Raw genomic sequence first — 72,089 nt, 5'->3', positions numbered from 1 at the left:
ATCTAGAAACTCATTGGATAAGTATTCTCCTCCTCGATCAGATCAAAAAATTTTAATACTTTTTTTAGTTTGTTTCTCAACCATACTTTGATACTCTTTAAATTTATCAAAGGCTTTGGATTTATGTTATATAAGATACACATATCCAAATCTAGATAAATCATCAGTAAACATTATAAAATAAAAGTATTTTTTTCTGGCTTCTATTGTCATAGGACTATATACATCAGTATGTACAAGTCCTAATAACTCACTTGTTCTTTCTCCATGTCCACTAAATGGAGTCTTAGTCATTTTTCCCATAAGATAAGATTCACAAGTTCCTAATGATTCATAATCATAAGGATTAAAGAACTCTTCTTTGTATAACTTGTTAATCCTTGTCTCACTTATATGACTAAGTCGACAATACCAAAATAAAGTGTTATTTATATCTTTCTCTTTCACTTTTTATTTTTATCAATATGAAAATATTGTCATTAGATAGAACTAAAAAACCATTATTAACAATACCATGATAAAGAATTTCATTAGAAAAAGAAATTGAGCAACTATTGCTTTTTCCATTAATTTCATAATCTTGTTGCAATAGCAACGATACAGAAATAATATTTCTAATGATCTTAGGCATATAATAACAGTCTAAGATCTTTCCAAAAGGTAACTTCAACATATATGTCCCTACAGCCTTTGCTTGGATGGACTCTCCTCCAGTACCATAAAGCTCGAACTCATCCTTCTTCAGTACTTTAATATTCTACAGCTCCTGCAATGACTTGCAGATATAAGAATCGCAAGCGGTATCCAATACCTAAGAGTTTGATTTGGAAGAGCTTAATGACAGAATTATATGTATCTCATACATATCTTTTGATGCATCGCTTGCACCAGTCTTTACAGTTGTAAGATATAACTTGCCATTCTTTTTTCAATGTCCTGCCTTATCACAGTGAAAGCAGGTACCTTGTTCGGAGACTTTCTTCTCCTTCTTCTTCATCTTGCCACTCTCAGGGTTCAGTGCTTTCTTTGAACCCTTAAAACCTGACTTCTTCTTAGAGATTTTACCCACAAGAAGAAGTGGAGCTTTTTCTTTCTTAATGTCGCTCTCAGCTGTCTTGAGCATATTCAACAGCTCAAGCAAGGAGGTATTCAGTTTGTTCATGTGATAGTTCATGACAAACTGAACGAACGACTCGGAAAGAGATTGCAGAATCAAATCCTGACTTAATTCTTCATCCATCACAAATCTAGTTGATCTAATCTAGTGATCAGGTCAATGATCTTCAGGATATGGTCTTGTACGGATGACCCTTCAGTCATTCTAGCACAGAAACTACTTAAATATCTCATATCTAGCAGTCCTACTCTATTCTCCATACAACTCTTTAAGATTGAAGAGTATGATTGAGTATCCATGCTCTCATGCTGTCTCTATAATTCATTGCTCATAGAGGCCAGTATAATGTACTTGATAGTTAAACAGTTATTCTTTCACATCCTGTATGTGGATACCTCCTTCTCTCTGGCATCATCTCCAACCTCTTGTAGTTTGGAGACATCAAGAATATAAGAGAGCTTCTTCTAAGTGAGTATGATTTTTAAATTCCTCAATCAGTCTATATAATTGGGATCAATCAACTTGTTGGAATCTAAAATTTCTCATAATGATAGTGAAGATGCCATTTATAGAATTTAATCTATAATGAATAAAGAATATTACATAAGCAAACAACTCATGTTGACTCACATAATTAAATAAGGTCTTTAGATTTAATTGTGTCCCTACTATTTTATCGAATATCATAACCCTCTACTATGATGAATGAGATATATTACTTATTTATCTTAGTGGGATTGAGATCCTAATTCGTCATAATGATTTTGTGTTAGCACAATAAATCCTTATGAGTTCATAGATAGGAAACTCTTTTCAATTGCATCTTATACAATTCCCAATATCATATCTTGGCCTTTAAAATATTATTAGCATTGTGTTAACACAACAAGCTATAATATTTTAGTTAAGTAAGATCTTTCATTTCAATACAGTTAAATTCGAATATAACTGTCCTTGTGTTAACACAACAAAATAATACATCCAAAATTACTGTAAGCATCTTCTATACACTAGGATTATGTTATACCAATCCTTATGACAAGCCTTGTGTTTACATAATAAACTAGCCATAGTTCATGATGTAACATTAACCTAGCATGAAGGAAGGTCCTTAGTAGTGTTTTCAACATTAGAGTTTTTCAATATCAAGATCGCTTAATCAAATTAGCCAGATAAGTAAGATGGGAGTCTCTTTGTTATTTTTTTTAGATACCAATAAATTGATCAGGTTAGATAATGGAATCAATTAAAGAATCACCTATAGCACTTTTTTAGACACCACTTGATCAAGAATTGGTTAACCCCTAGTTGCATATCACTACAACTTAATATAATTTTTTAATGAGGGATTTTATTTGATCTTGTGCACATTCTAACTATATAATGCTAATTTATACTAATGTATATCCATATTAAAATATTATATATATGCAAGTATAATATATAAACTTTCATCATCCTAGGACAACCTTGCAGTATAACCCTGTTACGCTAGGACAACCTTATGTCAGGATGATGAAGTAGTGCATCATATATGCATCAATTAATATCATCATATGAAAGTACAATAGATGGCATAAATTATTTTATAGCATGAATGATACTATGCATCACATAAATATTATATGTATATGATTGAACCAAACAAGACTGGCTCTGATACCACTGTAGGATTTCAAGGTGGACGTGCACAGCGAAAGCATAATGGATTTTAAAATTTTAAATTATGAAATCTTAATTATTAAACCTATAAAATAGTATCTCTTTGATGATTAACAATCATATATAACATATATTTAAAATTAAATTCAAGCTATAAAAGAATACCTGCAGTACTTAATCCAAATTCTGACAAAATCTCCACCAGGTGCCCAAGTGTTCACCCTCCAACGATGATCCACATAGGGCTATGATCAGGACACCAACTTCTTGAGATGATTTCTCATCCAAAATTCTCACTCTAAAAATTTTTTTGGGCATCAGGACCTCAAGACCATCTTCCTCTTCTCCTAGCCTTCCTATCTCTACCTTTCTTTTCTCCTTGTCTTCCTTAATTTTCTTTCTAGACTATTGTCCTAAAATCAGACTTGTCCTTATTATTTTTAGACTTATCCTAACAAGAGAAGGAAGAGACTAATTGGACAATAGGGAGAGTATGTAAGAAAGAAGGATAAGAGTAATTTTCTGAATGAATCAAATCTCCGACGCAGCCGCCTTTAAACAGTTGGCGATGGGTTGCCTTCAGGAATGATTCGTGTCCCCCTCCATGCACCATCTCACATCCATCAAAAAATTTCATGCCCCCTGATGAATTCTCACACCATTTGAAAGATTTTGACATATGGCAATCATCAGAAAAAAATCCAAGAGACACTTCGCACAGAAGGATTCTTCGAAATATTTTTCTTGATGATTCTCTGATGCATCGTGCAGCTTCCTATGGTGTAATTTTTCTCCACCACCCATAAATGACTTTTATCCATCCAATGGCTCAAAATTGAGGTACTAACTTGTTGATGATGTGAAAAAAATCTGAAAATAAGATGAGGTGTGACACATAGATTAGAGTCCTTCACAAGTTGGACTTTTGGTCAGGCGCATAGATCAGATTGGCAGGATTTCTAATTTCAACCAATTTTCATGATTAAACCAAAAGGTGTTTTAACTTCAAAAGGATTTTTTTCACTCAAAATTAAGTTAGAAATCATGAATTTTTTTTTTTCATCATGGAACATTGGATAAGCTCGAGGAAGGAGATGGGATGCGAAACCTATTTCTGCGCACAAAGACTGCACCCACACGCAAGAAAAATTTTTGATATGTGGGGACCTAGTTTCTTGGCTCCAAATTTTTGATGAATGTAGCCAAGGGCTGACCCAACTCAAATATAAAATTGGTTTAAATTAATTTATCTTTAATTAGCCCAATCTAGAATCAATTTTAAACATAATTCGACATAAGGAGCTAGTTTTTGCAACATGTGCTAGCATGTCTATTTTGCAAACATGATCTAATCTAATTAGACCCCTGATCAATTCTATTTGTGTGTGACCTATTGAGTTCTACATCTACCTAGCAGTAGACTCGAGTACAAGTCAATTTGATTTGATTAGAATTTAATCTAACCGATCTAGATCCAATTGAGCTAACCCGATTTCAGCAATTAGAACTCTATCTAATTGATGATCGAATTAAACTCTTTAATTCGATCAAATCTACAAGACAAGATTAATGTCTAGTAATATATTATATCAATCTAAAAGATATAAAATTAAAAATTTTACTAAAAATATCCTTCAGTGAAAAGTTACCGTGCAATTCGATCCTGCGATCTTCCTACACCCCGAATATGACTTTGGATATGGAATGATGTCAAATCTAATATCATATTCATATCTCTCTTAATCTTTAATGATGATTTGATTAATAAAATATTAGAAATTATTTTTAATTTTTATTTTGCTTTGATCAAAGGCTTCTTGAATCATCAATTGATCAGAGCAAGTAGGATGCGATCTCCTCTTACCAGGAGTGATCGATTTCATGTTGACCTATTCACAATCTCCATACACATTCTACCATATCCAGAATACCCCGTACATAACTAAATCATGAATAAGTATAAACCAAAATATAGATTCATGTATACAAGGTTCTATGGTAGTCTCAGGTCAAAAGATTACATGCACAACTCCCACTATAGGAACATATCTTTTGACGGGTAAGTAAATTTCATAAGATGTTTCTTAAGTCAGATCAATTCAGTGAACTCATTCTCTAATGAGCACCTACTTTCTTGTATTAGTATCTCATACAAATAGTTTATGAGATCAGCCACCTTCTCCATCGAGCATACATAGGAAGTGCTAGTCTATCTGGAATATTGATCCCCTACTCAATGCTCCTTTGACTAGAAATATTCTTGTTGGATATAAAATATCCCCCAATCGAAGTTCATGTCAGGGGTGACCCTCCAGGGATTCTATCGATGCCCGACCTTCGACGATATCTTTTCGAACCTCTCCGACGGTCGAGCCTCCGCAATGTTCCCGAGTTCTGTCGATGGATAAACCTCCACCAGTGTTGACCGGATTCTCCATGATGAACGGACTCCATCCAGGCATCTACGATGGTCGACCACCTTCCAGACTCCGTCTGGGCTCCTACGGGAGCCGGACTTCTCCCCCAAACTCCAACTGCGGGCAGACTTTGTTCGGGCTCCTACGGGAGTCGGACTTCTTCCCAGAACTCCGGCTAAAGGTAGCCTTCGTCTGGGCTCCCACGGGAGTCGGACCTCTTCCTCGAATGCCAACTGCAGGTAGCCTTCGTCCGAGCTCCTACGGGAGTCGAACTCCTTCCCCGAACTCCGACTGCAGGTAGTCTTCATCCGGACTCCTACGGGAGCCGGACGTCTTCCCCAAACTCCGACTGCAGGTAGTCTTCATCTGAACTCCTACGGGAGCCGAACGTCTTTCCCAAACTTTGACTGCAGGTAGTCTTCATCCGGACTCCTATGGGAGCCAGATGTCTTCCCCAAACTCCGACTGTAGGTAGTCTTCATCCGGACTCCTATGGGAGTCGGACGTCTTCCCCAAACTTCGACTGTAGGTAGTCTTCATCCGGACTCCTACGGGAGCTGGACGTCTTCCCCAAACTTCGGCTGCAGGTAGTCTTCATCCGGACTCCTACGGGAGCCGGACGTCTTCCCCAAACTCCGACTGCAGGTAGTCTTCATCCGGACTCCTACGGGAGTCGGACGTCTTCCCCAAACTCCGACTGCAGGTAGTCTTCATCCGGACTCCTACGGAAGCCAGACATCTTCCCCAAACTCCGATTGCAGGTAGTCTTCATTCAGACTCCTACGGGAGCCGAACGTCTTCTCCGGACTCCGACTGCAGGTAGTCTTCATCCGGACTCCTATGGGAGCTGGATTTCTTCCCTGAACTCCGACCGAAAGTAGTCTTCATCCGGACTCCTACGGGAGCCAGACTTCCGCCCTGAACTCCTGTTACAGGTAGAACTCACCCGAACTCCTACAAAGGCCAGACTCCGAGCTTCCACTGTAAGCCTTCACCCGAGCTTCCATTGTGGATGAATTCCTTTCGGCTTTTTGTTGTAGGCAGGCTTCGATCGAGATTCCTCGATAAATGATCCTCATCCGAACTTCTACGGAGATCGGACTCCAACCAAACTTCTGTAGCGGACAGATTCTGGGCGAACTCCTACGACACACAGAATCCAGTAGCTGGACCCCTCCAGTGGATGAACTTCTCCAGCGCCATCCGACGTCCACTGCCGGTCGGCCCTCTGTCGAATTCTATGCGAAACCAAACTTCATCTGTGGAAAGCCTCTGACCGAGCTCCTATGGCAAGTGGTCCTCGCCTGCAGTATTAACACCCAAGGCACCCAACGGTAGAAGGTTCGCCAGCAACATCCAAGCTCCTCTCAGATGGATGGCTACCTCTCTCCGCCAGGCACCTCAATCGAGCTTCGACCAACAGGCCTCCACTCCCTGGCAGGCCACATTAATGGCCACGACTCTGCTCCACTTCCTGTGACGGATGTCGCGTGGCTCCACCACTCTCTGGCAGGCCACAGTAATGGCCACGACTCTGCTCCACTTCCTGCGATGGATTCCACGTGGCTCCTCCACTCTCTGGCAAGTCGCAACAACGGATGTCGCTCCACTCCCCGCAACAGGCTCCACGTGGCAGGCCACGGTGATGGCCATAATTCCACTCCACTACTCTTCGTAACAAACTCCTCCTGGCCTCAAGCGGCCCACTGCCAGATGGTTACAAACGTCGCTATCAGTCTGTTGCACCCTCCACCTATAAAAAGGAGACCCCAGATACATTATTTTCTAAGCTCTAATTTCTATCTCAAAACTCTGCTAAAATTTTCGTTCGAGCACTCCATTCTTGCTGAGGTAGAGAACTGACTTGAGTATCGGAGGGTCTTGCCGGAGCACCCCCAACTCCGGTTTAGACTTTCTTTGCAGGTCCCGACGGTGACCGCGGCTCCATCGACTCCAGCTTCTTCGACATCGGTGGATTTTTGCATCAACAGGATTGGCGCTCGAGGAAGGAGAGAAGAAAAGGAGAAAAGAAGAAGAAGGAAAAGATGGAATACTCGCAGGATCCAGGGGGCTCAAGCCGATGTTGAACAAAAATTGCTCCTTTAGAAGATTGGGAAGGGAAGGAGTTGGATAACTAAGAAACTTTCGGGCGGCCTGAAGGTCGTCCTCCCCCAGGCTGGGGGCCCGACAGACAGAGTCCCTCAGGGAGCCCCAAGGAGGCAGTCCCAACTTCAAGGTCGGACATTGGACGTAAAGGTACTTCCCCTTCCAATTATGAATTGAAGAGGGAGCACCTTTCAGCAACCCCTTCTTGCCGAACTGGGGGAAGAAGTATCATCAGTCTTTTGTCGAGGGGTGGTGCTTGAAGGTATAAAAATACCTAAACAAAGAAAGAGATGGCTGAACTTCGACTACGTGGCAAAGGGAGAGAAACCCTATCAGAAACCTAAAGGAATTCAGTGCGACTGAAGCTAAAGAAATATCTAAAAAATGAAAAAAAACGACGACGAAGGGTGGAAGTAAAAGTCGGAGTCCAGCACAGAAGGCCTCTTGGTACAGGCAGAAACGGCCAGGTGGCGGGGTGCTAGCCCGTCGGCAGGACCAGGAAGCTCCAGATCGTACTTTGGAGAAACTCCGTACTGAACCTTTATCAGTAAAAGTTCATCCGGAGTCAGAGAATAGGGAATGACGCCCGACGTAAAAACCAGGCGAGGCCCAGCCCTAGATGTGGGTTCGTCTACAGTATGAGGGTTCTGGGGGACTGAGGCGGACGAGCTCCTGGAACCGCTAGAGACGGAGGTGTCAGAAGATATTTCAAACAAGAACCCTAAAAACCCCAAAGGAATCAGGCAAAATAAGAGATGAAAGGTTTGCGGGGGACCAAACCAGAGAAATATGGCAGAAGAAAAATGGAGGAGAAGGGGCACATAGATGGCAAGAAAAGGAACGAAAGTTTCGGGACTAACCTAAGTCGCTCCAAAGGATGCAGAGGTGCGAGGACAGGGATGACTCGAAGAATGCTTAGGGCCAAGGTGGACGCCAAGGAAGGTCAGAGCTCTCAGAGAAAAGACAGACACCGACAGAACTTTCAGGCGGAATGAGACTCCTGGAGGCGGAAAGGCGGGTTTAAATAGACCCTGGGATCCGGTGCTATAATGATCGCGGATCTCCCCAGGCCGACCCACGCTCGCCACGTGTCCCACTCGCCACAGTAGGCAGTTAAAAGTGACTGACAGCTGACAAAGCCATTACTGCACCATACTTGGGACAACGCTCCAACAAGAATTCCGAAAGGACTCTTCAGATCGCCCTAATTTGAAAAGACTCCAGCATGCGCTCATTAAATGCCAGGATTTTCGAGGACGGTCACGCGCAGGATTCGAGAGGGCAACTTCGGCTGTGAAAATTTTTCTGTACTTTCTTCATTCAAAACTCAAACTCGAAAGTAGGAGGACTGGTGTTGGGTATAAAATACCCCCCAGTCGAAGTTTGTGTCAGGGGTGACCCTCCAGGGATTCTATCGACGCCTGACTTTCGACGACATCTTTCCGAACCTCTCCGGTGGTCGAGCATCCACAATGTTCCCGAGTTCTGCCGACGGATAAACCTCCATCAGTGTTGATCGAATTCTCCACGACGAACGAACTCCATCCAGGTGTCTACGGTGGTCGACCACCTTCCAGACTCTGTCTGGGCTCCTACGAGAGCTGGACTTCTCCCCCGAATTCCAACCGTGGGCAGACTTCGTCTGGCTCCTATGGGAGCCGGACTTCTTCTCAGAACTCTGACTGAAGGTAGCCTTCATCCGGGCTCCCACGAGAGTCGGACCTCTTCCCCGAACACCAACTGCAGGTAGCCTTCGTCCGAGCTCCTACGGGAGCCGAACTCCTTCCCTGAACTCCGATCGCAGGTAGTCTTCATCCGGACTCCTGCGGGAGCCGGACGTCTTCCCCAAACTCCGACTGCAGGTAGTCTTCATCTGGACTCCTACGGGAGCCGGACGTCTTCCCCAAACTCTGACTGCAGGTAGTCTTCATCCGGACTCCTACGGGAGCCGGACGTCTTCCCCAAACTTCGGCTGCAGGTAGTCTTCATCCGGACTCCTACGGGAGCCGGACGTCTTCCCCAAACTCCGACTGTAGGTAGTCTTCATCCGGACTCCTACGGGAGCTGGACGTCTTCCCCAAACTCTGACTGCAGGTAGTCTTCATCTGGACTCCTACGGGAGCCGGATGTCTTCCCCGAACTCCGACTGCAGGTAGTCTTCATCCGGACTCCTACGGGAGTCGGACGTCTTCCCCAAACTCTGACTGCAGGTAGTCTTCATCCGGACTCCTACGGGAGCCGGACGTCTTCCCCAAACTCCGACTGTAGGTAGTCTTCATCCGGACTCCTACGGGAGTCGGACGTCTTCCCCAAACTTCGACTGCAGGTAGTCTTCATCCGGACTCCTACGGGAGCCAGACGTCTTTCCCAAACTCCGACTGCAGGTAGTCTTCATCCGGACTCGTACGGGAGCCGGACGTCTTCCCCAAACTCTAGCTGTAGGTAGTCTTCATCCGCACTCCTATGGGAGCCAGACGTCTTCCCCGGACTCCGACTGCAGGTAGTCTTCATCCGGACTCCTACGGGAGCCGGATTTCTTCCCCGAACTCTGGCCGAAAGTAGTCTTCATCCGGACTCCTACGGGAGTCGGACTTCCACCCTGAACTCCTCTTGCAGGTAGAACTCACCCGAACTCCTACAAACGCCAGACTCTGAGCTTTCACTGTAAGCCTTCACCCGAGCTTCCATTGTGGATGAATTCCTTTCGAGTTTCTATTGTAGGCAGGCTTCGGCCGAGATTCCTCGACAAATGATCCTCATCCGGGCTTCTATGGAGATCGGACTCCAACCGAACTTCTGTAGCGGACAGATTCCGGGCGAACTCCTACGACACACGAAATCCAGCAGCTGGACCCCTCCAGTGGATGAACTTCTCCAGCGCCATCCGACGTCCACTGTCGGTCGGCCCTCTGCCAAATTCTGTGCGAAACTGAACTTCATCTGCGAAAAGCCTCTGACCGAGCTCCTACGGCAAGTGGCCCTCGCCTGCAGTATTAACGCCCAAGGCACCCAACGGTAGAAGGTTCGCCAGCAACATCCGAGCTCCTCTCAGATGGATGGCTACCTCTCTCTGTCAGGCACCTCAACCGAGCTTCGGCCAACAGGCCTCTACTCCCTGGCAGGCCACATTAATGGCCATGACTCTGCTCCACTTCCTGCGATGGATGCCGCACGGCTCCACCACTCCCTGGCAGGCCACAGTAATGGCCACGACTCTGCTCCACTTCCTGCGATGGATGCCGTGCGGCTCCACTACTCCCTGGTAGGCCACAGTAATGGCCACGACTCTACTCCACTTCCTGCGATTGATTCCGTGTGGCTCCTCCACTCTCTGACAAGTTACGACAACGGACGCCGCTCCACTCTCCATAATAGGCTCCACGTGGCAGGCCACGGTGATGGCCACGATTCCACTCCACGATTCCAGGCCACGGCGAAGTCCAGCTCCCGTAGGAGTCCGGACGGAGTTTACCTGTAAGTGAAGTCGTGGGCGGAGCTCGATTCCCGTAGGAGTCCGGGCGAAGCCTTCCCACAGTTGAGGTTGGGGACAGAGTCCGGCTCCCATAGGAGTCCGGGCGAAGTCTGCCTGTAGCTCGAGTCGGAGACGAGATCTGGCTCCCGTAGGAGTCCAGTCGAAGTCTACCTGCAATCAATGGTCAGGGATGAAGTCTGGCTCCCGTAGGAGTCCGAACGGAGTTTACCTGTAAGTGAAGTCGTGGGCGGAGCTCGGCTCTCGTAGTAGTCTGGGCGAAGCCTTCCCGCAGTTGAGGTTGGGGACAGAGTCCGGCTCCCGTAGGAGTCCGGGCGAAGTCTGCTTGTAGCTGGAGTCGGAGATGAGATCTGGCTCCTGTAGGAGTCCAGTCGAAGTCTACCTGCAATCAATGGTCAGGGACGAAGTCCGGCTCCCGTAGGAGTCTGGACGGAGTTTACCTATAAGTGAAGTCATGGGCGGAGCTCGGCTCCCGTAGGAGTCCGGGCGAAGCCTTCCCGCAGTTGAGGTTGGGGATAGAGTTTGGCTCCCATAGGAGTCCGGGCGAAGTCTGCCTGTAGCTGGAGTCGGAGATGAGATCTGGCTCCCATAGGAGTCCAGTCGAAGTCTACCTGCAATCAAGGTCAGGGACGAAGTCCGGCTTCCGTAGGAGTCCGGATGGAGTTTACCTGTAAGTGAAGTCATGGGTGGAGCTCGACTCCCGTAGGAGTCCGGGTGAAGCCTTCCCACAGTTGAGGTTGGGGACGGAGTCTGGCTCCCGTAGGAGTCTGGGTGAAGCCTTCCCGCAATTGAGGTTGGAGACGGAGTCCGGCTCCCGTAGGAGTCCGGGCGAAGTCTGCCTGTAGCTGGAGTCAGAGACGAGATCTGGCTCCTGTAAGAGTCCAGTCGAAGTCTACCTGCAATCAAGGTCAGGGATGAAGTCCGACTCCCATAGGAGTCCGGACGGAGTTTACCTGTAAGTGAAGTCGTGGGCGGAGCTCGGCTCCCGTAGGAGTCCGGGCGAAGCCTTCCCACAGTTGAGATTGGGGATGAAGTCTGGCTCTCGTAGGAGTTCGGGTCGAGATCTGGTAGTTGTAGGAATCTACCATTGGAGAAGTTCGACCGTCGGTGGAGTCCGGAGTAGTTCGGATTGGAGTTGAACCTGGTTGGAAGGAGTCTGGAAGGGATTCGGGGAGCAGCTGATAGTCGTAGAAAGTCGGCTATCGGTGGAGCTTAGTGAGCGCTCGGGGTGGTTTAATAGATAACTGGGGGAACTTATGTCGAAGGAACTCGGGTGGTGTAGTGGGAGTTCGTCCGTCGGGGAAATTCGATCAGCGCTGCGGGAATCCGGCTGTTGGAGAAGTCCGGGGAGATACCATCTGCGGTCGAAAGCTGGAGGAGTCTCGGGAGGGTCAATCCTGTTAAGAACTTCTGCTGAGGGTTTTTTATACCCAACACCAGTCCCCCTACTTTCGAGTTCGAATTTTGAATGAAGTACAGAAAGATTATCACAGCCGAAGTTGCTCCCTCGATGCCCGCGTGCGATCGTCCTCAGATATTTTGGCATTTAATACGCGTGCGTCGGAGTCTTTTCAAATCGAGGCGATCTGAAGAGGTCCTTTTGGAACCTGCAGTGAAATGGTGCTCGAGGCATGGCGCAATAAAGGCACTGTCAGTCGTCTGCCACTTTTTAACCGCCCACTGTGGTGAGTGGGACACGCGGTGAAAAGAGACCGGTCAGAGGGGATTCGCAATCGTCATTATGCCGGATCTCAGGGCCTATTTAAACCCGCACCCCTCCTCCAAGAGTCTCGCCCTATCTGACGGTCTTGTTCTGGCATCCTTCTTCTTCCTGAGAACTTCGATTTTTCTCAGTGCCCTTCCCAGCCTTAGGTGTTCCTCGAGCCGTCTACCTTTTCGCACCTTCGTACTTCTTCAAATCGCCTAGGTTAGTCTCGGAACCCCTTCCCCTTTTTGTTCTTCCTCTTGCTCTGTGCCTCAGTCCCCCGGGACCTTGTCCGTGATTTTTTCCAATTTTTAGGGATTTTGCCCCTGTAAGCGGTCTTCGTGTGACTCTAGATGTCTTCCAGGGGTTCTTCTTCCAGTGGCTCTAGGAGTTCGTCTGTCTCGATCTCCCAGAGTCCTCAGGCGGTAGATGAACCGGTAGGTAGAGTTGAACCTCACCCGATTTTTGCACCAGATGCTATTCCTTGTTCTTTGACTCTAGGAGAACTCCAACTGATAAGAGTTCAGTATGGGGTTCCTCTGGAGTACGAATTGGAACTTCCCAGCCCGTCCGATCGGGCAAGTGCCCCTCCCTCCGGCCGCTTCTGCCTGTACCAGGAGGCCTTCCGTGCCGGACTCTGGCTTCCTCTGCCGCCTTTCATCATTGCCCTTTTTCAGTTCCTGGACATTTCTCTGGCTTCGGTTGCACCGAACTCATTTAGGTTTTTGATAGGGTTCCTCTCTTTTTGCCATGTAGTCGAAGTCCAGCCCACCCTTTCCTTATTTAGATACTTCTACACCTTCAAGCGTCATCCCTCGGTGAAGGATTGGTGGTACTTCTCCCCTCAGTTTGGTAGGAAGGGGTTACTGAAGGGCGCTCTTTCTTCTATCCACAACTGGAAGGGAAAGTTTCTTTATGTCCGATGTCCGACCTTGAGGCTAGAGTTGCCCCCTTGGGGCTCTCTGAGGGACTCCATCCGTTGGGCGCCCAGCTTGGAGGGAGATGACCATCAAGCCTCCCAGAAACTCCTCAAATATCCAACTCCTTCTCTCTCCAACCTCCTGAAGGAGCAGTTTCTATTCAACATCGATCTGAGCCCCCTGGATCCCACCAGTATTTCATTTCTCCCCTTCTTTTTTCTTCTTCTTTGTAATGAGTTGTATTTTAACGCGTTGATCTTCCGATGGCAGCACCCCACCGAAGTGCTTCCCTTGCCTCAGGGGATTTCACTGAAGTCCACGATCCAGCGGCTGAAGAAGGAAGTCCTTCATTTAACAAAAAGGTCGAAGAAGACAGAAGGCGAGCTTCGCAGGTTGAGGGAGAGTCATTCCGAAGCCACCGTGGAGGCCACCTACTTTCGAAATCTCCATGTGAAGGGGATCATGGAGTACAATCGGAGGAAGGCGAACTTCGAGAAGGAGCTTGAAGAATACAAGAAGCACGCCAGCGATCAGATTTGGACTTAAGCTGCCAAAATCAGTTCCCTCAGGGTGGAGCTGTCGGCTGCCCGGGAGAGGATTGGCCAGCTGGAGGGAAGTTCATCCCGACTTTTGATTCGGGCCGACAGCGATCAGAAATGGTCGAAGAAGGTCTTTGACCTCCAGCAACAGCTCCAGGATGTCGAGGCGAGCTATGATGCATACCGAGCTGGCTGGCGCAAGCAGGTGGACGAATACAAGGGGAGGTTCAAGATGGCGACCGACGAGGTTGCCCGCCTTTGAAGGCAGCTAGCCGAGGGGGCTCAATCCACTTCCGCTCGGGATTCTGATGAACTCCAATCCCTGAGAAGGATCGTAGAAGAACTATTCATCACTCTTGGGGAGAGGACGACCGAGCTACAGCAATTGAAGATTCAGCTGGCATGCGAGCAGCGGCCGTCAAGGACACGGAGGCAGAATCCGAGGTCCTGAGAAAAAGGCGTCGGGAGGCAGAGAGCGAAAGCCAGCGATATCATCAAAGATATATGGAGATATTATTGAGAGAGAGAGAATTGGAAGCAGAAGTCGGATGTTTAAGGGATTCCCTGGCGAGGGTCGAAGCCAAAAGTTCGAGGTCGGAGGAAGCCGGACCCCCTTAGGGCTCTTTTGGTCTTTCCGTCTTCTCATGCATATGTATTTTTTCTTCTGTTGTCTCGTCTTGTTCTTGTCATCTTGCTCATCTTTCTTTAGGCTGCTGGGCTTTGTAGTGTATATTTTGTGAATGAAATAAAAAGGAGGTTTTGTGTTACCTCGTCCATGTGTTGTATCAAATTATCGTCCGTCGAACTTCTTTTGTCTTTTGACTTGTCTGACGTCGATGTCGTTTGGAGGTGCCCAATCATCGTCACGCTGATTTGCTTCTCTTATCGTCCATGGCCGTAGGTTCGAGCTCGGTGGTTATTTTCTTGACCTGTGTCGAGAGCCTTTTTAGAGGCCGGAGATGTTTGGTAGGAACTTCCCATCTTTGTTGAGATGAGATCTCCTAGGTCTTTGGTGTGGTTCATTTTTCGTCTGTTGCTGGTGTAATTCATCACTTTCCTCCTTAATTTTCCTCCTCTTTTTGAGTGAGGGTCCTCCCCTTGCTTTTTGCGGGGTCACGTAGAGGCGTGGAGGTGCCATTGAGGGGACTTTTTCCTTTATCCGATCATGTTGGGTGATCAGGTTTTTGTCATTGTCAGGACGAGGTCCTCCTTCTGTCCTTGATGGGGCTGTGGGGGCACATAAAGGTCGTTGTGGGGGCCTCTTCCCCCATCCGGTCTAAAAGGACTGGGTCTTCGACTTCGCTCATGTCAGGATGAAGTTTCCTCCTGTTCCTAGCATGGCTGTGGGGGCGCATAAGGATGTTGTAGGGCCTCTCCCCCCATCCGGTCTAAAAGAACCAGGCCTTTGACTTTGCTCATGTTAGGACGAGGTCCTCCTGTCCCTAACATGGCTGTGGGGGTGCATAAGGGCGTTGTAGGGCCTCTCCCCCCATCCGGTCTAAAAGAACCGGGCCTTTGATTTTGCTCATGTTAGGGCGAGGTCCTCCTCCTATCCCTAACATGGCTGTGGGGGTGCATAAGGGCGTTGTAGGGCCTCTCCCCCCATCCGGTCTAAAAGAATCGGACCTTTGACTTTGCTCATGTTAGGATGAGGTCCTCCTTCTGTCCCTAACATGGCTGTGGGGGTGCATAAGGACGTTGTAGGGCCTCTCCCCCCATCCGGTCTAAAAGAACCGGGCCTTTGACTTTGCTCATGTTAGGGTGAGGTCCTCCTCCTGTCCCTAACACGGCTGTGGGGGCACATAAGGGCATTGTAGGGCTTCTCCCCCCATCCAGTCTAAAAGAACCGGGCCTTTGACTTTGCTCATGTTAGGGCGAGGTCCTCCTCCTGTCCCTAACATGGCTGTGGGGGTGCATAAGGGTGTTGTAGGGCCTCTCCCCCCATCCACTCTAAAAGAACCGGGCCTTTGACTTTGCTCATGTTAGGGTGAGGTCCTCCTCCTGTCCCTAACATGGCTGTGGGGGCGCATAAGAGCATTGTAGGGCCTCTCCCCCCATCCGGTCTAGAAGAACCGGGCCTTTGACTTTGCTCATGCGAGGGTGGGGTCCTCCTCCTGTCCCTAACATGGCTCAGGGGGCATTTAAGGGCCGTTATATGGGCCTCTCCCCCGATCCGATCTTGAAATAATCGGACTTTCATCTTGCTCATGTTAGGACGAGGTTCTCCTCCTGCTCCTAACATGACCTTGTTTTAATTATTTGAAGGGGTCATCCCCAGTCGTAACAAGTCCCTGTCAGAAGGGAAAGACATGCAAAGTCGAAAGAAACTTTGATTCGAAGCAAAGTCGTGAGTGGTACATTTACAGATTTCTCGAGTTCCGTGGTCGTGGAAGGTCCGCTCCTCCTTGAGGCCCTCCGGTAATGGAGTCGATGGTCCCAATTGGAGGCCGATCTCTGGGCTGCTCTTCCCTCCTTGGCGGTTCAGGTTGTGGCAGGGCCCTTGGCCGATCTTCTCTACCCCCAGACCGACGTCGAATGAACCTATCGAGTCGACCTCATCGGATGAGCTCCTCGATCTCGTCTCGGAGCTGGATGCATTCCTCTGTGTCGTGGCTGTGGTCGCGATGGTAGAGACAGAACTTGTTGGGGTTGCGCTTCCCGGGGTGCGTGCGCATCCTCTCAGGCCTGGGGAGCTGCTCTCTGACCTCCATCAGTACCTGGGTCTTCAAGGCATTGAGGGGGGCATAGTTGCAGAATCTTCCCGATAGAGAACTCCGCCAAACCCCGCAATCCGAACTTCTCTGCCTATGTACCCGGGGTGGAGTACGGACATGCTTGTGCCCGGGAGGGGATCGAGAACGTGGCCGAGCTTCTCTCGGCCCTTTTTCGACTGCGGGCTTACTCGAGTCTCCCGCCTGTCGTTCCCTCGCAGTCTCCTCATCCTTCATTTTGAAGGCTTCTTCCACTCGGGCGTACCCTTCGGCCCGAGCCAACAGATCAGCAAAATTCCTGGGGTACTTCTTCTCCAGGGAGAACAAAAGGTCATTCTTTTGAAGGCCGCCCTTCAGAGCGGCCATTGCTACCGATTGGTCCAAATTCCGGACCTCCAGCGCTGCGATATTGAAACGGTTGATGTAGGCCTGAATGGACTCCCCCTCTCTCTACTTGATATTGATGAGGGACTCTGAACCCTTCCAGGGGCACCGGCTGCTGACAAAATGGGCCACAAATTGATGGCTCATTTGATCGAAGGAAAAGATGGTACCCAGCTTTAGCATCGAGTACCAGTTTCTCACTGCTCCCTTCAAGGTGGATGGGAAGGCTTGGCATAGAATGGCGTCGGGTGCGCCATGAAGCAGCATCATCATCCGAAAGGCCTCCAGGTGATCAACCAGGTCCGAAGTCCAATCATAGCTTTCGAACTGGGGGAGTTTGAAGTTTGGCGGGATCGGTTCCTGCATGATCATTTGAGAAAAGGGGGGGTCAGTGCAAATATCCTCACCATAAGCGGGGGGAGCGTGGCGGAGTTCTTCGATCCGTCGATTCATCTCCTGGAGTCTCCAATCCAGAAAATCCTCTTGACTTCGGGTCTTGAGGGTCCTCTAGCAGAACGGAGGCAGGGATCTTCCAGGGGTGGAGTCATGGTCAGATTGGGGGCTTTTCACCTTTGGATTCATCTTTTCAGGAAAGATCGGGCGGCTGGCCCAAGTGGCCCATCCCGCCGCCGGATTTTGGAGTTTGGCGACGCTCTTTCCGGCCGCACCGATGCCTGCGGCTGCTACTGCTGCTATTGCATGGCCTGCACAGCCTCAGTGAGGCCTCTGACCTGCTGCACCAGCAGGTCGAATTGCTCCATGCCAACCGTTGCTGCCGGAGGAGGAGGTGGAGGCTGGGAGACTGGAGGTGAGGCTGGAGCCTGAGACCTGGCCGTGGAGGCCGTGGATCGCCATGTGGATGCCTTGCGGGGAGGCATCAGGTGAAGATCAAGTGGGGGAAGGAGGAGCGGATGTCAGAGAAGATGACCAGAGGCGGTTCCGTTGAGTGCTCCTTTAAGAATAAGGGTACTGTGAAGACACGCCCCCTTCCTCTAGCGCCAATCCTGTTGGTGCAAAAATTTGCTTGCACCGGAGAAGCTGGAGTTGAGGGAGTCACGGTCGCCACCGGAACCTGTAAAAGAAGTCTAAACCGGAGGAGGGGTTGCTCTGGCAAGACCCTCTGATGCTCAAGTCAGTTCTCTGCCTCAACAAGAATGGAGTGCTCGAATAGAAATTTTAGCAGAGTTTCTAGGTAGAAAATGAGAGCTTATAGAATAACGTATCTGGGGTCCCCCTTTTATAGGTGGAGGGTGCAACAGACTGATAGCGATGTTTATAACCATCTGGCAGTGGACCACTCGGGGTCAGGAGAAATTTGTTGTGAAGAGTAGTGGAGGGGAATCATGGCCATCGCCGAGACCTGCCACATGGAGTCTGTTGCGGGGAGTGGAGCGGCGTCCGTTGTCGTGACTTGCCAGAGGGTGGAGGAGCCATGCGGTATCCATCGCAGGAAGTGGAGCAGAGTCGTAGCCATTACTATGGTCTGCCAGGGAGTGATGGAGCCACGCGGGATCCGTCGTAGGAAGTGGAGCAGAGTCGTGGCTGTTACTGTGGTCTGCCAGGGAGTGATGGAGCCATGCGAAATCTGTTGCAGGAGGTGGAGCAGGGTCGTGGCTGTTGCTGCGGCCTACCAGTGAGCCTAGGCCTGTCGGTCGAAGTTCGACTGGAGTGTCTGGCGGGGAGAGGTGGTTAGCCACCCATCTGAGAGGAGCTCGGAGTCCGGCTCCCGTAGGAGTCTGGATGAAGTCTTCTTGCAGTAGGAGTTGGGGACGAGACCCGATTCCCGTAGGAGTCTGGGTAGAGTCTTCCTGCAATTTAAGTCAGGTGTGAAGTCCGGCTCCCGTAGGAGTCTAGACGAAGCCTACCTGCAATTGCAGTTGAGGGTGAAGTCCGGCTCCTGTAGGAGTCCGGATGAAGTTTACCTGCAATTGCAGTTGAGGGTGAAGTCCGGCTCCTGTAGGAGTCCGGATGAAGTTTACCTGCAATTAAGATCGCGGGTGGAGTCTGTCTTCCATAGGAGTCCGGATGAAGTTTGCCTGCAGTTGAAGCTGCGGGGATGAGGTTCGGCCCCCGTAGGAGCCCGGGTGGAGTCTATCTGCAATTAAAGTCAGGTACGAAGTCTGGCTCCCGTAGGAGTCCGGACGGAGTCTACCTGCAATTGGGGTCGTGGGCGAAGTCCGGCTCCCGTAGGAGTCCGAACGGAGTTTACCTGTAAGTGAAGTTGTGGGCGGAGCTCGGCTCCTGTAGGAGTCCGAGCGAAGCCTTCCCGCAGTTGAGGTTGGGGACAGAGTCCGGCTCCCGTAGGAGTCTGGGCGAAGTCTGCCTGTAGCTGGAGTCGGAGACGAGATTTGGCTCCCGTAGGAGTCCAGTCGAAGTCTACCTGCAATCAATGGTCAGGGATGAAGTCCGGCTCCCGTAGGAGTCCAGACGGAGTTTACCTGTAAGTGAAGTCATGGACGGAGCTTGGCTCCAGTAGGAGTCCGGGCGAAGCCTTCCCGCAGTTGAGGTTGGGGATGGAGTCCGGCTCCCGTAGGAGTCCGGGCGAAGTCTGCCTGTAGCTGGAGTCGGAGACGAGATCTGGCTCCCGTAGGAGTCCAGTCGAAGTCTACCTGCAATCAATGGTCAGGGATGAAGTCCGACTCCCGTAGGAGTTCGGACGGAGTTTACCTGTAAGTGAAGTCGTGGGCGGAGCTCAGCTCCTGTAGGAGTCCAGGCGAAGCCTTCTTGCAGTTGAGGTTGGGGACGGAGTCTGGCTCCCATAGGAGTCCGGGCGTAGTCTACCTGTAGCTGGAGTCGGAGACAAGATTTGGCTCCCATAGGAGTCCAATCAAAGTCTACCTGCAATCAAGGTCAGGGACGAAGTCCGGCTCCCATAGGAGTCCGGACGGAGTTTATCTATAAGTGAAGTCGTGGGCGGAGCTCGACTCCCGTAGGAGTCCGGGCGAAGCGTTTTCGCAGTTGAGGTTGGGGACGGAGTCCGGCTCCCGTAGGAGTCCGAGCGAAGTCTGCCTGTAGCTGGAGTCAGAGACGAGATCTGGCTCTCGTAGGAGTCCAGTCGAAGTCTACCTGCAATCAAATTCAGGGACGAAGTCTGGCTCTCGTAGGAGTCCGGACGGAGTTTACCTGTAAGTGAAGTCGTGTGTGGAGCTCGGCTCCCGTGGGAGTCCGGGCGAAGCATTCCCGCAGTTGAGGTTGGGGACGGAGTCCGACTCCCATAGGAGTTCGGGCCGAGATCTGGTAGTTGTAGGAATCTACCGTTGGAGAAGTTCAGCCGTCGGCGGAGTTCGGAGTAGTTCGGATTGGAGTTGAACCTGGCTGGAAGGAGTCTGGAAGGGATTCGGGGGGCAGCTGATAGTCGTAGAAAGTCGGCTGTCGGCGGAGCTTAATGAGCGCTCGGGGCGGTTTAACAGATAATTGGGGGAACTCATGTCGAAGGAACTCGGGTGGTGTAGTGGGAGTTCGTCTGTTGGGGAAATTCGGTCAGCACTGCGGGAATCTGGCTGTTGGAGAAGTCTGGGGAGATACCATCTGCGGTTGAAAGCCGGAGGAGTCTCGGGAGGGTCAATCGTGTTAAGAACTTCGACTGAGGGTTTTTTATACCTAACACAATAGTGGTAGATGGTTAAGTCCATATCTTTGATTAGACCAAATGGATCTTGATTGTAGCTCAGTGGTTGAACCCATATCATTAAGTTGGTCAAATCGAAACTAATTAACTAATTGGTGTTTAAGATAAGTTTGGCATTTCGATCGGCGATTTTTAATTAGGAGCAGCTTATCTGGCCATTTCGATGGTGTCTAAGGCAAGCTTAGCAGACCCTCCCACCGATCTCACTTATTTGGCCAATTTGGTGAATTAGATTTTGATTAGATTGTTAAGTGATTCAAGTTAGTCCATGCCATTAAGGTTGATCAGTATGGCTGATTTAGGTGCCATTTCAATCAACATGATCCTAACTCGATTCAATGACTTGATGAAGTCAATGGGAGGATTATGGTCTATTGATTGATCTGTTCTCTTCTCTTTTCTCTAAATTGATTAAATCTTCTAAATTATTAGGTCTCTAAAATGAGTTGGTTATGGTGATAACTAGATTATAGCCTCCCATTAAGTTAGGTGATAATGGGTCCATTAGTATGATAATCATTGGAGGCCTAAAGGCTTGGTGCTCATCTGCTATTGAAATTATCATTCATAATATGATGACTTAGTCGAGTCTCCCTGTCAGGTGGTAAGTTTAGCCGACCAAAATTGGGCCTAATCATTTGATAGTTAGATTTGTAAGTGTTGGTGCAAAAATCCGCTTGCGCCGGAGAAGCTGGAGTTGAGAAAGTCGCGGTCGCCGTCGGGACCTGCAAAAGAAGTCTAAATCGGAGGTGGGGTTGCTCTGGCAAGACCCTCCGATGCTCAAGTCAGTTCTCTGCCTCAACAAGAATGGAGTGCTCGAACGAAAATTTTAGCAGAGTTTCTAGGTGAAAATGAGAGCTTAGAAAATAACGTATCTGGGGTCCCCCTTTTTATAGGCAGAGAGAGCAACAGACTGATAGCGATGTCTGTAACCGTCTGGTCGTGGGCTGCCTAGGGTCAGACGGAGTTTGTTGCGAAGAGTAGTGGAGTAGACCCGTGGCTATCACCGAAGCGCGCCACGTGGAGTCTGCCGCAGGGAGTGGAGCGGCATCCGTTGTCGCGACTTGCCAGAGGATGGAAGAATCGCGCGGTATCCGTCGCAGGAAGTGAAGCAGGATCGTGGCCGTTGCTGCGTCACGCCAGGGAGTGCAGACCTGTCGGCTGAAGTTCGGCTGGAGTGTCTGGCAGAGAGGGGTGGTTAGCTATCCATTTGAGAGGAGCTCGGAGTCCGGCACCCGTAAGAGTCCGGACGAAGTCTTCCTTTAGCCGAAGTCGGGGATGAGGCCCGGCTCCCGTAGGGATCCGGGTGGAGTCTTCCTACAATTAAAGTCAGGAGCGAAGTCCGACTCCCGTAGGAGTCCGGACGAAGCTTACCAGCAGTTGAAGTTGGTGACGGAGCCCGGCTCCCATAGAAATCCGGGCAGAGTCTGCTTGCGGTCGGAGTTGTGGGCGGAGTCCGGCTCCCGTAAGAGTTCGGAGGAGGTCTGTCTGCAGCCGGAGTCGGGGATGAGGCCTGGCTCCCGTAGGGGTCCGGGCGAAGTCTTCATCTTCCTGCAATTAAAGTCAGGGGTGAAGTCCGGCTCCCATAGGAGTCCGGACGAAGCTCACCAGCGGTTGAAGTTGGTGACGAAGCCCGGCTCCCGTAGGAGTCCGGGCGGAGTCTACTTGCGATCGGAGTTGTGGGCGGAGTCCGGCTCCCGTAGGAGTCCGGACGAGGTCTGCCTGCAGCCAATGTCGGGGATGAGGCCCGGCTCCCGTAGGGGTCCGGGCGGAGTCTTCCTGCAATTAAAGTCAGGGGCGAAGTTCGGCTCCCGTAGGAGTCCGGACGAAGCTTACTAGCGGTTGAAGTTGGTGATGGAGCCCGGCTCCCGTAGGAGTCCGGGCGGGGTCTATCGGCAGCTGGAGTCAGGGATGAGGCCCGGCTTCCGTAGGGGTATGGGCGGAATCTTCCTGCAATTAAAGTCAGGGGCGAAGTCCGGCTCCCGTAGGAGTCCGGATGAAGCTTACCAGCGATTGAAGTTGGTGACGGAGCCTGGCACCTGTAGGAGTCCGGGCGGAGTCTGCTTGCGGGCGGAGTTATGGGCGGAGTCCGGCTCCCGTAGGAGTCCGGACGAGGTCTATCTGCAGCCGGAGTTGGGGACGAGGCCCGGCTCCCATAGAAGTCCAGGCGGAGTCTTCCTGCAATTAAAGTCAGGGGCGAAGTCCGGCTCCCGTAGGAGTCCGGACGAAGCTTACCAGCGGTTGAAGTTGGTGATGGAGCCCGGCTCCCGTAGGAGTCCGGGGGGAGTCTGCTTGCGGTCAGAGTTGTGGGCGGAGTCCGACTCCCGTAGGACTCCGGACGTGGTCTGTCTGCAGCCGGAGTCGGGGATGAGGCCCGGCTCCCGTAGGGGTCCAGGCGGAGTCTTCCTGCAATTAAAGTCAGGGGTGAAGTCCGGCTCCCGTAGGAGTCCGAACGAAGCTTACCAGTGGTTGAAGTTGGTGACGGAGCCCGGCTCCCGTAGGAGTCCGGGCGGAGTCTGCTTGCGGTTGGAGTTGTGGGCGGAGTCTGACTCCCGTAGGAGTCCGGACGAGGTCTGTCTGTAGCCGGAGTCGGGGACGAGGCCCGGCTCCCGTAGGGGTCCGGGCGGAGTCTACCTGCAATTAAAGTCAGTGGCAAAGTCCGGCTCCCGTAGGATTCCGGACGAAGCTTACCAGCGGTTGAAGTTGGTGATAGAGCACGGCTCCCGTAGGAGTCCGGGTGGAGTCTGCTTGCAGTCAGAGTTGTGGGAGGAGTCCGGCTCCCGTAGGAGTCTGGATGTGGTCTGTCTGCAGCCAGAGTCGGGGATGAGGCCCGGCTCCCGTAGGGGTCCGGGCGGAGTCTTCCTACAATTAAAGTGAGGGGCGAAGTCCAGCTCCTATAGGAGTCCGGACGAAGCTTACCAGCGGGTGAAGTTGGTGACGGAGCCCGGCTCCCATAGGAGTCCGGGCAGAGTCTGCTTGCAGTTGAAGTTGGTGACGGAGCCCGGCTCCCGTAGGAGTCCGGGCGGAGTCTGCTTGCAGTTGAAGTTGGTGACGGAGCCCGGCTCCCGTAGGAGTCCGGGCGGAGTCTGCTTGCGGTCGGAGTTCTGGGCGGAGTCTGGCTCCCGTAGGAGTCCGGACATGGTCTGTCTGCAGTCGGAGTAGGGGACGATGCCCGGCTCCCGTAGGGGTCCGGGCGGAGTCTTCCTGCAATTAAAGTCAGGGGCGAAGTCCGGCTCTCGTAGGAGTCCGGTCGAAGCTTACCAGCGGTTGAAGTTGGTGACGGAGCCCGACTCCCGTAGGAGTCCGGGCTGAGTCTGCTTGCGGTTGGAGTTGTGGGCGGAGTCTGGCTCCCATAGTAGTCTGGACGAGGTCTATCTGTAGCCGGAGTCGGGGACGAGGCCCGGCTCCTGTAGGGGTCCGGGCGGAGTCTCCTGCAATTAAAGTCAGGGGCGAAGTCCGGCTCCCGTAGGAGTCCGGATGAAGCTTACCAGCGGTTGAAGTTGGTGATGGGGCCCAGCTCCCATTGGAGTCTGGGCGGAGTCTGCTTGCGGTCGGAGTTGTGGGTGGAGTCCGGCTTCCGTAGGAGTCCGGACGTGGTCTGTCTGCAGCCGGAGTCGGGGACGAAGCCCGGCTCCCGTAGGGGTCCGGGCGGAGTCTTCCTGCAATTATAGTCAGGGGTGAAGTCCGGCTCCCGTAGGAGTCCGGACGAAGCTTACTAGCGGTTGACGTTGGTGACGGAGCCCGACTTCCGTAGGAGTCCGGGCGGAGTCTGCTGCAGTTGAAGTTGGCGATGGAGCCCGGCTCCCGTAGGAGTCCGGGCGGAGTCTGCTTGCAGTTGAAGTTGGTGACGGAGCCCGACTCCCGTAGGTGTCCAGGCAGAGTCTGCTTGCAGTTGAAGTTGGTGACGGAGCCCGGCTCCCGTAGGAGTCCGGGCGGAGTCTGCTTGCGGTCGGAGTTGTGGGTGGAGTCTGGCTCCTGTAGGAGTTCGGACGTGGTCTGTCTGCAGCCGGAGTCGGGGATGAGGCCCGGCTCCCGTAGGGGTCCGGGCGGAGTCTTTCTACAATTAAAGTCAGGGGTGAAGTCTGGCTCCCGTAGGAGTCCGGACGAAGCTTACCAGCGGTTGAAGTTGGTGACGGAGCCCGGCTCCCGTAGGAGTCCGGCCAGAGTCTGCTTGCGGTCAGAGTTGTGGGCGGAGTCCGTCTCCCATAGGAGTTCGGACGAGGTCTGTCTGCAGCCGGAGTCAGGGATGAGGCCCGGCTCCTGTAGGGGTACGGGCGGAGTCTTCCTGCAATTAAAGTCAGGGGTGAAGTCCAGCTCCCATAGGAGTCCGGACAAAGCTTACCAGCGGTTGAAGTTGGTGACGGAGCCCGGCTCCCGTAGGAGTCCGGGCGGAGTCTGCTTGCGGTCGGAGTTGTGGGTGGAGTCCGGCTCCCATAGGAGTCCGGACATGGTCTGTCTGCAGCCGAAGACGGGGACGAGGCCCGGCTCCCGTATGGGTCCGGGCGGAGTCTTCCTGCAATTATAGTCAGGGGCGAAGTCCGGCTCCCGTAGGAGTCCGGACGAAACTTACCAGCGGTTGAAGTTGGTGACGGAGCCCGGCTTCTATAGGAGTCCGGGCGGAGTCTGCTAGCAGTTGAAGTTGGCGATGAAGCCCGGCTCCCGTAGGAGTCTGGGCGGAGTCTGCTTGCAGTTGAAGTTGGTGACGGAGCCCAGCTCCCGTAGGTGTCCAGGCGGAGTCTGCTTGCAGTTGAAGTTGGTGACCGAGCCCGGCTCCCGTAGGAGTCCGGGCGGAGTCTGCTTACGGTCGGAGTTGTGGGCGGAGTCCGGCTCCTGTAGCAATCCGGACGTGGTATGTCTGCAGTCGGAGTCGGGGATGAGGCCCGGCTCCCATAGGGGTCCGGGCGGAGTCTTCCTGCAATTAAAGTCAGGGGCGAAGTTCGGCTCCCGTAGGAGTCCGGACGAAGCTTACTAGCGGTTGAAGTTGGTGATGGAGCCCGGCTCCCGTAGGAGTCCGGGCGGGGTCTATCGGCAGCTGGAGTCAGGGATGAGGCCCGGCTTCCGTAGGGGTACGGGCGGAGTCTTCCTGCAATTAAAGTCAGGGGCGAAGTCCGGCTCCCGTAGGAGTCCGGATGAAGCTTACCAGCGATTGAAGTTGGTGACGGAGCCTGGCACCTGTAGGAATCCGGGCGGAGTCTGCTTGCAGGCGGAGTTATGGGCGGAGTCCGGCTCCCGTAGGAGTCCGGACGAGGTCTATCTGCAGCCGAAGTTGGGGACGAGGCCCTGCTCCCATAGAAGTCCAGGCGGAGTCTTCCTGCAATTAAAGTCAGGGGCGAAGTCCGGCTCCCGTAGGAGTCCGGACGAAGCTTACCAGCGGTTGAAGTTGGTGATGGAGCCCGGCTCCCGTAGGAGTCCGGGGGGAGTCTGCTTGCGGTCAGAGTTGTGGGCGGAGTCCGACTCCCGTAGGACTCCGGACGTGGTCTGTCTGCAGCCGGAGTCGGGGACGAGGCCCGGCTCCCGTAGGGGTCCGAGCGGAGTCTTCCTGCAATTAAAGTCAGGGGTGAAGTCCGGCTCCCGTAGGAGTCCGAACGAAGCTTACCAGTGGCTGAAGTTGGTGACGGAGCCCGGCTCCCGTAGGAGTCCGGGCGGAGTCTGCTTGCGGTTGGAGTTGTGGGCGGAGTCTGACTCCCGTAGGAGTCCGGACGAGGTCTGTCTGTAGCCGGAGTCGGGGACGAGGCCCGGCTCCCGTAGGGGTCCGGGCGGAGTCTACCTGCAATTAAAGTCAGGGGCGAAGTCCGGCTCCCGTAGGAGTCCGGACGAAGCTTACCAGCGGTTGAAGTTGGTGATGGAGCACGGCTCCCGTAGGAGTCCGGGTGGAGTCTGCTTGCAGTCAGAGTTGTGGGAGGAGTCCGGCTCCCGTAGGAGTCTGGATGTGGTCTGTCTGCAGCCAGAGTCGGGGACGAGGCCCGGCTCCCGTAGGGGTCCGGGCGGAGTCTTCCTACAATTAAAGTGAGGGGCGAAGTCCAGCTCCTGTAGGAGTCCGGACGAAGCTTACCAGCGGGTGAAGTTGGTGACGGAGCCCGGCTCCCATAGGAGTCCGGGCAGAGTCTGCTTGCAGTTGAAGTTGGTGACGGAGCCCGGCTCCCGTAGGAGTCCGGGCGGAGTCTGCTTGCAGTTGAAGTTGGTGACGGAGCCCGGCTCCCGTAGGAGTCCGGGCGGAGTCTGCTTGCGGTCGGAGTTCTAGGCGGAGTCTGGCTCCCGTAGGAGTCCGGACGTGGTCTGTCTGCAGTCGGAGTAGGGGACGAGGCCCGGCTCCCGTAGGGGTCCGGGCGGAGTCTTCCTGCAATTAAAGTCAGGGGCGAAGTCCGGTTCTCGTAGGAGTCCGGTCGAAGCTTACCAGCGGTTGAAGTTGGTGACGGAGCCCGGCTCCCGTAGGAGTCCGGGCTGAGTCTGCTTGCTGTTGGAGTTGTGGGCGGAGTCTGGCTCCCATAGTAGTCTGGACGAGGTCTGTCTGTAGCCGGAGTCGGGGATGAGGCCCGGCTCCTGTAGGGGTCCGGGCGGAGTCTCCTGCAATTAAAGTCAGGGGCGAAGTCTGACTCCCGCAGGAGTCCGGACGAAGCTTACCAGCGGTTGAAGTTGGTGACGGGGCCCAGCTCCCATTGGGGTCTGGGCGGAGTCTGCTTGCGGTCGAAGTTGTGGGTGGAGTCCGGCTCCCGTAGGAGTCCGGACGTGGTCTGTCTGCAGCCGGAGTCGGGGACGAAGCCCGGCTCCCGTAGGGGTCCGGGCGGAGTCTTCCTGCAATTATAGTCAGGGGTGAAGTCCGGCTCCCGTAGGAGTCCGGACGAAGCTTACTAGCGGTTGACGTTGGTGACGGAGCCCGACTTCCGTAGGAGTCCGGGCGGAGTCTGCTGCAGTTGAAGTTGGCGATGGAGCCCGGCTCCCGTAGGAGTCCGGGCGGAGTCTGCTTGCAGTTGAAGTTGGTGACGGAGCCCGACTCCCGTAGGTGTCCAGGCAGAGTCTGCTTGCAGTTGAAGTTGGTGACGGAGCCCGGCTCCCGTAGGAGTCCGGGCGGAGTCTGCTTGCGGTCGTAGTTGTGGGTGGAGTCCGGCTCCTGTAGGAGTTCGGACGTGGTCTGTCTGCAGCCGGAGTCGGGGATGAGGCCCGGCTCCCGTAGGGGTCCGGGCGGAGTCTTCCTACAATTAAAGTCAGGGGTGAAGTCTGGCTCCCGTAGGAGTCCGGACGAATCTTACCAGCGGTTGAAGTTGGTGACGGAGCCCGGCTCCCGTAGGAGTCCGGCCAGAGTCTGCTTGCGGTCGGAGTTGTGGGCGGAGTCCGTCTCCCGTAGGAGTTCGGACGAGGTCTGTCTACAGCCGGAGTCAGGGACGAGGCCCGGCTCCTGTAGGGGTACGGGCGGAGTCTTCCTGCAATTAAAGTCAGGGGTGAAGTCCAGCTCCCATAGGAGTCCGGACAAAGCTTACCAGCGGTTGAAGTTGGTGATGAAGCCCGGCTCCCGTAGGAGTCCTGGCGGAGTCTGCTTGCGGTCGGAGTTGTGGGTGGAGTCCGGCTCCCATAGGAGTCCGGACATGGTCTGTCTGTAGCCGAAGACGGGGATGAGGCCCGGCTCCCGTAGGGGTCCGGGCGGAGTCTTCCTGCAATTATAGTCAAGGGCGAAGTCCGGCTCCCGTAGGAGTCCGGACGAAACTTACCAGCGGTTGAAGTTGGTGACGGAGCCCGGCTTCTATAGGAGTCCGGGCGGAGTCTACTAGCAGTTGAAGTTGGCGATGAAGCCCGGCTCCCGTAGGAGTCCGGGCGGAGTCTGCTTGCAGTTGAAGTTGGTGACGGAGCCCAGCTCCCGTAGGTGTCCAGGCGGAGTCTGCTTGCAGTTGAAGTTGGTGACGGCGCCCGGCTCCCGTAGGAGTCCGGGCGGAGTCTGCTTACGGTCGGAGTTGTGGGCGGAGTCCGACTCCTGTAGCAATCCGGACGTGGTATGTCTGCAGTCGGAGTCGGGGATGAGGCCCGGCTCCCGTAGGGGTCCGGGCGGAGTCTTCTTGCAATTAAAGTCAGGGGCGAAGTCCGGTTCCCGTAGGAGTCCGGACGAAGCTCACCAGCGGTTGAAGTTGGTGAAGCGAAAATTTAGTGCAAGGGCAAAATGGTAATTTTAAAACTTTTTCAAAATTACTATTTTACAGTGGAATTATTAATTAATCTCATTAATTAATACTAATTAACCCTACACTAGGATCTAAATATGATACAACAGCATGCATTTAAATTTGAAATTCAAATTTGAATCAGTAAACGTTTTACAGTACTGTGTTCAGAACACATCACCTTTTGCGGGTAGTCGATCACCGCAATCTGATCTCCGTCGGAGGGCTCTGATCATCACGTCACAGCCACCCAACTGTCTGGCCTCTGTGGATCATCCACACGAAGCTCCCGTCTGATCAGCTCCTCACGAATGCTAGTTCGTGATTTCACCCTTTTGATGGCAGATGTTGATCGAACTCCTTCGATCGATGTGTGCTGACTTCTCGGATGCTCCAGATCGTCTGCACAGTTACTTGAGAGGCTGATGGATCTCTCTCTGAAATTTGGTGGACTCATGACACTCGTGGCACACCAATCTCACTTCCCGAACCCTAGGTAGAAACCCTAGGGTACACACCAAAAACCCTACGCCCAATTTTCTCTCTTTTCTTTCTTTTTCTCTCGGAAGGTTTTGGACCTTCACCTTACGCAGAAGCCTTCCTCACGCCCCAAAGTTTCTCTCTTAATTTTTTCTACACACGTCCCACCTTTCTCCTCCTTTTAAAACAACGTCAAACGTGTCTTATCCGCGTGAGAGGATAAAGACAAGAGGTTACACATTTGAATTCAAATCAAATTTGAATTCAAACGAAAACCAACTTATCCCTATCCTTTTGGGCATGAGAAGAGAAGGGGCGTGGCTCTTTGTGCGTGGAAAAAGTTTCATGAGAAACCTTTTCTCGTGTAAGTAATGTGGCGCACAAAATGGATAAGGATGAAAGGGCAAGTGATAAGTTATCCATTCAAATTCAAACATGCTTTGAATTTGAATGGCTAACTAATTATTTTATCCATCCATATGGCGCACAAATGAGGATGTGGGGAAGGGTTTTGCGTGAGAAAAATTTCACGAGAAGTTTCTTCTCGTGAATTCAAATGGGTGCAAGGAAGTTGGGTGACGCAGGGAATTTAAAACAAGGTGGTTTGATTCAAATTGAGCCAACCTAGTTTAAAATAGGTTGTGCACAATTAGACCAAATTAAACCCAACATAATTAGGCTTAATTAGGCTTAATAAAATCTTAATCAAATCAGGAATTAACTAAACCTAACCCCTGATCAAATCAGGGACTAAACCACCTTAGCGATTAGGTCAACATTTAACCTAATCGGGTCAATCCAAACTGAATCCAATTCAATTGGACTTGATCCAAAAATAATTACCCAATCAAATTGAGTTAATTAGTGATTAAATCACTAATTAAACCTCTCATAAATATTGAGTCCAAATCTGATGGGCAATCAGGCATCAGAGACCATCGATATGAAACCCTGATCAAAGAGTTCAAATTTCAAATTCAAAATTTGAAATTCAAAATTTTGACCCCGGTACCCAAAATGTGTGGAACTCATGATTAGAGAATCCTAATTCTCAATCATAGAGTCCCAGATAGATAAGACTCATAATCAGCCATCAGATCAGAAAGGAACCTCTAATGTGTGTGACCCCGCAGGTTCGAACCTAAGCCGGTAGCACAGGAACCAATTTCTGTACTAATCGAAGTGACCATCTAGCAATGGTACCCGACGACCGGATAGGTCGAATAATCGCAATCGCAACATTCAGAACCTACGTGAATATGGTTACCGTATAATTCATCCCTTTTGACCCCTGTGTTTAGGATGACTCAGGGTTAAACTGTCAACCCTGATGATATCATCCGAATCGTGCTCAACTCAATTAGTCCTGTGACTCCTCACTAGGACTACCCTAGCCAAGGTTTTACTAAATTGAAACACGACTGTACACAGCTCCTAAACTGGAGTGGTCAATCCCATCTTGACACACGCACCGACAAGTCAAGTACTTGACTACACCCAGCAACCTTCCGTCACTGAATTAGAAATTCAGGTAGTCCAGTGCCTAAGTGCAGTGAGTTGCTTGCAAGTCACCGTGGCGGTCTCAGGTCGGAGGGACATTTATACCCATATCCCATCGGAGCAAATCTTGACAGCAGAAATAGCTCCGAAGTTGGTCACGTTCAGTGCAGATGTACCATTACATCTCACCTGTATGCCATACCAGTGTCTCCACACTCTTTGGTTATGAGGACAACCAACCCATATGGCACACAACGACCTATGCTCGATAAATGTTGTCGTCCTTGGTAACAACGTATCATTTGGTCGCGAACATGTTTAAGGACTAAGCGACAAATCCTCCTTTGTCGAGTCTAAATAGTCCTAAGGACTTCACCACAACACAGGAATTCATTAGAAGATGAAACATTTGTGATGAAAAAATACCAAAATAATTTTTATTTATTTATAATTCATGTACTAATACAAAAGGAGCACAACCGTCAACAGGCTGACGATTGGCTTTGGGACACTATTCCCAACAATCTCCCACTTGGCCTAAAGCCTATCGGTGCAGTATCTAATACCCATCTTCGACTTGTAGTCATTGAACTCCTTCACCGTAATGGCTTTAGTGAATGGGTCGGTCAGGTTCTCCTTCCCGTCGATCTTCTGAAGGTCGACGTCACCTCGATCCACGATCTCCCGGATGAGATGGTAGTGGTGCAGAATATGCTTTGTCCGCTGGTGTGCCTTTGGTTCCTTCGCCTGAGCAATGGCTCCAGAGCTGTCGCAGTAGAGCAGAACTGGACCAACAAGGGAGGGTGCTACTCCGAGCTCGGTGATGAATTTTCTCAGCCACACCGCTTCTTTGGCAGCATCTGATGCAGCAATATACTCCGCCTCGCATACTAAATCAGCCACAGTGTGCTGCTTGGAACTCTTCCAGTAGACAGCCCCACCATTAAGGGTAAAAATAAATCCTGACACACTCTTGCTATCATCTCGATCAGACTGGAAACTAGAGTCTGTAAACCCTATAAGTCTCAAGTCTGATTCACCATATATAAGCCACTGGTCCTTAGTATTTCTCAAATACTTCAGGATGGTTTTAACAACCTTCCAGTGATTCTCTCCTGGATCAGATTGGTATCTACTCACTACCCCTAGTGAGTATGCCACATCTGGTCGTGTACATGTCATGGCGTACATGATAGATCCCACTGCCGAAGCATATAGAATCCTACCCATACGCTCTCTCTCTTGAGGTGTTGTCGGACAATCCCTCTTCGAGAGAGAAATTCCATGGCCTATCGGTAGATAGCCTTTCTTGAAATTTTCCATGCTGAACCTTTTCAGCATAGTATCAATGTACGTGGACTGGGATAAGCCAAGCAACTTTTTGGATCTATCCCTATAGATCCTCATCCCTAGGATGTAGGAAGCTTCTCCCAGATCCTTCATGGAGAACTGTGACGATAGCCAAATCTTTATTCCCTGTAATGCAGGGACATCATTCCCGATTAAGAGAATGTCATCCACATACAATACAAGAAATACTACTGCTGGACCATTAGCCCACTTATAAATGTAGGGTTCTTCTCCATTCTTAACGAAGCCATACGTTTTGATCGTCCTATCAAAATGTATGTTCCAACTCCGAGATGCCTGCTTAAGTCCATAAATGGACCTCTGTAGCTTGCACACCTTAGACTCATCTGTGGATGTGAACCCTTCAGGTTGTATCATATACACCTCTTCGTCCAGCTCTCCGTTTAGGAAAGCTGTCTTCACATCCATCTGCCAGATTTCATAGTCCAGATGGGCAGCTATCGCAAGCATAATCCGAACGGATTTGAGCATTGCCACAGGAGAAAACATCTCGTCATAGTCTATACCATAACATTGACGATATCCCTTGGCAACCAGACGGGCTTTATAGATCTCCACCTTTCCGTCTGCGCCCCTCTTCCTTTTGAAGACCCACTTACACCCTATGGGTTTTACTCCTTCGGGTGGGTTAACCAATGTCCACACATCGTTGACCTTCATGGACTCCATTTCGGATTTCATGGCCTCTAGCCATTTCTCAGAGTCAGGTCTCTGCATTGCATCCATGTAGGTGATCGGATCCTCATCGTTTTCATCAAGTTCGATAGGATCACCATCCCGGACCAAGAAACCATAGTATCTGTCCGGTTGATGTGGTACTCTGCCAGACCGCCTTAAGGGTGCATAATCAATGGGCTCCGGATCTGATCTAATCAAATCCGGTTCAGGTTCAGTAACATGTGTCGGTTTTTCCACCTGTCGAACTTCGTCAAGTTCGACTTTAGAGGCAACAGTTCCTTCACTAAGGAACTCCTTTTCTAAAAAGATTGCCTTAAGGCTGACAAACACCTTTTGCTCATCAGCAAGGTAGAAATAATACCCTTTGGTCTCTTTTGGGTACCCTATAAAATTACACTTGTCAGACCTAGGTCCAAGCTTGTCTGTAATTAAACGTTTAACATAAGCCGGATACCCCCAAACCCTAAGGTGCGAGAGTACTGGCTTACGTCCTATCCATATCTCATATGGCATTTTGGCTACAGACTTACTCGAAACTCTATTTAGAAGGTAACAAGCCGATTCGAGCGCATATCCCCAGAGAGAGATCGGCAGACCAGCAAACCCCATCATGGATCGAACCATGTCTAACAGGGTCCGATTCCTCCTTTCAGACACACCATTATGTTGTGGTGTTCCAGGAGGAGTCCACTGAGAGAGAATCCCATTCTCCCCTAGATACGTCAGAAACTCATTGGAAAGGTATTCACCTCCTCGATCAGATCGAAGAGTTTTAATACACTTCCCAGTTTATTTTTCAACCTCATTTCGGAATAGTTTGAACATTTCAAATGATTCCGACTTATGCTTCATTAAATAGACATACCCATACCTAGATAGGTCGTCTGTGAAGGTTATGAAGTAAAAAAATCCACCTCTTGTACTTGAGCTCATGGGTCCACATACATCAGAATGTACCAGACCTAAGAGTTCACTGGCTCGCTCACCTTTTCCAGTAAAAGGTGACTTGGTCATCTTTCCAAGAAGACAGGACTCACAGGTTGGAAGTGATTCACAATCACTAACTTCAAGAATTCTTTCTTGAGCCAACCTGTTTATCCTGTTCTTATTGATATGACCTAGCCTACAGTGCCAAAGGTAGACTTCTGACACATTATCTATTCTAGAGTGTTTACCAAATTTTTGAACCACATTAATAGGCTGTGATAGTAAGTAAATTCCATTATTTAATTATCCAACAAATATTGTAACACCATTCAAAATGATATTGCAAATATTTCCTTTTATTAAAAAATCATAACCGTACATGGCCAAAAGGCCTACAGAAATAATATTTAAAAAACTTGGACAATAGTGACATTCACTCAGAATTACATTACGAGAATTGATTACAAGACTCATGATTCCTAAAGCTAGAACTAGAACTTTGCTTCCATCTCCAACATTCAGGAACCTCTCGCCTTCATCAAATCTCCTACTGACCTGCAGACCCTGCATCGAATTACAAATATGATAAGGGCTTCCGGTATCCAATACCCAGGCAGTAGTATCACAAATCAAAAAGTTGCAAGGAGTTATCATATAATTACCTTGCTTCTTCTTTGGCCTGTTCGGGTCCAGGGAGGCAATGTATTGAGGACAGTTCCTCTTTCAATGCCCGTGCTTCTTGCAAAAGAAGCACTCCGCCTGGCTCTGGTCATGCTTGCGCTTCTTGGTCTGACCCCGTGCTACTGTCCCAGCATGAGATTGCACCTTCTTATTTTTCTTCTTCTTGTTCTTCTTCCCCTTCCCAAAGGGTTGACGACGAGAAGAAGACCCTCCCACTACATTCACCGACTCCTTATGGAGTTGGTGATCCTTCTCAAAGTTCTGCAGCAACCCCAACAATCCGTGGTAGTTTACTGCAGGCTTTGTCATTCGAAAATGAGTAAGGAATGGGAGGAAGGACTTGGGCAAGGAATTAAGGATCGCATCCTTACCGAGCTGCTCGTGCAGAGGAAAGCCCAATTTGCTTAGGCGCTCAATCATCTCGATCATGTACAGTACATGATCAGTGACTGAGGCCCCATCCCTCATCCGAGCATTGAAAATAGCACAACTAGTTTTGTGCCTTTCAACGTCGTCAGGCGTGCCAAAGGAGTCGTTCAACATTTGAAGCATCTCCTGTGGCTGGGCGTTCTCAAACCTTCGGCTGAACTCGTCATTCATTGCTGCCAGCATAATACATCGAACGGTGGTGCGGTCATTGAGCCACTTCAAGTAAGTGTCTCAGATCGCTTTACTAGCGTTCGGAGCTGGCTCCTCAGGTGCTGGATCCGTTACTACATAAAGGATCCGTTCATGCTCAAGGACGATTTTCAATTTTCGATACCAGCTATCGAAATTGGGTCCCATGAGCTTGTCATTATCTAATAATGACCGGAGCGACAAGGTAGTGGCCATAGCTGCTTAAAGGAAAACGAGACCTCTATTAGTACATAAATTAATACTAAAGACTTGGACTTTAGTCTAAAGTTTTTCTCAATATTTTTACGAACTGGTAGCCTCATCCTCCAATTCGAGAAATTACTTTAATTCCTTAATGGGTACTAGAATCCACACAGACTACACACGAGCCCAACTTTGGTTGGTCAACCCATGTGCATCTATGGGTAGGTTCTTAACCAGTTGTTTCTCTAAACAACTTCTAGTAATTTATTTTGCCCCAGAACCTAATCAGTAGGCTTTGGCCTCCACTGAAAAGATCTGGTTAGGTCCAACCATTAACATGACTTAATTTAGTAAATCGGACTAATAAATGATCAGGCCCGACTTTGGCCGGCCAACCTAACCACCATCAGAAAGACTCAATCAAATTATCATATTATGAATAATAATTCCATTAGCCAATGAGCACCAGGCCTTTGGGCCTCCAATGATCATTGAACTAATGGACTCATTATCATTCACTTAATGGGAGGCTATGACTTAGTTATCATTATAACTTAATCATTTTAGGGACCTAATAATTTTGAGGATTTTATTAAAGAATAGTAGAGAAGAAATCATCCAGCCAATTTCAATCCTCCCACTGACTTCACCAAGTCAGATTAAAAAAAGATTTAATTAAAGCTGGCATTAGGAGCACCTAAATCAGTCTTACTGATTTACCTAATGACATGGGTGAGCTCTAATCACCAAGTGATCTAATCAAAATCTAACTTACCAGGTTGGCCAGGTAAGTGAGATCAGTGGTGGGGATTTGCCATTAACTCGTCAATGATCGAATCAATGCGAGTAGCTCCCGCTTAAGAACCACTGGTCAAAACTACCGAACTTACATTAGACACCAACCGCTTCATCAGTTTTAATTTTGATCAACTTAGTAAATGAGCTCCATCGCGTAGCCATGAATTAAGTCCATCTTGATCTAGTTAAAGACATGGACCCATTCAACTACAACTATTGAAGTTGAGTCTAGAGTATCCTTGACCTAATCTAATTCAACTTTTGATTAGATTTGACCAATTACTCCAATTAGTCCATTTTTTAAACTAACCTTAGGTCTAACCCAATTATGGACCTAATTCATCTAACCCATTGATCCAAAAGTTTATGCAATTGTCTTAGGTCTTAATTCACAATTCTAGACCTACTAGACAACACTTAATTCTTTTAATTAAGTACTTGGGCTGATGGGTCAGGGTTTGGCATTTCGAAAATAATTTTCAAATTTGAAAGATTTTATTTTCTATTCACCAAATGTGTTAACTCATTTCACAAACGGGTCAGCACATTTCATAAACAGCAATTCTATTGCTCATTTCATAACAGAAAATAACTCAAAATAAATCATAAATTTTTTTTTAGATCTAATCTAACACATTCATGATAAATTTCTTAATTAAGTCCTTTCGCTGCTTCATCGACATGGGATATAATTGCATCGGCACCCCTACCGCCATAGGAGACCCCATCGAATGGGAAGAGAGGGCCTTTAAATCCTACTTTTCTCCTATGACCGGACGGCCATGGCAACCAACCCAATTAGATTACTTGCTACTTGGATCAAGTATATCTAAATATACAAATTTCAAAATTTAAATTTTGAATTTCAAATTTTAAATTTCAAATTTCAAATTTTAAATTTCAAATTTGAGATTTCAACCAAATTTCAAATTTCGAATTTTCAATCTTTGAATTTTAAATTTTGAATTTTGAATTTCAAATTTTAAATTTTGAATTTCAAATCTCAAATTTCAAATTTGAGATTTCAACCAAATTTCAAATTTCAAATTTTGAATTTTGAATTTCAAATTTTAAATTTTGAATTTGAAATTTGAAATTTCAAATTTAAGATTTCAACCAAATTTCAAATTTCAAATTTTGAATTTCAAATTTGAAACTTCTAACAAATTTTAAATTTCAAATCTTTTTGAATTTTGAATTTTGAATTTCGAATTTCAAATTTAAACTTATAGATTACACCTTAATCTATGCATGCATATGTATATCATATTCTAGAACCAGCTCTGATACCAATTGAAGCGAAAATTTAGTGCAGGGGCAAAATGGTAATTTTAAAACTTTTTCAAAATTACTATTTTACAGTGGAATTATTAATTAATCTCATTAATTAATACTAATTAACCTTACACTAGGATCTAAATATGATACAACAGCATGCATTTAAATTTGAAATTCAAATTTGAATCAGTAAACGTTTTACAGTACTGTGTTCAGAACACATCACCTTTTGCGGGTAGTAGATCACCGCAATCTGATCACCGTCGGAGGGCTCTGATCGTCATGTCACAGCCACCCAACTGTCTGGCCTCTGCGGATCGTCCACACGAAGCTCCCGTCTGATCAGCTCCTCACGAATGCTAGTTCATGATTTCACCCTTTTGATGGCAGATGTTGATCGAACTCCTTCAATCGATGTGTGCCGACTTCTCGGATGCTCTGGATCATCTGCACAGTTACTTGAGAGGCTGATGGATCTCTCTCTAAAATTTGGTGGACTCACGACACTCGTGGCACACCAATCTCACTTCCCGAACCCTAGGTAGAAACCCTAGGGTACACACCAAAAACCCTGCGCCCAATTTTCTCTCTTTTCTTTCTTTTTCTCTCGGAAGGTTTTGGACCTTCACCTTGCGCAGAAGCCTTCCTCATGCCCCAAAGTTTCTCTCCTAATTTTTTCTACGCACGTCCCACCTTTCTCCTCTTTTTAAAACAATGTCAAACGTGTCTTATCCGCGTGAGAGGATAAAGACAAGAGGTTACACATTTGAATTCAAATCAAATTTGAATTCAAACGAAAACCAACTTATCCCTATCCTTTTGGGCATGAGAAGAGAAGGGGCGTGGCTCTTTGTGCATGGAAAAAGTTTCATGAGAAACCTTTTCTCGTGTAAGTAATGTGGCGCACAAAATGGATAAGGATGAAAGGGCAAGTGATAAGTTATCCATTCAAATTCAAACATGCTTTGAATTTGAATGGCTAACTAATTATTTTATCCATCCATATGGCACACAAATGAGGATGTGGGGAAGGGTTTTGCATGAGAAAAATTTCACGAGAAGTTTGTTCTCGTGAATTCAAATGGGTGCAAGGAAGTTGGGTGACGCAGGGAATTTAAAACAAGGTGGTTTGATTCAAATTGAGCCAACCTAGTTTAAAATAGGTTGAGCACAATTAGACCAAATTAAACCCAACATAATTAGGCTTAATTAGGCTTAATAAAATTCTAATCAAATCAGGAATTAACTAAACCTAACCCCTGATCAAATCAGGGACTAAACCACCTTAGCGATTAGGTCAACATTTAACCTAATCGGGTCAATCCAAACTGAATCCAATTCAACTGGACTTGATCCAAAAATAATTACTCAATCAAATTGAGTTAATTAGTGATTAAATCACTAATTAAACCTCTCATAAATATTGAGTTCAAATCTGATGGGCAATCAGGCATCAGAGACCATCGATATGAAACCCTGATCAAAGAGTTCAAATTTCAAATTCAAAATTTGAAATTCAAAATTTTGACCCCGGTACCCAAAATGTGTGGAACTCATGATTAGAGAATCCTAATTCTCAATCATAGAGTCCCAGATAGATAAGACTCATAATCAGCCATCAGATCAGAAAGGAACCTCTAATGTGTGTGACCCCGCAGGTTCGAACCTAAGCCGGTAGCACAGGAACCAATTTCTGTACTAATCGAAGTGACCATCTAGCAATGATACCTGACGATCGGATAGGTCGAATAATCGCAATCGCAACATTCAGAACCTACGTGAATATGGTTACCATATAATTCATCCCTTTTGACCCCTGTGTTTAGGATGACTCAGGGTTAAACTGTCAACCCTGATGATATCATCCGAATCGTGCTCAACTCAATTAGTCCTGTGACTCCTCACTAGGACTACCCTGGCCAAGGTTTTGCTAAATTGAAACACGACTGTACACAGCTCCTAAATTGGAGTGGTCAATCCCATCTTGACACACGCACCGACAAGTCAAGTACTTGACTATACCCAGCAACCTTCCGTCACTGAATTAGAAATTCAGGTAGTCCAGTGCCTAAGTGCAGTGAGTTGCTTGCAAGTCACCGTGGCGGTCTCAGGTCGGAGGGACATTTATACCCATATCCCATCGGAGCAAATCTTGACAGCAGAAATAGCTCCAGAGTTGGTCACGTTCAGTGCAGATGTACCATTACATCTCACCTGTATGCCATACCAGTGTCTCCACACTCTTTGGTTATGAGGACAACCAACCCATATGGCACATAACGACCTATGCTCGATAAATGTTGTCGTCCTTGGTAACAACGTATCATTTGGTCGCGAACATGTTTAAGGACTAAGCGACAAATCCTCCTTTGTCGAGTCTAAATAGTCCTAAGGACTTCACCACAACACAGGAGTTCATTAGAAGATGAAACATTTGTGATGAAAAAATACCAAAATAATTTTTATTTATTTATAATTCATGTACTAATACAAAAGGAGCACAACCGTCAACAGGCTGACGATTGGCTTTGGGACACTATTCCCAACAGTTGGTGACGGAGCCCGGCTCCCGTAGGAGTTCGGGCATAGTCTGCTTGCGGTCGGAGTTGTGGGCGGAGTCCGACTCCCGTAGGAGTCCGAACGAGGTCTGTCTGCAGTCGGAGTCAGGGACGAGGCCCGGCTCCTGTAGGGATCCGGGCGGAGTCTTCCTGCAATTAAAGTCTGGGGTGAAGTTCGGCTCCCATAGGAGTCCGGACGAAGCTTACCAGCGGTTGAAGTTGGTGACAGAGCCCGGCTCCCGTAGGAGTCCGGGCGGAGTCTGCTTGCGGTCGGAGTTGTGGGTGGAGTCCGGCTCCCGTAGGAGTCCGGACGTGGTCTGTCTGCAGCCGGAGTTGGGGACGAGGCCCGGCTCCCGTAGGGGTCCGGGCGGAGCCTTCCTACAATTACAGTCAGGGGCGAAGTCCGGCTCCCGTAGGAGTCCGGACGAAACTTACCAGCGGTTGAAGTTGGTGACGGAGCCCAGCTTCCATAGGAGTCCGGGCGGAGTCTGCTTGCAGTTGAAGTTGGCGACGGAGCCTGGCTCCCGTAGGAGTCCGGGCGGAGTCTGCTTGCAGTTGAAGTTGGTGACGGAGCCCAGCTCCCGTAGGTGTCCAGGCGGAGTCTGCTTGCAGTTGAAGTTGGTGACGGAGCCCGACTCCCGTAGGAGTCCGGGCGGAGTCTGCTTGCGGTCGGAGTTGTGGGTGGAATCCGGCTCCTGTAGGAGTCCGGACGTGGTCTGTCTGCAGCCGGAGTCGGGGACGAGGCCCGGCTCCCGTAGGGGTCCGGGCGGAGTCTTCCTGTAATTAAAGTCAGGGGCGAAGTCCGGCTCCCGTAGGAGTCCGGACGAAGCTTACCAGAGGTTGAAGTTGGTGACGGAGCCCTGCTCCCGTAGGAGTCCGGGCAGAGTCTGCTTGCGGTCGAGTTGTGGGCGGAGTCTGACTCCCGTCGGAGTCCGGACGAGGTCTGTCTGCAGTCAGAGTCAGGGATGAGGCCCGACTCCTGTAGGGGTCCGGGCAGAGTCTTCCTGTAATTAAAGTCAGGGGTGAAGTCCGGCTCCCATAGGAGTCCGGATGAAGCTTACCAGCGGTTGAAGTTGGTGACGGAGCTCGGCTCCCGTAGGAGTCCGAGCGGAGTCTGCTTGCAGTCGGAGTTGTGGGTGGAGTCCGACTCCCGTAGGAGTCCGGACGTGGTCTGTCTGCAGTCGGAGTCGGGGATGAGGCCTGGATCCTGTAGGGGTCCGGGCGGAGTCTTCCTACAATTAAAGTCAAGGGTGAAGTCCAGCTCCCATAGGAGTCCGGACGAAGCTTACCAGCGGTTGAAGTTGGTGACGGAGCAGGCTCCCGTAGGTGTCCGGGCGGAGTCTGCTTGCGGTTGGAGTTGTGGGCGGAGTCTGGCTCCCATAGGAGTCTGGACGAGGTCTGTCTGCAGCCTGAGTCGGGGATGAGGCCCGGCTCCCGTAGGGGTCCGGGCGGAGTCTTCCTGCAATTAAAGTCCGGGGTGAAGTCCGGCTCCCGTAGGAGTCCGTACGAAGCTTACCAGCGGTTGAAGTTGGTGACGGGGCCCGGCTCCCGTAGGAGTCCGGGCGGAGTCTGCTTACGGTCGGAGTTGTGGGTGGAGTCCGGCTCCCGTAGGAGTCCGGACGTGGTCTGTCTGCAGCCGGAGTCGGGGACGAGGCCCGGCTCCCGTAGGGGTCCGGGCGGAGTCTTCCTGCAATTATAGTCAGGGGCGAAGTCCGGCTCCCGTAGGAGTCCGGACGAAGCTTACCAGCGGTTGAAGTTGGTGACGGAGCCCTGCTTCCGTAGGAGTCCGGGCGGAGTCTGCTTGCAGTTGAAGTTGGCGACGGAGCCCGGCTCCCGTAGGAGTCCAAACGGAGTCTGCTTGCAGTTGAAGTTGGTGACGGAGCCCGGCTCCCGTAGGTGTCCAGGCGGAGTCTGCTTGCAATTGAAGTTGGTGACGGAGCCGGGCTCCCGTAGGAGTCCGGGTGGGGTCTGCTTGCGGTCGGAGTTGTGGGTGGAGTCCGGCTCCTGTAGGAGTCCGGACGCGGTCTGTCTGCAGTCGGAGTCGGGGACGAGGCCCGGCTCCCGTAGGGGTCCGGGCGGAGTCTTCCTGCAATTAAAGTCAGGGGCGAAGTCCGGCTCCCGTAGGAGTCCGGACGAAGCTTACCAGCGGTTGAAGTTGGTGACGGAGCCCGGCTCCCGTAGGAGTCCGGGCAAAGTCTGCTTGCGGTCGGAGTTGTGGGCGGAGTCCGACTCCCGTAGGAGTCCGGACGAGGTCTGTCTGCAGTCGGAGTCAGGGACGAGGCCCGGCTCTTGTAGGGGTCCCGGCGGAGTCTTCCTGCAATTAAAGTCAGGGGTGAAGTCCGGCTCCCATCGGAGTCCGGACGAAGCTTACCAGCGGTTGAAGTTGGTGACGGAGTCCGGCTCCCGTAGGAGTCCGGGCGGAGTCTGCTTGCAGTTGGAGTTATGGGCGGAGTCCGACTCCCGTAGGAGTCCGGACGTGGTCTGTCTGCAACCAGAGTCGGGGATGAGGCCCGGCTCCCGTAGGGGTCCGGGCGGAGTCTTCCTGCAATTAAAGTTAGGGGCGAAGTCCGGCTCCCGTAGGAGTCCGGATGAAGCTTACCAGCAGTTGAAGTTGGTGACGGAGCCCGGCTCCCGTAGGAGTCCGGGCGGAGTCTGCTTGCAGTTGAAGTTGGCGACAGAGCCCGACTCCCGTAGGAGTCCGGGCGGAGTCTGCTTGCAGTTGAAGTTGGTGACGGAGCTCGGCTCCCGTAGGAGTCCGGGCGGAGTCTGCTTGCTGTTGAAGTTGGTGATGGAGCCCGGCTCCTGTAGGAGTCCGGGTAGAGTCTTCCTTGCAGTTGAAGTTGGTGACGGAGCCCGGCTCCCGTAGTAGTCATGGCGGAGTCTGCTCTGCAGTTGAAGTTGGTGACGGAGCCCGGCTCTCGTAGGAGTCCGGGCGGAGTCTGCTTTGCAGTTGAAGCTGGCGACGGAGCCCGGCTCCTGTAGGAGTCCGGGCGGAGTCTTCCTTGCAGTTGAAGTTGGTGACGGAGCCCGGCTCCCATAGGAGTCCGGGCGGAGTCTGCTTGCAGTTGAAGTTGTGGCGGTGTCCGGCTCCCGTAGGAGTCCGGACGAGGTCTGCCTACAGCCGGAGTCGCGGACGACTCGTGAGGGTTAATCCCGTTGAGAACTTCGACTGAGGGTATTTTATACCCAACACCAGTCCCCCTACTTTCGAGTTCGAATTTTGAATGAAGGAAGTACAGAAAGATCATCACAGCCGAAGTTCTCCCCTTGACGTCCGCGCACGACCGTCCTCAGATGTGCTGGCATTTAATGCGCGCATGCTGGAGCCTTTTTTCGATTAGGGTGACCCGAAGAGCCTTTTCGGAACTCCCACCGGGATGTGATCCCAAACATCATGCCATGAAAGTTTGCGAACGGTCAACTCCAGGTCGCGGCGAGTGGGACACGTGGTGGGCATTGGTTGGCCTAGGGGCACCTGCCACCATAATTACGCCAGGCTCCGTTGTCTATTTAAACCCCCCACCCTTTTTCCAGGGGCTTTACTTCGCCTATAGGATGACATCTTTCTTTCGCCTGAGAGCTTAGCCACTCAGCTACTCCATCGGTGCCCCTTCCGACTCCGAGCGTCCTCCACGCTGGTCTTTGCCATCTCTCTGCCGTCTCCAGCCCCCCGATTCCTCTCTAAGGGGTTCCCCCACCAGGGCCTCCGCCCCGGAGGCCAACCTCAAGAGGATGCCACAGACTTGGAAGAGCGCAAGGAGGAGAACAGCAGTCTGCGAGTTCTTCGGTTGTTGAGCTATCGCTGAGGGTTTTCGTCGCTTTAAAGGAGGCCCGAGGGAGAATTCCTTCAATAACAGGGGTTTAATAACGGGGACAATCGGTGGAGGCGTTCTGCCTGAGAATTTCAGAGTAGCAGGATGGGGTGACACCGGTCAAGAGGGTAGAGCTATCATCACAAGCTGTGGTGGGATCCTTGATGTCGTCAGGGCCGAGGGACCAGAAGCGATCGGCACCGATGGTGGGGCAATGAAACTTGTTGCGGGGATGGTGGAAGTAGCGCATGCCGACCTTGCCGGAACACTTAGGACGGTGATTGTCATGGAGCATTCGGTGATGGCGCATATCTCCGGTGCCATTGCTGCCTCCGGGGTAACTCCAGTTCTTCTTGAAATAGGTCATCGTCGCCGCTGCCGTTGCCCTTACTGCCCCCTGAAATCTATCGCATCCTTTTCCCCCTAGGGTTGGAATTTCGGAGGTGGAGCGGAACAAGGCGGGGGCGAGAGCCGATAGGCTTGTCACAGGCACTAGAAAATGCGGCTGGGAAGGACAGAAACGGGAAGAGAAGTTTGCAGCTTGAAGTGGCCTCCGGTGTATCCCTTCCAAGCCGTGTTCTCGAGCCTTGTAATAATGTATTCTTTTCTGACCCTCCGGGTCTTGTAACGTACATCTTGTTAGTCAAAAAATGAGAAGGTGATTTTGTTACCTCATCCGTACTTTACATCGAATCGTTGTCTGCCGAACATTTTCCTTTACCGTTGTTATTGTTGTATTCCCTTCTCCTTTTTTTTTTTTTTTTGCTCTTGGTGGGGCTGCGGGGGTTCGGCTCCCACAGGTGAAGTCGGGGCAAGGTCTGGCTCTCGTGGGAGTCCGAGTGGGGTCTACCTGTAATTGAAGTCAGGCAAAATTTAGCTCCCGTGGGAGTTCGGGTGGAGCTTACCAGCATTCGAAGTCGATGACGAAGCTCGGCTCCCGTAGGAGTCCGGACGAAGTTTGCCTACAGCCGAAGTTGGAGGAGGAGTCCGGCTCCCGTGAGAGCCCGGACGGAGCTTGCCTGCAGTTAAGGTCGGAGATGGAGTCTGGTTCTCGTAGGAGTCCGGACGGAGCCTTCTTATGATCAGAGTCGAGGGCGAAGTCTGGCTCCCGCAGGAGTCCGGATGGAGTTTTATCATGAAGGGGCCACTGGGGAAGGTCCCCCTTTTTCTCATCTGGTCTTGAATGACCAGACCTTAATTGATGTCGGGGCGAGGTTCTTTCCCTATTTCTGTCGTAACAAGGTTCAGCTCTGGTTAGGGCGAGGTTCGCCTCTTGTCCCTAACACGGCTGTAGGGGCACACTAGGGCGTCGCTGGGCTCCTCCCCTCATCTGGTCTAAAGAGAACCGGACCTTCAACTTTGCTCAAGTTAGGGCGAGGTTCGCCTCTTATCCCTAACACGGCTGTAGGGGCACACTAGGGCATCGCTGGGCTCCTCCCCCCATCCGATCTAAAGAGAACCGGACCTTCGACTTTGCTCAAGTTAGGGCAAGGTTCGCCTCTTATCCCTAACAGGACTGTGGGGGCGCATATGGGCGTTGCAGGGCCTCTCCCCTCATCCGGTCTAAAAGAATCGGGCCTTCGACTTTGCTCATGTCAGGACGAGGTTCTCCTCCTGTTCCTGACATGGCTGTGGGGGCACATTAGGGTGTTGTAAGGTCTCTCCCCCCATCCAGTCTAAAAGAACTGGGCCTTTGATTTTGCTCATGTCAGGACGAGGTTCTCCTCCTGTTCCTGACATGGCTGTGGGGGCACATTAGGGTGTTGTAAGGCCTCTCCCCCCATCCGGTCTAAAAGAATCGAGCCTTTGACTTTGCTCACGTCAGGACGAGGTTCTCCTCCTGTTCCTGACATGACTGTGGGGGCACATTAGGGCATTGTAAGGCCTCTCCCCCCATCCGGTCTAAAATAATCGGGCCTTTGACTTTGCTCATGCCAGGATGAGGTTCTCCTCCTATTCCTGACATGGCTGTGGGAGCGCATTGGGGCGTTGTAATGCCTCTCCCCCAATCTGATCTCAAGATAATCGGACTTTCATTTTAGTTATGTTAGGATGAGGTTCTCCTCCCGTTCCTAACATAACCTTATTTTAATTGTTTGAAGGGGTTATCCCCAGTTGTAACAAATCCATGCCAAATGAAAGGAGCATGCAAAGTCGAAAGGAATTTAGATTCAGGGCAAAGTCGTAAGTGATACATTTACAGGTTTTTCGAGTTCCATGGTCGTGGAAGGTCTGCTCCTCCTTGAGGCCCTCCAGCGATGGAGTCGATGGTCCCAATTGGAGGTCGATCTCCGGGCTGCTCCTCCCTCCTTAGCGGTTCAGGTTGCGGCAGGGCCCTTGGCTGATCTTCTCTACCCTCAGACCGGCATCGGATGAATCTATCGAGTCGACCTCGTCGGATGAGCTCCTCGATCTCGTCTAGGAGCTGGATGCATTCCTCCATGTTGTGGCCGTGGTCGCGGTGGTAGAGACAGAACTTGTTGGGGTTGCACTTCCCAGGATGTGTGCGCATCCTCTCTGGCCTAGGGAGCTGCTCCTTGACCTCCATCAGTACCTGGGCCTTCGAAGCATTAAGGGGGGCGTAGTTGCGGAATCTTTCTGGTGGAGAACCCTGCCGAATCCCACGATCCGAACTTCTCTGCCTGCGTACCCGGGGTGGAGTATGGGCACGCTTGTGCCCAGGAGGGGATCGAGAATGCGGCCAAGCTTCTCTCGACCTTTTTTCGGCTGTGGGCTTACTTGAGTCTCCCGCCTGCCGCTCTCTCACGGTCTCCTCATCCTTCATTTTGAAGGCTTATTCCACTCGGGCGTACCCTTCAGCCTGAGCCAACAAATCAGCAAAATTCCTGGGGTACTTCTTCTCCAGAGAGAACAAAAGGTCATTCTTCTGAAAGCCGCCCTTCAGAGTGGCCATTGCGACTGATTGGTCCAAATTTTGGACCTCCAGCGCTGCGACGTTGAAACGATTGATGTAGGCTCGAATGGACTCCCCTTCCCTCTGCTTGATATTGATGAGGGACTCCAAACCCTTTCGGGGGTGTCGGCTGCTGACAAAATGGGCCACGAATAGGTGGCTCATCTGATCGAAGGAAAAGATGGTACCCGGCTTCAACGTCGAGTACCAGTTTCTCGTTGCTCCCTTCAAGGTGGATGGGAAGGCTCGGCATAAAATGGCATCGGGAGTGCCATGAAGTAGCATCATCATCCGGAAGGCTTCTAGATGATCAATCGGGTCCGAAGTCCCATCATAGCTTTCGAATATAAGCGGGGGTGCGTGGCGGAGTTCTTCGATCCGTCGGTTCATCTCTTGGAGTCTCCAGTCTAGGAAATCCTCTCGACTTCGGGTCTCGAGGGTCCTCTGGCAGAATGGGGGTAGGGATCTTCCAGGGGTGGAGTCGTGATCCGATTGAGGGGCTCTCCACCCTCGGGTTCATCTTCCTAGGAAAGATGGGACGGCTGGCCCAAGTGGCCCGCCCCACCGTCAGATTCTGGTGTTCCGATGACACCCTTTCCAGGCGCACCGATGCCTGCAGCTACTGCTGCTGCTGCATGGCCTGCACAGCTTCAGTGAGGCCTCTGACCTACTGCGCTAGCAGATCAAACTGCTCCACGCCGACCACCATCGCCGGAGGAGGAGGGGAAGGTTAGGAAACAGGAGGTGAGGTTGGAGCCTGAGATCTGGCCATGGAGGCCGTGGATCGTCGCGTGGATGCCTTGCGGGGAGGCATCGAGCAAAGACCAAGTGGAGGAAGGAGGAGAAGATGCTGGAAAAGATGCCCGGAGGCGATCCCGTTGAGCGCTCCTTTAAGAACAAGGATACTGTGAAGACACAGCCCTTCCTCTAGCGCCAATCCTGTTGGTGCCAAAATCCACCTGCGCCAGAGAAGCTGGAGTCGAGGGAGTCGCGGTCGCCGTTGGGACCTGCAAAAGAAGTCTAAACCGGAGGTGGGGTTGCTCCGGCAAGACCCTCCGACGCTCAAGTCAATTCTCTGGCTCAACAAGAATGGAGTGCTCGAACGAAAATTTTAGCAGAGTTTCTAGGTGAAAATGAGAGCTTAGAAAATAATGTATCTGGAGTCCCCCCCTTTTATAGGTGGAGGGAGCAACAGACTGATAGCGACGTCTGTAACCGTCCGGTCGTGGGCTGCCCAGGGTCAGGTGGAGTTTGTTGCGAAGAGTAGTGGAGTAGACCCGTGGCTATCACCGAAGCGCGCCACGTGGAGTCTGCCGCAGGGAGTGGAGTGGTGTCCATTGTCGCGACTTGCCAGAGGATGGAAGAATCGTGCGATATCCGTCGCAGGAAGTGGAGCAGGATCATGGGCATCATAGCAGTCTGTCAGGGAGTAATAGAGCCGCACGGAATCCATCGCAGGAAGTGGAGCAGGATCGTGGCCGTTGCTGTGTCACGTCAGAGAGTGCAGACCTGTCGGCTGAAGATCGGCTGGAGTGTCTGGCGGAGAGGGGTGGTTAGCTATCCATTTGAGAGGAGCCCGGAGTCCGGCTCCCGTAAGAGTCTGGATGAAGTCTTTCTTTAGCCGAAGTCGGGGATGAGGCCCAGCTCCCGTAGGGGTCCGGGCAGAGTCCTCCTGCAATTAAAGTCAGGAAAAAAGTCTGGCTCCCGTAGGAGTCCGGACGAAGCTTATCAGCAGTTGAAGTTGGTGACGGAGCCCGGCTCCCGTAGGAATCCGGGCGGAGTCTGCTTACGGTCGGAGTTATGGGCGGAGTCCGGCTCCCATAGGAGTCCGGACGAGGTCTGTCTGTAGCCAGAGTCGGGGATGAGGCCCGGCTCCCATAGGGGTCCGGGCGGAGTCCTCCTGTAATTAAAGTCAGGGGCGAAGTCCGACTCTTGTAGGAGTCCGGACGAAGCTCACCAGCGGTTGAAGTTGGTGACGGAGCCCGACTCCCGTAGGAGTTCGGGCGGAGTCTGCTTGCGGTCGGAGTTGTGGGCAGAGTCCGGCTCCCGTAGGAGTCCGAACGAGGTCTGTCTGCAGCTGGAGTCGGGGATGAGACCCGGCTCCTGTAGGGGTCCGGGCGGAGTCTTCCTGCAATTAAAGTCAGGGGCGAAGTCCGGCTCCCGTAGGAGTCCGGACGAAGCTTACCAGCGGTTGAAGTTGGTGACGGAGCCCGGCTCCTGTAGAAGTCCGGGCGGGGTCTGTCTGCAGTCGAAGTCGGGGACGACGCCCGGCTCCCGTAGGGGTCCGAACGGAGTCTTCCTACAATTAAAGTCAGGGGCTAAGTCCGGCTCTCATAGGAGTCCGAACGAAGCTTACCAGTGGTTGAAGTTGGTGATGGAGCCCAGCTCCCGTAGGAGTCTGGGCGGAGTTTGCCTACGGTGGAGTTGTGGGCGGAGTCTGACTCCCGTAGGAGTCCGAACGAGGTCTATCTGCAGCCAGAGTCGGGGATGAGGGCCGGCTCCCGTAGGGGTCCGGGCGGAGTCTTCCTGCAATTAAAGTCAGGGGCGAAGTCCGGCTCCCGTAGGAGTCCAGACAAAGCTTACCAGCGGTTGAAGTTGGTGACAGAGCCCGACTCTCGTAGGAGTTCAGGCGGAGTCTGCTTGCAGTCAGTGTTGTGGGCGGTGTCCGGCTCCCGTAGGAGTCCGGACGTGGTCTGTCTGCAGTCGGAGTCGGGGACGAGGCCCGACTCCCATAGGGGTCCGGACGGAGTCTTCCTGCAATTAAAGTCAGGGGCGAAGTCCAGCTCCTATAGGAGTCCGGACGAAGCTTACCAGCGGTTGAAGTTGGTGACAGAGCCCGGCTCCCGTAGGAGTCCGGGCGGAGTCTGCTTGCGGTCGGAGTTGTGGGCAGAGTCTGGCTCCCGTAGGAGTCCGGACGAGGTCTGTCTGCAGCTAGAGTCGGGGACGAGGCCCGACTCCCGTAGGGGTCCGGGCAGAGTCTTCCTCCAATTAAAGTCAGGGGCGAAGTCCGGCTCCCGTAGGAGTCCGGACGAAGCTTACAAGCGATTGAAGTTGGTGACGGAGCCCGGCTCCCGTAGGAGTCCGGGCGGAGTCTGCTTGTGGTCAGAGTTGTGGGCGGAGTCTGGCTCCCGTAAGAGTCCGGACATGGTCTGTCTGCAGCCGGAGTCGGGGACGAGGCCCGGCTCCCGTAGGGGTCTGGGCGGAGTCTTCCTGCAATTAAAGTCAGGAGCGAAGTCTGGCTCTCGTAGGAGTCCGGACGAAGCTTACCAGCGGTTGAAGTTGGTGACGGAGCCCAGCTCCCGTAGGAGTCCGGGCGGAGTCTGCTTGCAGTTGAAGTTGGCGATGGAGCCCGGCTCCCGTAGGAGTCCGGGCGGAGTCTGCTTGTAGTTGAAGTTGGTGACAGAGCTTGGCTCCCGTAGGAGTCCGGGCGGAGTCTGCTTGCAGTTGAAGTTGGTGACGGAGCCCAGCTCCCATTGGAGTCCGGGCGGAGTCTGCTTGCAGTCGGAGTTGTGGGCGGAGTCTGGCTCCTGTAGGAGTCCGGATGTGGTCTGTCTGCAGCTGGAGTTGGGGACGAGGCCCGGCTCCCGTAGGGGTCGGGGCGTAGTCTTTCTGCAATTAAAGTCGGGGGCGAAGTCCGGCTCCCGTAGGAGTCCGGATGAAGCTTACCAGTGGTTGAAGTTGGTGACGGAGCCCGGCTCCCGTAGGAGTCCGGGCAGAGTCTGCTTGCGGTCAGAGTTGAGGGTGGTGTCTGGCTCCCGTAGGAGTCCAGACGAGGTCTGTCTGCAGCCGGAGTCAGGGACGAGGCCCGGCTCCCGTAGTGGTCCGGGTGGAGTCTTCCTGCAATTAAAGTCAGGGGCGAAGTCCGGCACCCGTAGGAGTCCGGACGAAGCTTACCAGCGGTTGAAGTTGGTGACAGAGCCCAGCTCCCATAGGAGTCCGGGCGGAGTCTACTTGTGGTCGGAGTTGTGGGCGGAGTCCGGCTCTCGTAGGAGTCCGGACGTGGTCTGTCTGCAGCCGGAGTCAGGGATGAGGCCCGGCTCCCGTAGGGGTCCGGGCGGAGTCTTCCTGCAATTAAAGTCAGGGGTGAAGTCTGGTTCCCGTAGGAGTTCGGACGAAGCTTACCAGTAGTTGAAGTTGGTGACGGAGCCCGGCTCCCGTAGGAGTCCGGGCGGAGTCTGCTTGCAGTTGAAGTTGGCGACGGGGCCCGGCTCCCGTAGGAGTCCTGGCGGAGTCTGCTTGCAGTTGAAGTTGGTGACGGAGCCTGGCTCCCGTAGGAGTCCTGGCGGAGTCCGCTTGAAGTTGAAGTTGGTGACGGTGCCCGGCTCCCGTAGTAGTCCGGGCGGAGTCTGCGTGCAGTTGAAGTTGGTGACGGAGCCTGGCTCCCGTAGTAGTCCGGGCGGAGTCTGCTTGCAGTTGAAGTTGGTGACGGAGCCTGGCTCCCGTAGGAGTCTGGGCGGAGTCTGCTTGCAGTTGAAGTTGGTGACAGAGCCCGACTCCCGTAGGAGTCCGGGCAGAGTCTGCTTGCGGTCGGAGTTATGGGCGGAGTCCGGCTCCCGTAGGAGTCCGGACGTGGTCTGTCTGCAGTCGGAGTCAGGGACAAGGCCCGGCTCCCGTAGTGGTTCGGGCAGAGTCTTCCTGCAATTAAAGTCAGGGGCGATGTCCGACTCCCGTAGGAGTCCGGACGAAGCTTACCAACGGTTGAAGTTGGTGACGGATCCCGGCTCCCGTAGGAGTCCTAGCGGAGTCTGCTTGCGGTCAGAGTTGTGGGCAGAGTCCGGCTCCCTAGGAGTCCGGACGTTGTCTGTCTGCAGTCGGAGTCGGGGACGAGGCCCGACTCCCGTAGGGGTCCGTGCGGAGTCTTCCTGCAATTAAAGTCAGGGGCGAAGTTCGACTCCCGTAGGAGTCCGGACGAAGCTTACCAGCGATTGAAGTTGGTGACGGAGCCCGACTCCCGTAGGAGTCCGGGCGGAGTCTGCTTGCGGTCGGAGTTGTGGGCGGAGTCTGGCTCCCATAGGAGTCCGGACGTGGTCTGTCTGCAGTCGGAGTCGGGGACGAGGCCCGGCTCTTGTAGGGGTCCGGGCGGAGTCTTCCTGCAATTAAAGTCAGGGGCGAAGTCCGGCTCCCGTAGGAGTCCGGACGAAGCTTACCAGCGGTTGAAGTTGGTGACGGAGCCCGGCTCCCGTAGGAGTCCGGGCGGAGTCTGCTTGCAGTTGAAGTTGGCGATGGAGCCCATCTCCCTTATGAGTCCGGGCGGAGTCTTCTTGCAGTTGAAGTTGGTGATGGAGCCCGACTCCCGTAGGAGTCCGGGCGGATTCTGCTTACAGTTGAAGTTGGTGATGGAGCCCGGCTTCCGTAGGAGTCCGGACGGAGTCTTCCTTGCAGTTGAAGTTGGTGACGGAGCCCGGACTCCTACGGAGTCTTCCTTGCAGTTGAAGTTGGTGACGGAGCCCGGCTCCCGTAGGAGTCCGGGCGGAGTCTGCTCTGCAGTTGAAGTTTGTGACGGAGCCCGACTCCCGTGAGAGTCCGGGCGGAGTCTGCTTTGTAGTTGAAGCTGGCGACGGAGCTCGGCTCCCGTAGGAGTCCGGGCGGAGTCTTCCTTGCAGTTGAAGTTGGTGATGGAGCCCGGCTCCCGTAGGAGTCCGGGTGGAGTCTGCTTGCAGTTGAAGTTGTGGGCGGGGTCCGGCTCCCGTAGGAGTCCGGACGAGGTCTGCCTGCAGTCAGAGTCGGGGATGACTCGTGAGGGTTAATCCCGTTGAGAACTTCGGCTGAGGGTATTTTATACCCAACAGTAAGTATGATCATGTTAATGGTTGGACCTAACCAAGGGCTTGCAGAGAAGACCAAAGTCAACTAAAAAGTTACCGAGGTTAAATCAACTACTAAAAATTGTTTGGTGAAATAATTGATTGATGAACCTACCCATGGATGCATATTGGTAAGCTGGTCAAAGTCAGGCTCTTGTGCAGTCTGTGTGGATTTTAGTATCCGCTAAGAAATTAAAATAATTTTTTGAATTGGAGGTAGAGGCTATCGATTCATATAAAATAGTGGAAGAACTTCTAGACTAAAATCTATATCTTTTGGCTTAATAAATTCATATACTAATTAGATTTTTAGTTTTTCCTTGTGTGTGCAGATATGGCTTCAAACTTGTCACTCCGATCACTGTTGGATAGTGAAAAATTGATGGGATCCAATTTTGATAACTAATATTGAAAGCTTAAGATCGTTCTGGAGCACGAGTAGATCCTATATGTGATTACAGATCTGGCACCTGAGGAGCCTGCTCCCAACATTCAAGGTACGATCTGAGATACTTATTTGAAGTGGCTCAATGATTACACCACAGCTTGTTGCATCATGTGAGGCTCCATAAATGATTAGTTCAGCCAAAAATTTGAAGAGGCTCAACTAGAGGAAATGCTTCAAGTGTTGAAAGAGTCCTTTGGTACTCCCGACGATGTTGAGCGGCACAAAACTAGTTGCACCATTTTCAATACTCGGATGAGAGAGGGAGCATTTGTCACTGATCATATATTGTATATGATCGAACAGATTGAGAAATTGAGCAAACTCAGCTTTTCTTTGCATAAATAACTAAGGAAGGATGCAATCCTGAACTCCCTACCCAAATCCTACCTATCATTTCTTAGTTATTTTAGAATGATGAAGCCTATAGTCAACTATCATGGTCTATTGGGATTGCTACCAATTTTTGAGAAGGATCACCAGCTCCACAAGGAGACGGTGAATTTAGTGGGAGGATCTTCTTTGGATAGTCATTATCCCTTTAAGAAAGAGAAAAAGAAGAAAAATAAAATGGTGTAAAGTGTTGGGAGTCAGACCCAGAAGCCCAAGTTCAAGGTCGATTAGAGTCAGGCAGAGTGCTTCTACTGTAAGAAGCATAGTCACTGGAAGAGGAATTATGCTCAGTATAAAGTTTTTCTTGACCCAAACAGGCCAAAGAAAAAGCAGCAATCAGTTACTGGATAAGGTATTTATGTGATAACACATTGTAACTTCTCTCTTTTTGATACAATGACCTGGGTATTGGATACCGAAAGCCCCATTAATATTTGCAATTCATTGCAGGATCTTCAAATCAGTGAGAGATTTTGAGATAGCGAGAGATTCCTGAATGTTGGAGATGGAAGATCAGTTTCAATTCTAGCTTTAGAAATTATCAAGCTTGTATTCGAGTCTCAGTCTATTATTCTTAATGAATATCATTACTATCTTAGTTTTTTTTTAAATATTATTTCTGTTGGACATTTGGCCAAATTGAATTATGAAATATCAATAAAGAAAAAATTTTGTGATATCATTTTGAATGTTGTTACAATATTGTGTGGATAGTTGAACAATGAAATCTATGTTGTATCTAGGTCTAATGTAATGTACATATCAAATAAACATGTTAGGATTGTCGATGTCACAGATGCTTACCTTTGGCATTATAGGCTAGGTCATATCAACAAAAACAGGATGAACAGATTAGCTCAAGAAGGGATTCTTAATAAAGATGATTATGAATCGTTATCTATCTGTGAGTCTTGTTTACTTGGAAAGATAATCAAGTCACCTTTTACTGAAAAAGATGAATGCATAAATGATGTTCTGGGTCTAGTACATACTGATATATGTGGACCAATGAGTATAAGTGCCAGAAGAGGGTACCATTATTTCATTACGTTCACAGATGACCTATCGAGGTATGGGTACATCTACTTGATGAAATACAAGTTTGAATTGTTTGAAATGTTCAAATGGTTCCGTAATAAAGTAGAGAAATAAACTGAAAAAAATATTAAAACTCTTCGATCAGATCGAGAAGGAGAATATCTTTTTAATAAATTTCTGACATACCTTGAGGAGAATGGGATTCTCTCTCAATGGACACCTCCTGTAATGCCACAATATAGTGGTGTGTTGGAAAGAAGGAATCGAATCCTATTGGATATGGTTCGATCCATGATGGACTTTTCTACTCTATCGATATCTTTTTGGAGATATGCACTCGAGTCAGCTTGTTATGTACTTAACAGGATTCCTAATAAATTTGTAAGTAAAACATCATATGAGATATGGACTGGACATAAGCCAGCGCTCACTCACCTTAGGGTTTGGGGATGTCTGGCTTATGTCAAATATTTGAAAATAGACAAACTAGGAGCCAGATCTGATAGATATAATTTTATTGGGTATCATAAAGAAATTAAGAGATATTACTTCTACCTTGCTGATGAATAAAAAGTGTTTGTCAGCCTTAGAGCAGTCTTTTTAGAAAAAAAATTCTTTGGTGAAGAAATTAATGCCTCTAAGGTTGAATTTGAGAAATTTCAACAGGTAGAAAAAACACAGTCTAGTGAACCAATAGAATTGGATTTGATGATGTCAAATCTAAAATCTGTTGTAGAGGCACCATTAAGGAGATTCGATAGAGTATCGCATCAACTGGATAAATACTATAGTTTCTTGGTCCGGGATGGGGATCCTGTGGAACTCGATGAGAATAGTGAGGATCTGATCACCTATATGAATGCAATGTAGAGGTTCAACTCTGATAAATGACTTGAAGACATGAAATCCAAAATGAAATCCATGAAGGTCAATGATGTATGGACATTAGTTGACCCATCTAAAGGGGTTAAACCCATAGGGTGTAAGTGGATCTTCAAAAGGAAGAGGGGTGCAGATGGGAAGGTGGAAACCTATAAAGTCTGTTTGGTTGCTAAGGGTTATCGTCAATGTTATAGTATTGACTATGATGAGATATTTTCTCCTATAGTAATGTGCTCAAATCCATTCGGATTATGCTTGCAATAATGGCATACATGGACTATAAAATCTGACAAATGAATATGAAAATAGCTTTTTTAAATAGAGAGCTACAAGAGGAGGTGTATATGATACAACCTGAGAGTTTTACATCCATAAATGAGTCTAAAGTATGCAAGCTTCAGAGATCCATCTTTGGATTGAAGCAGGCATCCAAGAGCTGAAACATGCATTTTGATAAGATTATTAGAACATATGGCTTCTTTAGGAACGGAGAAGAATCCTACACTTACAAATGGATAAATAACTTTGTGGTTGTATTCCTTATTCTGTATGTGGATGACATTCTCTTAATCGAGAATGACATCTCTGCATTACAAGGGATAAAAGTTTGATTATCATCTCAATTCTCGATGAAAGATTTGGGAAAAGTATCCTACATCCTTGGGATGAAGATCTATAGAGATAGATCAAAAAAGTTACTTGGATTATCTCAATCCATGTACATTGACATCATGCTGAAGTGGTTCAGTATGGAAAATTTAAAGAAAGGCTATCTTCTGATAGACCATGAGATTTCTCTCTCGAAAAAAGGTTATCTGATAACTCCTCAAAAGAGAGAGCATATGAGTAGAATTCCATATGCTTCGATAGTGGATTCTATAATATACGCCATGATATGTATGAGACCAGACATGGCATACTCACTAGGGATAGTGAGCAGATACCAGTCTGATCCAGGAGAGAACCACTGAAAGATCATAAAAATTATCCTTAAGTATTTGAGAAATACTAAGGACCAGTGGCTTGTATATGGTGAAACTGACTTGAAACTAGTAGGATTCACCAAGTCCAGCTTTCAGTTAGACTATGATAATAGCAAGAGTGTGTCGGAATATATTTTTACCCTGAATGATGGAGTGATCTGCTAGAAAAATTTCAAGCAACATACTGTGGCTGATTCTATTTGTGAAGTAGAGTATATCATGACATCCGATGCTGTGAAAGAAGCTGTACGATTGCAAAAATTCATCGATGAGCTCGGAGTGGCACCCTCCGTTGATAGCCCTATCTTGTTATACTGCACAACACTAAAGCTATTACTCAAATCAAGGAGCCGAAGTCCCATCAGTGCACCAAGCATATTCTACGTCGCTATCACCTTATTCGGAAGATCATGGATCGAGGTGACGTCGATCTTTCAAAGATCGACAGGAAAAAAAATCTGACTGACCCATTTACTAAAGCTCTTGGGATCAAGGAGTTCGATGATCATAAATCGAAGATTGATATACGATACTGTACCGATTGGCTTGAGTTCAAGTGAGAGTTATTGAAAAATATGTTCTGAAACCAATCATTAGTTTGTTGATGATTGTGCTCATTCTTATAATTATATATATATTTTTATTAATAAAAATTATTTAGTATTTTTATTATAAATTATCCATCTTTGAACTTCTATGTTGTAATAAAGTCCTTAGGACTATAATTAATCGACAAAAGAGGATTTGTCATTTAGTCCTTAAAAGTGTTCACAACCAAATGATATGCCATTAATAGGATGATAGCAATATCGAGTATAATTCATTATATGCTATATGAGTTGATTATTTTCTTAACCAAAGAGTGTGGAGACACTGTTATGGCATACAGATAGAACGTAGGAGTACATTCGCATCAAACATGATCATGTGCCGAGCACGCTGCTGTCAAGAATAGCTCGTGAAGGATATGAGTATAAGTGTCCCTCCGATCTGAGACCACCATGGTAACTTGTAAGCAACTCACTATACTTTAGTATCGGACCATCTGAGTTTCTAATTCAATGATGAAAGGATATTGGATGCAGTCAAGTACTTATCAAGTCGGTGTGTGAGTCAAGGTGGAATTGACCCCTCTGAATTAGTAGGAGATATGCATCAGTGTATTTCAATTTAGTAAAATCTTGATCAGGATAATCCATGAGATGGATTTAAAAGGTTGAAATATAATATGATCGATTAAATTAGGGTTGAAAGTTAAATCCTAGGTCACTTTGAGTATTAGGTTCAAAGGGATGAATTATACGGTAACCATACACCAATAGGTTCTAGAATGTTACTTTGCAATACTTCGACCTATCTAGTCGTTGGATCACCATTGTTAGATAGTTATATCGATTGGTATAGAAAGTTATTCCTATGCTATCGGCTTAGGTTCGAACCTATGAGATCACATGCATTAGAAGATTTGGTCAGATCTGATTCTTGAAGAGTCCAATTGGATTGTGACTCTGATGAGGAGTCCTACTGGGACTGAGACTTTGGAGGAGAGTCCTATTGGTACTGAGACTCTACTATTGTTGGTGCAGAATTTCGTCGATGTCGAAGAAGCTGGAGTCGAGGGGATCATGGCCGCCGTCGGGACTTGCAAGGAAAGTCTAAACCAGAGTTGGAGGTGTTTTGGTAAGACCCTCCGATGCTCAAGTCAGTACTCTGCTTCAATAGAAATAGAGCACTCGAATAAAATTTTAGCAGAGTTTAGAGATAATGCTTAGAGCTCAGAGAAGAACGTATCTAGGGGGCCTCTTTTATAGATTGGAAAGTATAACCGATTGACAGCGATGTCCGTAACTACCTGGTAGTGGGCCGTTCGGGGCCACGTAAAGTTTGTTACGGAGAGTAGTGATGTCCGTTGTCGTGACTTACCGAGGAGTTCAGGTCGGATGGCTGAAGCTCGGTTGGGATGTCTACTGAAGTGGAATAGCTCTCTATCTCAGTAATCTAAGAGAAACTTGGATGTTTTCAAGGTTGCTGACGGGTTAACTGTTGTTGGGTGTCTTAGGTATTGATGCTGCAGACGAAAGTCATCTACTGTAGAAGCCCGAACAAAAACTTTCTGTTAGAGAAATCTGACTGAAGTCTGATTGCTAGAGAAGTCTGTCTGGAATTTGTCTGATGTAGAAGCTTGTCTGAAGACTGTCCGTTGGAGAGGTCTGGTTGCATGAGGAATCCGGCAGAAGGTCGATCGATAGCAAAATTCAAAAGGTGTTGTGGAAGTTCGTCCGCTGGAGGAGTCTGGAGGATACTGTGGAAGGTCAACCGCTGGAGGGGTCCGGAGGAAATTTATCCATTGGAGGGGTCTGGTTGGCACTGTTGAAGTTCAGTTGGCACTGTTGAAGGTTGATGGTTGGAGAGGTACGGAAGACACCGAAGACAGTCGGTCACTATAGAAATCTGACTGCTGAAGCCCGTCCGTTGTAGAAGTTCATCTGGAATCCATCCGCTGTCGAAGTTCGGATGGAGTTTGATTCTTGTAGGAGTCCGAAAGGAGGCCGCTTACTGTAGAAGCTCAGATGGAGATCGGTTACCGTAGAAACTCGGATGAAGTCTGCTTGCAATAGAAGTTCGGATGGAATTCGCTTACTGTAGAAGCTCGGATGAAATTCGGAAGGTGGTCGACCACCGTAGACCCTTGGATGGAGTCTGATTACTGTAGAAGTCCTGCTACTGGAGAAGCCCGAACATTGACGAAGTCTGGAAGAGGCTCGGAGTAAAGTCGATCGTGACAGGAGGAAGTCTGAAAGAGATTTGGAGAGTAGTTGATCACTGTAGAAAATCGGCTGATAGTGAAGCTTAGAGAGCATTTGGAGCAGTCCGATAGATGACTGAAGGAGCTCTTTATTGGAGAAGTTCGGAGGATACGATGGGAGTTCATTCATTAGAAGAATCTGGAGGATACTGTGGAAGGTCGACTGTTGGAGGAGTCCGGATGGTACCATGAAAGCTCGGACAGCCGGGGGAGTTCAGAAAGATGCCGCACAAGGTCGGAAGTCGGAAGAGTCCTGGGAGGGTTGGCCTCTTACGAACTTCGGCTGGGGTTATTTTATACCCAACACTAGTCCCCCTACTTTCGAGTTTGAATTTTGAATGAAGGAAGTACAAAATTCTATCGATGCCAAAGAAGCTGGAGTCGAGGGGATCACGGCCACCGTCGGGACTTGCAAGAAAAGTCTAAATCAGAGTTGGAGGTGCTCCGGCAAGACCCTCCAACGCTCAAGTCAGTACTATGCTTCAACAGAAATGGAGCACTCGAATGGAATTTTAGCAGAGTTTAGAGATAATGCTTAGAGCTCAGAGGAAAATGTATCTGGGGGGGCTCTTTTATAGATGGGAGAGCATAACCGATTGACAGCGAAGTCCGTAACTGCCTGGTAGTGGGCCGTTCAGGGCCACGTGGAGTTTGTTACGAAGAGTAGTGGTGTTCGTTGTCGCGACTTGCCGGAGAGTTCAGGCCGGATGGCTGAAGCTCGGTTGGGACGTTTGGTGGAGCAGAATAGCTCTCTGTCTCAGCAATCTAAGAGAAGCTCAGATGTTTCTGAGGTTGCTGACGGATTAACTGTTGTTGGGTGTCTTAGGCATTGATGCTGCAGACGGAAGTCATCTGCTGTAGAAGCCCGGATGAAAACTTTCTGTTGGAGAAATCCGGCTAGAGTTTGATTGCTAGAGAAGTCCGTCTGGAATTTATCTGATGTAGAAGCTTGTCTGAAGACTGTCCGCTGGAGAGGTCCAGTTGCATGAGGAATCCGACAGAAGATCGATCAATAGTGGAATTTGAAAGGCGTTGTGAAAGTTCGTCCGCTGGAGGAGTCTGGAGGACACTGTGGAAGGTCGACCGCTGGAGGGGTCCGGAGGGAATTTGTTTGTTGGAGGGGTCTGGTTGGCATTGTTGAAGTCCGATTGACGCTGTTGAAGGTTGATGGCTGGAGAGGTACGAAAGATACCGGAGACAGTCGGTCACTGTAGAAATCCGACTGCTGAAGCCCGTCCGTTGTAGAAGTTCGTCTGGAATCCATCCGCTGTAGAAGTTCGAACAGAGTCTAGTTCTTGTAGGAGTCCGAAAGGAGGCCGCTTACTGTAGAAGCTCGGATGGAGATCGGTTACCGTAAAAACTCGGATGAAGTTCGCTTGCAATAGAAGTTCGGATGGAATTCGCTTACTGTAGAAGCTCGGATGAAATTTGAAAGTCGGTCGACCACCGTAGAAACTTGGATGGAGTCTGATTACTGTAGAAGTCCTGCTGTTGGAGAAACCCAGACATTGACGAAGTCTGGAAGAGGCTCGGAGTAAAGTCGATAGTGACAGGAGGAAGTCTGAAAGAGATTCAGAGAGTAGTCGATTACTGTAGAAAATCGACTGATAGTAAAGCCCAGAGAGCATTTGGAGCAGTCCGATAGACGACTGAAGTAGCTCATTATTGGAGAAGTTCGGAGGGTACGGTAGGAGTTTGTCCATTGGAGGAATCTGGAGGATACTGTGGAAGGTCGACTGCTGGAAGAGTCTGGATGGTACTGTGGAAGCTCGGACGGTCGGGGGAGTTCAGAAAGACGCCGCACAAGGTCGGAAGCCGGAAGAGTCCTGGGTGGGTTGGCCTCTTACAAACTTCGGTTGGGGTTATTTTATACCCAACAACTATTAATAGAGAATTAATTAGTAATTGACTCAATTTGATTGAGTAAAGAGGTTTGGATCATGTCTAATTAAATTAGATTCAACTCGACTCAGATTGAGTTTGATATGATCAATCCTGATTACAAGAGAAATTTAATCCTAATTCGATCAGAATTTTGACTCGAGTAATTCCTAATTGAGTTAAGAATTTGATGAGATATTTGAGTTTCTAATTGGATTAAATTTATTTTTATTAGTGACTTCAATCCAAATTTGATTTGAATTAGAATTGAATTAGAAATAAAGAATCCAAGTCGATTAGGACTCTATCCTTATCTCCATGCACCATATTTAGACCCATGTCCTTATCTCTGAAGGGAAGGGAACAATTTCCCTCCAGAATATCCTGGTTGCATCTAAAAATTTTTTTTAATATTCTACTTATTTATGGATCAAATTCTTATCTGAATAATAGTGAAACTAGGGATCAAATCCTAAATTATCTGATATAAACCTTCACGGAGGCCTAGATATGCAGACCCTCTACTTCGCATGCACGTCAGACGCCGCTGGAAAGCAGGATGAACTCCAATCCAATTGACTTCACATATACAATTAATCGAGGGATGATATATAATGATGTGACACTTCAAATCAGTAGATAGGATGCCCAAGAAGGATCTACACCCAAGGAGAGGAGGCGGCAACAAAGGGAGCGATGTAGAAGATGAAGGACCTCTCTTTTCACATGCCTGTCTCTCTCTCTTTTTCTCTTCTTTCAATTTGATTTGTTTGCTATTCTATTTTCTTCTCTCATCCATGGTAGAGATCCTCTCTATTTATAGATGATTCTCATAATCTAATGAGAGGAGGACTCTTTATTCAAATCTGATTTGAATTGGTCCAATACTCATGAAAGGACTCCTATATGAGATATAATTGCCATCATTTACGACATCCACTTTGCACCCACATGGGACACTCCAAATAAATACCAAACTAATTTTTGATCATGTTTCATGAGTGGGTATTCCCAGTGCAAGTAGGAATACTCATATCTCATCCAAAACAGATCCGATTCGAATCTGATTCGAAGTCAGTTCGAAATAATTTCGAAAGACTGTCAATCCTAAACTTTTTAGGACTTTTGTATCAAGTCTAACTTAAATTTTAGACCTATTTAAGTCTAATTAATTTAGATCTAATCTAAAATTAATTAATACTTAAATCTAATCTTTCAAATATTTCATGCATCAAAGATAGAAATTGTTCATCCCCGGGATTGAACCTGAACCTCATGTGTAGTGCTAGCTAGACACAGTCAACTCTTCAATCCCATTTGACCCATAACTCAATTCTTAATCAAGTTAGCTTATATGTTCAATCAAGTCAAGTACTTTCAGATTGGATATATAAATATAGATCAATTTTTTCTTACTTTGTCTGACTTGTGTGCGTGACTCCATAGGTTCAAATACTAAGCCGGTAGCACAGGAACCAATTTCTATACTAATCGAGATACCATCTAGCAATGGTTTCTGACGTCCAAATAGGTTGAATTATCACAAAGAAATATTCCAAAATTCATACTCATGGTTACCGCATAATTCATCCTTTTGACCCTGGATGCTCTAGGATGGTCTCCGGTTAACTGCCAACCGAGATTGCTTCATCCATATTGTATTTCAACCTTTTAAATCCATCTCATGGATTACCCTAGCCAAGAATTTACTAAATTAAAATACAGTGATACATCAACTCCAATAATCCGAAGAGATCAATCCCATCTTGATCCACACACGGACTTCGCAAGTACTTGACTGTACCCAGTAACCTTCCGTCACTGCATTAAAAATTCAGATAGTTCAACACCAAAGCATAGTGAGTTGCTTGCAAGTCACTATGATGATCTCAGATTTGAAGGATATTTATACCCATATATTTTGCGAGTAGCTCTTGACAACAGAATGCTCAGCAGGTGAGTCACTTGTTCAATAATAATGTACCCTTACATCTCACCTGTATGTCATACCAGTGTCACCACACTCCTTGGTTAAGAAGACAACCAATCCATATGGCACACAATGATCTTCACTCGATAAACGTCATCGTCCCATAATGACGTATCATTTGATCACGAATTTGTTTAAGAACTATATGATAAATCCTCTCTTTATCGTACACTAGCATAGTTCTAAGAACTTTATCACAGTACAAGAGTTCAAAGAAGATGTCACTTTATGATGAAAAATACCAGAATAATTATTATTCAATAATCAATAATTCATATATAAGGATGAACTCAATCATCACATGATTAATTTTAAGACATAATTTTTAACAACTCCTACTTGGACTAAAGCCAATCGGGGCAGTACCTTATACCCATCTTCTATTTGAAGTCATCGAACTCTTTGATCTTGAGAGCTTTAGTGAAGGGGTCGGCTAGGTTCTTCTTTCCATCGATTTTCTGAAGCTCGACATCACCTCGGTTCACGATCTCTCACACTAGGTGTAGCGGCACAGAACATGTTTAGTATGATGGTGCGACTTAGGTTCTTTTGTTTGAGCTATGGCACTGGGAATGTCATAATATAGCAGGACAGGACCATCAATAGAAGGTACAACTTTCAGCTCGATAATGAACTTTCGCAACCATACCGCACCCTTTGTAGTATCCAATGCAGCAATGTATTCTGCTTCGCATATAGAATCAGCCATAGTATGTTGCTTGAAACTTTTCAGCAAATAGCTCCTCCATTCAAGATAAATATGTAGCCCACATGCTTCTGCTGTCATCACAATCTGACTGAAAACTGAAATCAATATATCCCACAAGTTTTAGATCAGAGTCTCTATAGATAAGTCATTGATCTTTAGTATTTCTCAAATACTTAAGAATTATTTTTGCAATCTTCCAATGCTTCTCACCTGGATTTGACTGGTACCTACTCACTATCCATAGTGAATAGACCACATCCAGCCTTGTACATGTCATAGCATATATGATAGATCCCACTATCGAAGCATATGGTATTCTACTCATGCGCTCTCTCTCCTCAGGAGTTGTCGGACAATCTTTCTTAGAAAGAAAAATTTCATGGCCTATCAGAAGATAGCTTTTCTTGGAATTATCCATGTTGAACCGCTTCAACAAGGTGTCAATATACATGGATTGAGATAATCCAAGCAACCTTCTAGATCTATCCCTATAGATCTTCATCCCTAGGATGTATGATGCTTCTCTCAAGTCCTTCATGGAGAACTGTGATGATAACTATAGCTTCATACTCTGCAAAGTCGGAATGTCATTTCCTAATAACAGTATGTCATCTACATACAGCTCAAGAAAAATGACCACAGAATCAGAAGTCCATTTGTAGACGCAAGGCTCTTCTCTATTCCTAACGAAGTCATACGTTTTGATTACTTTATCCAAATGCATGTTCCAACACCTCGATGCCTGCTTAAGTCTATAAGTTGACCTTTTCAGCTTGCAGACTTTCGACTCGTCTGTGGATGTGAACTCTTCAGATTGTATCATATACACCTCTTCTTCCAACTCTCCATTAAGAAAAGCAATTTTGACATCCATCTGTCAGATCTCATAATCTAAGTATGTAGCGACAGCAAGCATAATCTGGATGGACTTGAGCATTACCACAGGAGAGAATGTCTCATCATAGTCAATACCATAATGCTGACGGTAATCCTTAGCAACTAAACGGGCTTTATAGGTCTCTACCTTCCCATTCTCTCCTCTTGTTCTCTTGAAAATCCATTTACATCCTATGGATTTTATCCCTTCAGGCGGATCAACTAGTGTCTAGACACTATTGATCTCCATGGACTCCATCTCGGACTTCATGGCCTCAAGTCATTTTTGAAAGTCAGGCTTTTGCATGGACCCATAGAGGTGATCAGATCCTCATCGTTCTCATCAAGTTCAATAGGATCACCATTCTGGATCAAAAAATCATAGTATCTATCCGACTGATGTAGTACTCTATCAGATCTCCTTAATGGTGCCTCTACTGGCTCCGAATTTGATTCACCAATGAAAGAAGAGAGCCCTATAAGCGAATCGTAAGTGTGTTGCGATGAAATTTTTTTTAAAATTTTTCAACTCATGAAATGATATTTATTATTTGAGGTATTGATTCATCATATTAGCTGCATCTTATTATGTCTAAGATTATGATGAACCCCAAAGATTAAGATAATGATTTTAAGAGACATGAATTGGTCATGCTAGTGAGACCTAAAATCTTAAAATTTTAATATTAAATATTCTTGATCGTAGGAGCATTGAGTCGAGGATCATGTTCCAGATAGACTGGCATATCCTATGTATGCTCAATGGAGAGGGTGGCAGATCTCACTAGCCATTTGTATAAGACACTAATCAAGGATGTGGGTGCTTATTTGAGAAATGAGTCCACTGAATTGACTCGATGAAAGAGAACATCTAATGGAAGCTTTATTTGTATGTCAAAGATAGTTCTCTAAGTGAGAGTTGTGCAAGTGATCCTTAGACCTGAAACCACCATGAAATCTTATACACATGAACCCATATTTTGGTTCATACCTAGGCATGGCATTAAGACATGTACAGGGTGTTCTGGATAGGTGGAGTATATATGAAGGTTGTGAGTAGGTCAATATGAAATCGATCACTCCTAGTAAGAGGAGATCGCATCCTGTGTATTCTCAATCCTAGATGACTCAGAAAAGTCTTTTGGCCAAAAGTAGGAAGGAGATTAGAAAGAATTTTTAATACTTCTTCATTGGAGTCTTTATTGGTTAATTAAGAATCAATATGAATATGTATTTGAGTTTGATATGATTCCATACTCATGAACATATTCAGGGTGCAAGGATGATCGAAGGATTGAATTGTACAGTAATTTACCACTAAAGGGTAGATTTGATATTTTCATCAAATTTTACATCTTCTGGGTAGTCATAATACGTTGCTAGACATCAATCTTGACTTGTAAATTTTTAACTGAATTAAAGAGTTTAATTTGATTGCCAATTAGAAATGATTGAACTCGGATTAGCTCGATTGGACCAAAATCGATTAGATTGAAATCTAATCAAATTTGATCAACTTATACCCGAACCTACTACTGACTAGATGTGGAACCCAATGGGTCACACACATATGGAAATTGACCAAGGACCCTTTTGAAAAAGGTTGATTGGAATTTTGGATTCAATCAGGGTTTCGGTAAGCATGCTAGCATGTGTGGAAATCCTTGCTCTTTTGAAGATCAATTTGGTCCCATCCCTTGCTAATTAGCTAGCCCAATTTGGTAGACATTTGGGTCAGGTTGTGACACCTAAAAGCAGCCTAAATTGGGGTACCACATCCCATGTTAACACCAATTATGAAGAGTCCAAGTTGTGGTGGACTCTTGGTGCAAAACAGATTCTGCGTACAAGTGTTGGCATGGATAGAAGAAAAAATATTATTTCTTGTGAGATTAAAATTATGTATGATAGCTCACATCACCCTCTATCCTTTGGTACACATCTTAAAGCATGAGATATATTTTTTTTAGAATTTTTGGAGAAGATAAAAAATTAGAAAAAGAAGGATGTCTCATGCGCACGCAGAAGCATCACATCTCTCCATGATTTGGAGAGTCCTTCTCCCTATCAAATACTTTCATATTCGAACAATTTTTGGTGATAGCATTATAAATTTGATAAGATATTTTTTATAATTTTTTTATAATTTTTCTAGATTTATCTGGATGCCACATAGATGCCATAATTCAGTTCTGATGCCTACGCATATGGTGATCAGCACTTGCGTGAAGAGGTGCGAGCATATCATTCTTCTATGAGAATTTTATCACTATTTTTAATTTTATAGAATTTAGATTGAATCCCCAATCTACATGGATTTTTGAGGATTTTTCTAATTTGAGAAGGAATGTGAAAACATCCCTTCTTTGGTTGCACGTGCGCAGACCAGGGTGCTGATCAACGTATCATGGATAAGAGTTCTTCTGCTTGAAGGAACTCTTATCTTTGATAATCAGATCAGATATGCCATTTGAATAAGGCATGTCCCTCTCTTTTGGTGTCCCTCTGGTGACTATAAATAGGCCAGGGTGTTGGGTATCCGATGAATCAAAGAGGGATTTTCAATTTCTCTCCTGTTGCTCTCCTTTCTTTTTTACAACCTATCTTAGTTTTAGGATAAGGCTTTGGAATTTAAGACAAATCCTTATCTGGTCCTAACAAGGGTTGTAAGAGTCCTAAAAAAGAGAATCAATAGTTCAGAGGAGATTCTAAGAGGGTGAGGTCAGGTTCTTGAAGATACTTGATCGGTACGAGGCTAGTCGAGTTCTAGGGGCTAGAACTCTTGAAGCAAGGTGAAGAAGGAGCGCTGTCTTTGGTTCAATTTTCATATGGATCACCATTGGAGGGTGGATACTTGGACATCTTGTAGAAATTGAGATTAGCACTATAGGTATTCTTCTTATCCTAATTTATATTTATTATACTTTGATTATTATAGTCAAGAGTTTCTGGGCATTAGGGCTTCCAGTGCATTGGGTGTTTTGAATGAAAATTTTAAACACCTAATCCTTCCGCTGTGCCACCGGAACCCAACAACCAACCAAATTCAATTCTGTATATGTCAGTCTTTCCACCTCATGAACTTCATCAAGTTCAATTTTACAGGCATTAGCTCTTTCACCAAGGAACTCCTTTTCCAAAAAGACTGTCCGGTTGCTGATAAACACCTTTTGTTCTGCAGTGAGGTAGAAGTAGTACCCTTTAGTTTTCTTTGGGTACCCTACGAACAAGCATCTATCAAACTTTGGTCCAAGCTTATCTATTTTTAAATGCTTGACATAAGCTGAACACCCTCAGACCCTAACATGTGAGAGCACCGGCTTACGTCCAGTCTATATCTCATATGGAGTTTTATCGACAGACTTGCTGGGCACCTTATTCAAAATATAGCAAGCAGTTTCTAGAACATATCTCCAAAAAGATATTGACAGACTAAAAAAAGTCCATCATGGATTGGACCATGTCTAACAGGTTCGATTCCTCCTCTCAAACACATCAATATGTTGTGGTGTTCTAGGAGGGGTCCATTGTGAGAGAATCTCATTCTCTTCTAGTTATATCAAAAACTCACTGGTGAGGTATTCACCTCCTCAATCTGATCGAAGGATTTTAATACTCTTTTTAGTTTATTTTTCTACTTCAGCATAGAATTGTTTGAATATTTTGAATGATTCTGACTTAGACTTCATAAGATAGACATACCCATACCTCGATAGGTCATCTGTAAATGTAATGAAGTAGTAGTATCCTCCTCTAGCACTTATTTTCATAGGCCCACATATATCAGTATGTATTAGACCAAAGACATCATTGGCTCTTTCATCTTTTTCTTTAAAAGGTGACTTAGTCATCTTACCAAGTAGACAAGATTCACAGATAGGCAATGATTCACAATCATCTATCTTAAGGACACATTCCTTGATCAACCTATCAATGCTATTCTTATTCACATGACCAAGCCTACAATGCTAAAGGTAGGATTCGCTGATATTATCTATTTTAGGGCATTTACTAGGTGGGTACATTACACTAACAGGTCGTGATATTATGTATATGCCATGTTTTAATTATCCATGCATAATTGTAGTATCATTCATAATGATATCACAAAAATCATCCTTTATTATAAATTTGTAACCAAGTTTGGCCAAAAGGCCTACAGAGATGACATTCATTATAAAGGAGGGACAATAATGACAATCATCTAACATGACACTACTGGACTCGAAGATAAACTACGAAGTTCTCAAGGCCAGAACTGGAACAAGACTTCCATCTCCATGTTAAGGAACCGTTTGCCCTCTCAAAATTTTCTACTTACCTGCAGTCCCTGTAATGAATTACATATATTAATAGGACTTTCAGTATCCAATACCCAGGTAGTAGTATCACAAACAGAGAAATTACAAGGTGTTATCATATAAATATCTTGTGAAGCAACCACTTGCCTCTTTCTCTTATTCTTAGGCCTGTTTGGTCAAGGGTGACTATATAAGCAGAATAATTCTTTTTCTAATGATCCAGCTTCTTATAGAAAAAGTACTCTGCCTGGCTCTTGTCAACTTTTGACAGTTTGCTCTGCTTGGGATTGGCGGCATGGGATTTTTGCATCTTTTTTTTCTTTCCTCTCTTAGAGGATCGACGTCTTGTAGATGAACCTCCTGCTAAATTCACTGGCTCCTTTTGGAGCTAGTGATCCTTCTCAAAAGTCTACAGTAATCATAGAAAATCATGGTAGTTTACTGTAGGCTTCGTCATTCTATAATGACTGAGAAAGGATAGGTAAGATTTCGATAGTGAATTAAGGATAGCATCCTTGCCTAATTGTTCATGCAATGAAAAATCAAATTTGCTAAGGCATTCAATTTGCTCAATCATGTATAATACATGATCGATGACTGAAGCTCCCTCTCACATATGGGCATTGAACACTGCGTAGGAAATTTTATGTCTTTCCACATCCTCAAGGGTGCCGAAGGACTCATTCAATATTTGAATCATCTTCTCAGGCTATGCATCCTCAGACTTACGACTAAGTTCATCGTTTATAGCTATCTTCATCACGCAACACACAGTCGTGCGATCATTGAGCCACTTCATATAAGTATCTCTCGCAGCACGAGGAGCATTGGCTGCAGATTCTTCAGGTGCCTAATCCGTATGGACATACAAAATCTTCTCATGTTCCAACACAATCTTCAACTTTCGATACCAGCTATCGAAGTTGGGTCTGGTGAGCTTGTCGCTGTCTAACAGCGAATGGAGGGATAGTGTGTTGGCCATAACTGAAAGGAGAAAATATTAGCCTATTAGTATATGAATTATTTTTTTTAATCCTGAAGATATGGACTTTAGTCTAAAGGTCCTCCCATTATTTTTTACGAATTGGTAGCCTCTACCTCCAATTTGAAGAATTACATTAATTCTTTAGCGGGTACTAAAATCCACACGGACTGCATTCAGACCTGAGTGTGGCTCGGCCAACCCTAGTGCATCCATGGGTAGGTTCATAACCAATTATTTCTCCAAACAACTTCTAGCATTGGGTTTTGCCCCAAACATCTCTTCAGCAAACGTGTGGTGCTTCCACTGAAAATCCTGGTTAGGTCCAACCATTAACATGACACATCAAATGCATCCAACAAACAGATGTCCAGGTCCGAGTGTGGCTCGACCAATCTGAGCATTGATCTGAAGGTACATCATGATGGTCATACGATGAATGACAATTCCAATACATAATAGACACCAGGCATGTGGCACCTCCAATGCCTATTTGGAATATTGGATTCATTATCACACACCTTAATGGGAGGCAATGACCAAGTTATCTCATAACTTTATCACATTATGGACCTAATAATTTAGAGAATTTGATTTCATTGATCTGAGAATAAGAGAAGAAGTCGACCTGTAAGCTACAAATCCTTCCACTGACTTCACCAAGTCATGTAAAGGATTAAACACAAGCTGATCTAAAGATACCTAAATCAGTCACATTGATTCACCTTAATGGCATGGGTCTACACGAATCGACTAATGACCTAATCAAAATATAATCTACCATGTTAGCCAGGTAAGTGAGATCAACATGAGGGATCTGCCCTTAACTCACCGTAGACGCATCTAGGTGAATAGCTCCCAATTAAAAACTACTTGATCGAATCTGCCAAACTTATCTTAGACACCAACTGGTTGATTAGTTTTGATTTGACACACCAGAAGATTCGGGCTTAACCACGGAGCCATGATCATGGTCTATTTTGTTAGAAAATATATCCCAAATGCCAATCGTCAGCCTGTTGACGGTTGAGCAACCAAGTATTCTTATTGATTTGTTAATAAATAAAATATATTTTTAATATTTTCATCATAAGTTTTTATCTTCTAATGAACTCCATTGTTGTGATGAAGTTCTTGGGACTATTTAGGTTCGATAAAGAGAGGATTTATCGATTAGTCCTTAAAACTGTTCATGACCAAATGATAGATTGTTAATAAGGACGACAGCTTCTATCGAGCATAGGTCGCTATAGGCTATATGGGTTGGTTGTCCTCTTAACCAAGGAGTGTGGAGATACTGGTATAGCATACAGGTGAGATATAAGGGTACATCGTCATAGAACGTGACCAACTCCAGAGCATTCTGCTGTCGAGAATGTCTCTAATGGGATATAGGTATAAGTGTCCCTTAAACCTGAGATCGCCTCAATGACTTGCAAGCAACTCACTGTGCTTCGATACTGGACTAATTGAATTTTTAATTTAGTGATGGAAGGCTTCTGGGCATAGTCAAGTACTTATGAAGTCAGAGTATGATCGAGATGGGATTGACCACTCCAAGAGTTAGAGAAGAATGAGTCGCTGTATTTCAATTTAGCAAAACCTTGACCAGGATAATCCATCAGATGGATTTGATATTTTGAAATACAATGTGGACAACTTGATCAGAGTTGACAGTTGAACTCTGAGGTATCCTTTGAGCATTTTGGTCAAAGGGATGAATTATATGAAAATCATATCCGCATGAGTTCTAAGGATGTTATTCTATACATTCGACCTATCCGACCGTTGGGTACCATTGCTAGATGGTCACTTCGATTGGTATAGAAACTTATTTCTATACTACCAACTTAGATTTGAACCTATGAGATCACACACATTAGAGTTCATGATTCGATCGGATGGTTGATCAATAATTAAGAATCATTCTAGGGTTAAACGATCAATACGATTGACATTTAACCTAGTGCAAGTATTGTAGGAGGATCGATTAGCAATTCGATTGCTAATTGGCTTAATTTGATTAAGCCAATGGGTTGAGATTAAGTCTAATTGAATATAATTTAATTAGATTTAATTTAGGTTAGATTGGATCAAGTCCAATTGATTTATTGGATAAGCCAAGTGCAAGAAAAAACTAGTCCTAGTTCAAATAGGACTTAGGTCAACCTAATTTTTAATTTTATTAAAAAATTAAATCAGATTTAAATCTAATTTAATTTGATTAAATTAGACTCTCAATTAGGTTAAGATCTATTTTAATTAAGTTGATTTAATTTTGGTTTGATTTGATTTGAGAAACCAAATTTGAATAAGTCATAGATTGAATCCTAGTAAGACTAGGATTCCACCTT

This window comes from Elaeis guineensis, chromosome 5 (genome assembly GCF_000442705.2).
Source record: "Elaeis guineensis isolate ETL-2024a chromosome 5, EG11, whole genome shotgun sequence".
Taxonomy (NCBI): Eukaryota; Viridiplantae; Streptophyta; class Magnoliopsida; order Arecales; family Arecaceae; genus Elaeis; species Elaeis guineensis.
The sequence above is the reverse complement of the archived record's forward strand: the minus strand, read 5'-3'. Positions refer to the sequence as shown.